This window comes from Bufo bufo, chromosome 4 (assembly GCF_905171765.1).
Source record: "Bufo bufo chromosome 4, aBufBuf1.1, whole genome shotgun sequence".
Lineage (NCBI taxonomy): Eukaryota > Metazoa > Chordata > Amphibia > Anura > Bufonidae > Bufo > Bufo bufo.
Genome location: NC_053392.1, coordinates 595,237,329 through 595,309,417, shown reverse-complemented (window position 1 = coordinate 595,309,417; position 72,089 = coordinate 595,237,329). Strand labels below are relative to the sequence as shown.

At 44.4% G+C, this 72,089-nt stretch overlaps 1 long non-coding RNA gene across 1 annotated transcript; it reads left to right on the top strand.

Moving 5' to 3' along the window:
* The first annotated feature begins 12,837 nt into the window (after positions 1 to 12,837).
* LOC120999563 lies at positions 12,838 to 38,814 on the top strand. The gene is made up of 3 exons (XR_005778549.1): positions 12,838 to 12,852; positions 12,936 to 13,018; positions 37,745 to 38,814. It is a non-coding gene; the product is annotated as an uncharacterized LOC120999563 (long non-coding RNA).
* Positions 38,815 to 72,089: the final 33,275 nt, after the last annotated feature.

The following is a 72,089-nucleotide window of genomic DNA, read 5'->3' as shown; positions in this document are numbered from 1 at the left end:
CCGTGCTGTATGCTAAGTAACAGCATCGGAACACCAAGGAGGAGACATCAGCTTTTCTCCCTGGGCGTTCCCTGGCTGTAGCGCTGTCCAATCGCAATGCAGAAGGGAAAAGGTGAGGTTTTTTTTCTCCCTGGCTGTGACGTTCTGCGCTGCAAATAGACATCGCTACAGCCAGGGAGAAGGAACTCCCAGGGAGAAAAGCTGATCCCTCCTCCCTAGTTTTCTGATGCTGTTACTTAGCATACAGCGCGGGAGACTGTAACGGGGGCCACAGCGGCGCCCAGAAATAATAGTAAGTGCAGGGACATCCCCCATGTATGCCCTACATGTCCTGCTACTTAGTTAATAAAGTCTGGACCCATGAAAGGTCCTCCAGTGGCCAGCGAGGCTCAAGAGGCAGTTGCCTTAGGCCCGCCAGGAGCAACTGGGCCCAAGCCAGCTGCCTCTTTTGCTCCGCGTTAAAGACAGCCCTGCGCTTAAGTTATATAGACTAGAGTAGTAATCTCGAAAGGCATTAGCTATGTCTCTAGGAGCGAAGACTGAGTTCCCTGTTGTGGGGTGTTGGAGACATTGTATTCTCGATTTTAACGTTAGGTACTTGAGCCGTTTTGCCAGAAGACAATTTTTTTTATATGTTAAAAAAATAAAAATGCAATACAACCTAGCCCCTGTTGACGTTGATGTGAATATCACAGTTATGGGGGCCACTGTGGATGTCATTGTTATGGGAGCACTGTTTATGACTCTGTTATGAGGGGACTGTGTATTAGAGATGTCCCGAACTATTCGTCGGCGAACATCGCTTGTTCACGTTCGCCGCGGCGGGCGAACATATGCGATGTTTGGTCCGCCCCCTATACGTCATCATTGAGCAAACTTTGACCCTGTACCTCACAGTCAGCAGACACATTCCAGCCAATCAGCAGCATACCCTCCCTTTCAGACCCTCCCACCTCCTATCAAAAAGCAAGGACAGCATCCATCTTAGATTCATTCGGAAGCTGCAGTGTTAGTGAGAGCAGGGAGAGTGCTGCTGCTGCTGCTGAATTAATAGGGAAATCGTTAGCTAGGCCAGTGTTCTGTGTCCACTCCAGTCCTCAAAGACTCATCTGATCTGCTGTAAGGACAGCGTCCTGACAGCACCCCAAAAATCCCTTTTTAGGGCTAGTACATCAGTCTGCTTTTTTTCTTTCTTCTGTAATATAATTGCAGTTGCCTGCCAGCGTGTGTCAGGCCCACAGCGTGTACTGTGCCCACTACTGCCAGTGCCACCACTCATATCTGGTGTCACAGTAGCTTGCATTTAAAACAGTAAAACCATTTTTTCACTGTAATATAATTGCAGTTGCCTGCAAGCGTGTGTTTCAGGCCCACAGCGTGTACTGTGCCCACTACTGCCAGTGCCACCAATCATATCTGGTGTCACAGTAGCTTGCATTTAAAACAGTAAAACATTTTTTTCTCTGTAATATAATTGCAGTTGCCTGCCAGCGTGTGTCAGGCCCACAGCATGTACTGTGCTCACTACTCATATCTGGTGTCACAGTAGCTTGCATTTAAAACAGTAAAACAATTTTTTTCACTGTAATATAATTGCAGTTTACTGCCAGCGTGTGTTTCAGGCCCACAGCGTGTATTGTGCCCACTACTGCCAGTGCCCACCACTCATATCTGGTGTCACAGTAGCTTGCACGCATAGTACTACTAATCGGAAAAAAAATAACAGGCAGAGGCAGGCCACCCCGCAGGGGCCGTCGTGGTCGTGGTGCTGTGATTTCCTTTGGCCCTAGAATAATGCCCAGTGTTCAGAGGCCACGTACCCTGAACTCGAAAAGTTCTGAGGACATAGTTGACTGGCTAACACAGGACACCCTATCTTCTACAGCTTCCGCTCGGAACCTTGACGCACCATTCTCCTCCAGCTCAGCTTCGGGCACCTCTCAAGTTACCACTCGCCCGCCGCCACCACCAACACTAGCACCACAGCTGCTTCACTTGATCTGTCAGAGGAGGTATTTACACATCAGTTGGAAGAAATGAGTGATGCGCAACCATTATTTCCAGAGGATGTAGATAACAGGGATATGTCTCAGTCAGGCAACATTACACACATGGACGTACGGTGTGATGATGATGTTGTACCCGCTGCTGCTTCCTTTGCGGAGTTGTCAGATACAAGTGAAGCGGTTGATGATGACGATGTGTCCGTGGATGTCACGTGGGTGCCCGCTCGAAGAGAAGAAGAACATGGGGAAAGTTCAGATGGGGAGACAGAGAGGAGGAGGAGACGAGTTGGAAGCAGGGGGAGGTCGTCGCAAGGAACTAGTGGCACAGTCAGACAGCATGTATCCGGCACCCGGGGTCAGCCAGACAGCACGCCAATCAACGCATGCTGTTGCCACCACCAGAATGCCGTCATTGCAAAGCTCAGCAGTGTGGCATTTTTTGTGTGTCTGCCTCTGATAATAGCGATGCCATTTGCAACCTGTGCCAAAAGAAACTGAGTCGTGGGAAGTCCAACACCCACCTAGGTACAACTGCTTTTTGAAGGCACATGATCTCACATCACAAACGCCTATGGGATCAACACATAATGAGTACAAGCAGCACACAAGCTCAAAGCCACCATCCTCCTCCTGGTCCAGCATCTTCAGCCACGTCAACCACTGCTGTCCTCCTTGCCCCCTCTCAACCACCCGCCACTCCGCCTCTCACCTTCAGCAGTTCCTGCTCATCTGCCCACAGTCAGGTGTCTATCAAGGAAATGTTTGAGCATAAGAAGCCAATGTCACAGAGTCACCCCCTTGCCCGGCGTCTGACAGATGGCTTGTCGGAACTCTTAGCCCGCCAGCTTTTACCATACAAGCTGGTGGAGTCTGAGGCCTTCAAAAAATTTGTAGCTATTGGGACACCGCAGTGGAAGGTACCCGGCCAAATTTTTTTTTCACAAAAGGCAATCCCCAACCTGTACTCTATTGTGGAAAAGGAAGTCATGGCATGTATGGCACACAGTGTTGGGGCAAGGGTCCATCTGTCCACAGAGTGGCTCTGCAGAGGAGTTTGTGACACCGCCACGACTTGCAGGCAGGCCTTCTGCCACCTCCTCTACTCCTCCTACTCCATCCTCTTCGCTAACCTCCTCGACTGAGTCCTCTTCTGCTGCTGCGTCTTGCTCCACATCAGCTTCACCCCCCCAGCTCCCCAGGGGCTATTCCACATCCCGGATACAACAGTGTCACTCCGTCTTGGGGTTGACTTGCCTGAAAGCAGAGAGTCACACCGGACCAGCACTCCTGTCTGCCCTGAACGCACAGGTGGATCAGTGGCTGACTCCGCACCAACTGGAGATCGGCAAAGTGGTGTGTGACAACGGAAGCAATTTGTTGGCTGCACATGTGTTGAATCTGATCATACAACGGTTTGTGCGCAAGTACCCAGGCTTACAGGACGTCCTCAAGCAGGCCAGGAAGGTGTGCGGCCATTTCAGGCGTTCCTACACGGCCATGGCGCACTTTTCCGATATTCAGTGGCGAAACATGCCAGTGAGGCGCTTGATTTGCGACAGCCCGACACATTGGAATTCAACACTCCTAATGTTCGACCGCCTGCTCCAACAAGAAAAAGCCGTTGTTACGACCAGAGGATGTGGATCGTCTGTGTCAGCTGATAGAGGACTGGGAATTAGTCCAATATTGCTGACTGCTGACTCTCAGAGACAGGACCCTGGTGTCTGCACTGGTTACCTTGAATGCAGCTACATGCAATAGTGTGAACAGAGTCCAACAAAGGCAGAATAAAGGAACAGATAGTCTTTACTGGCAGACAGTATTCAAAAGTCACTTGACAGATACAGGCAACACAAAGTTCAGAGCAATATAGCATGCAGATATAAGCAGTCTCATAGGCAGCGCAGGGTCTGGATCCAGGCAGACTTACAGGAGGAGATGGGCAGATGCATAGTCAGGCAGTGCAGATATAAGCAGTCTCGTTGTCAGGCAGTGCAGGGTCTGGATCCAGGCAGACTTACAGGGGGAGATGGGCAGATGCGTAGTCAGGCAGTGCAGAGGTCTATAATCCAGGTGATCCAATAAACAGACAGCAGAGTGCTGGTTGCAGAGTGCTGTTGCATTTGTAACCCTTACACTACCTGATCGATTCAACATCATACCTGATCGTATACACACACTGGATGTTTTAAAGCACGTTATTCCAAACAATTTAGGAATGTTAGGTGATTTATGCCCTTTATGGATTAAAATCCAACTCTGCGTCAACTATGTAATTTTCCATGGGAGTTTTGCCATGGATCCCCCTCCGGCATGCCACAGTCCAGGTGTTAGTCCCCATGAAACAACTTTTCCATCACTATTGTGGCCAGAAAGAGTCCCTGTGGGTTTTAAAATTCGCCTGCGTTCGCCGTTCGCAAACGGAAAATTTTATGTTCGCGACATCTCTACTGTGTATGTCACTGGTATGGGGGCACTGTGGATGTCACTGGTATGGGGGTTGCTATGGATGTCACTGGTATGAGGGTTGCTATGGATGTCACTGGTATGCGGGCGCTGTGGATGTCACTGGTATGGGGGCGCTGTGGATGTCACTGGTATGGGGGCGCTGTGGATGTCACTGGTATGGGGGCGCTGTGGATGTCACTGGTATGGGGGTTGCTATGGATGTCACTGGTAAGAGGGTTGCTATGGATGTCACTGGTATGCGGGCGTTGTGGATGTCACTGGTATGGGGGCGCTGTGGATGTCACTGGTATAGGGGCGCTGTGGATGTCACTGGTATGGGGGCGCTGTGGATGTCACTGGTATGGGGGCGCTGTGGATGTCACTGGTATGGGGGCGCTGTGGATGTCACTGGTATGGGGGCGCTGTGGATGTCACTGGTATGGGGGTTGCTGTGGATGTCACTGGTATGGGGGCGCTGTGGATGTCACTGGTATGGGGGCGCTGTGGATGTCACTGGTATGGGGGCTGCTATGGATGTCACTGGTATGGGGGCTGCTATGGATGTCACTGGTATGGGGGCTGCTATGGATGTCACTGGTATGGGGGCTGCTATGGATGTCACTGGTATGGGGGCGCTGTGGATGTCACTGGTATGGGGGCGCTGTGGATGTCACTGGTATGGGGGCGCTGTGGATGTCACTGGTATGGGGGCGCTGTGGATGTCACTGGTATGGGGGCGCTGTGGATGTCCCTGGTATGGGGGTTGCTGTGGATGTCACTGGTATGGGGGCGCTGTGGATGTCACTGGTATGGGGGCGCTGTGGATGTCACTGGTATGGGGGCGCTGTGGATGTCAATGGTATGGGGGCGCTGTGGATGTCACTGGTATGGGGGCGCTGTGGATGTCACTGGTATGGGGGCGCTGTGGATGTCACTGGTATGGGGGCTGCTATGGATGTCACTGGTATGGGGGTTGCTGTGGATGTCACTGGTATGGGGGTTGCTGTGGATGTCACTGGTATGGGGGTTGCTATGGATGTCACTGGTATGGGGGCGCTGTGGATGTCACTGTTATGGGGGCGCTGTGGATGTCACTGGTATGGGGGCGCTGTGGATGTCACTGGTATGGGGGCGCTGTGGATGTCACTGGTATGGGGGCGCTGTGGATGTCACTGGTATAGGGGTTGCTATGGATGTCACTGGTATGGGGGTTGCTATGGATGTCACTGGTATGGGGGCGCTGTGGATGTCACTGTTATGGGGGCGCTGTGGATGTCACTGGTATGGGGGTCGCTGTGGATGTCACTGGTATGGGGGCGCTGTGGATGTCACTGTTATGGGGGCGCTGTGGATGTCACTGGTATGGGGGCGCTGTGGATGTCACTGGTATGGGGGCGCTGTGGATGTCACTGGTATGGGGGCTGCTATGGATGTCACTGGTATGGGGGCTGCTATGGATGTCACTGGTATGGGGGCTGCTATGGATGTCACTGGTATGGGCGTTGCTGTGGATGTCACTGGTATGGGGGTTGCTGTGGATGTCACTGGTATGGGGATCGCTGTGGATGTCACTGGTATGGGGGTTGCTGTGGATGTCACTGGTATGGGGGTTGCTGTGGATGTCACTGGTATGGGGGTTGCTGTGGATGTCACTGGTATGGGGGCGCTGTGGATGTCACTGGTATGGGGGCGCTGTGGATGTCACTGGTATGGGGGCTGCTATGGATGTCACTGGTATGGGGGCTGCTATGGATGTCACTGGTATGGGGGCTTCTATGGATGTCACTGGTATGGGGGTTGCTGTGGATGTCACTGGTATGGGGGCGCTGTGGATGTCACTGGTATGGGGGCGCTGTGGATGTCACTGGTATGGGGGTTGCTGTGGATGTCACTGGTATGGGGGTTGCTGTGGATGTCACTGGTATGGGGGTTGCTGTGGATGTCACTGGTATGGGGGCGCTGTGGATGTCACTGGTATGGGGGTTGCTGTGGATGTCACTGGTATGGGGGTTGCTGTGGATGTCACTGGTATGGGGGCGCTGTGGATGTCACTGGTATGGGGGCGCTGTGGACGTCACTGGTATGGGGGCTGCTATGGATGTCACTGGTATGGGGGCTGCTATGGATGTCACTGGTATGGGGGCTGCTATGGATGTCACTGGTATGGGGGCTGCTATGGATGTCACTGGTATGGGGGCTGCTATGGATGTCACTGGTATGGGGGTTGCTGTGGATGTCACTGGTATGGGGGCGCTGTGGATGTCACTGGTATGGGGGTTGCTGTGGATGTCACTGGTATGGGGGCGCTGTGGATGTCACTGGTATGGGGGCTGCTATGGATGTCACTGGTATGGGGGTTGCTGTGGATGTCACTGGTATGGGGGCGCTGTGGATGTCACTGGTATGGGGGCGCTGTGGATGTCACTGGTATGGGGGCGCTGTGGATGTCACTGGTATGGGGGTTGCTGTGGATGTCACTGGTATGGGGGCGCTGTGGATGTCACTGGTATGGGGGTTGCTGTGGATGTCACTGGTATGGGGGTTGCTGTGGATGTCACTGGTATGGGGGTTGCTGTGGATGTCACTGGTATGGGGGCGCTGTGGATGTCACTGGTATGGGGGTTGCTGTGGATGTCACTGGTATGGGGGTTGCTGTGGATGTCACTGGTATGGGGGCGCTGTGGATGTCACTGGCATGGGGGTTGCTGTGGATGTCACTGGTATGGGGGTTGCTGTGGATGTCACTGGTATGGGGGTTGCTGTGGATGTCACTGGTATGGGGGCGCTGTGGATGTCACTGGTATGGGGGCGCTGTGGATGTCACTGGTATGGGGGTTGCTGTGGATGTCACTGGTATGGGGGTTGCTGTGGATGTCACTGGTATGGGGGCGCTGTGGATGTCACTGGTATGGGGGCGCTGTGGATGTCACTGGTATGGGGGCGCTGTGGATGTCACTGGTATGGGGGTTGCTGTGGATGTCACTGGTATGGGGGCGCTGTGGATGTCACTGATATGGGGGCGCTGTGGATGTCACTGGTATGGGGGCGCTGTGGATGTCACTGGTATGGGGGCGCTGTGGATGTCACTGGTATGGGGGTTGCTGTGGATGTCACTGGTATGGGGACGCTGTGGATGTCACTGATATGGGGGCGCTGTGGATGTCACTGGTATGGGGGCGCTGTGGATGTCACTGGTATGGGGGCGCTGTGGATGTCACTGGTATGGGGGCGCTGTGGATGTCACTTTTAGATACACACTTCAGCAGGTAGTATCACACAGGATAGGGTTAGGTTATGATACACAGCTTATCAGGCAGTATAAAAGGTCGGATTAAATACACACTTCAGCAGGTAGTATCAGAAAAAATAGGATTAGATACAAACTTCAGCAGGCAGGATCACACATCCTTGATACAGGAACAGTAGACCGTATATGACTTCAGTGGTGTAACTACCAGGGAAGCAGCTGCTTCGGGGCCCGGGCTGACAAGGGGCCCGGCAGCGTGCCCTGTCTATCCCTGCAGAGCTCAACATTCACAGACAACATATCGGGGTCCCTCAGCTCCGCACCCCCCTCCCAGTATACCAGACATAGGGCTCAGTGTAGATGCCAGATCCTTCTAAGCTAGTAGCTACAGGACCTTTGATGATGTCATGACCACGTGACCAGTCATGTGTGTGGGAGGAGCCAGGCTGTGGGCTGGTAGTGCCTTTATGATCCTCATCCGCTCCTGACTTTGGCTTGAACATATGAGGTTAGCACCTAGGACTTAGAATTCCGGGTCCTTAGAGGTTAATGCCGGGTTGTGTAGAGGACTGTATGGCCTCATTCACACATTGCAGATTTAGTCAAATCTGCAAACAAGATGTACAGCGCATAGCATAGCTGTGTGTGTCTGCCTACCCAGAGCAGCTGTGTGTGGGGTGCATGCAGCAGAGCTGAGGTTGCTTCATGTGTATAATGCAGCAAAGATAGGTGTATAGTGTGAATGCAGCACAGTTGTGTGTGTGGTGTATGTAGCAGAGCTGTATGCGACAGAGGAATGTATAATGTGCACAGCACTGCTGTGTATGTAAAATGTGCAACACAGTGATATATAATGTGCCACTCAGAGATGTGTGTGTAGCAGAGCTGTGTATGTAAAATATGCAACACAGTGATATATAATGTGCCACTCAGAGCTGTGTGTGTAGCAGAGCTGTGTATGTAAAATGTGCAACACAGTGATATATAATGTGGCACCCAAAGCTGTGTGTGTGTAGCAGAGCTGTGTATGTAAAATATGCAACACAGTGATATATAATGTGCCACTCAGAGCTGTGTGTGTAGCAGAGTTGTGTATGTAAAATGTGCAAAAACCCTGATGCTCTCAAAAAGAGCAAGCAATATAAAACATTGTAGTTTGATACCTTTTACCCCTTAAAGACCGGGCCCATTTTCATTTTGACATTAGCCATAACCTTTTTATTTTCCCATTCACATAGTCATATGAGGGCTTATTTCGTGTGGGACAAGATGCATTTTTTAAATGTCGCCACTTAATTTACCATGTCTTGTATCAGAAAGCAGGAAAAAAAAAAAAGATTTGTGGGTTAAAAAAAAAAAAAAACACACACAATTCCGCCAAGGTTTTTGAGGTTTTGACATCATGGCGTTCACTAAAAATGACGTCTTTATTCTGCGGCTCAATACGATACAAAACTTGTGTAGTTTTTATTTGGTTTAATTACTTTTCTATATTTCGGTCTATGTGAGGGCTTGTTTTTGTGTAACGATCACAAAAAACCTCCCAGGCTGTGAGTTCTGCGCTGCGATTGGCCAGCGCTGCAGCCTAGGAGAAGGAGACGCCCACAGGACAAGGGAAGACCCGCCTACTATAACTTACAGAGCAAAGGTACCGGAGGGGATAACGGGAGAACGGAGCGGCGCCCGGGGATAATAGTAAGTGCAGTGAGATCCCCGGGCGCTGCTCTATATGGCAGCATACTTAGTTCACATAGTTTATACAGGTGAAAGGTCCTCTTTAAAGATAACGAATTTCACCTCCGCGAAGCCCATCATTTCAGTTTACCTGGTCCTTGATTACGGCCTAAGTAAATATATAGAAACAAAAGAAAAAAATAATAATATTCTGAGGATTAGATCTAATGTTATGTTACCATGTGTTACCAAGCAGAGGTTAGTGGTCCACATGGAAAACTGCCATGGGATCAACTACGGATTAACTGCAGTAAACGAGAAACAAAAAAAAAATGCGAACACAAAAATGGCTGTTTTTTAAGGGGTTAATATCCACGCAGGATGGCATTTTGCTTTTACGTTTCCAGCACAAAGCTCATAATGGATGGAGAAGACAGCAATTCTTATCTAACCCCCAGACTGACAGTCCTTTATATACTCACCACGTCCCAATTTACCCGCCACCTTATGACTCTCCTCTTCTGCTTCTTTTTTGATCGAGACTGCCTCCTTTAAATACTTTTCTAGACTGTACGACATCAGAGTTTTAAAGCGATTTTTTTTTTTTTTTCAGTTAATATATCTTCTAACGCTATTATAGATGATGATGAAAATTCCCTTACTGGGCCAGCGCTGTTCTCCTCTGTCTAAACAATTTGTGGGCATTTCCCGGATCCGGTGCTGTACATTCGGCACGTGATCTTAGCCCGGTTACAACCTGGGTTGTGCATGTGCAGTCCGGCAGCTTTGGGTGCTGACTGCTCATGGCCCCTGAGGCTGCCTGACTTTGCATGCACAACGCAAGTACATTGCAGGTTGTAACCAGGTTAGGATCATGTGCCGAATGTGTGGCACGTGATCCTGGAAGTGCCCACAAACTGTTTAGGCCGGGGAGCGCAGTGCTGGCCTGGTAAAGAAATTGTGGAAGAGGGTGGTAGTATGGAGGATCAGGAAAGTGAGGTAGCTAGCTGGGTAACAGTTAAAAAGCGGAGTAGAGGGAAGAGTGCCAGGGAGGCTAGCCCTGATCTGACACACCCCAACAAGTTTGCAGGGTTGGCAGATGTGGGGGATGTCAGTTCAGCCAGACACTTCCTCTGCCAGTCAGGGGAATGTCGGCTCCAGTAAGCAGGAAACCAGGAGAGCAGGGCAGGACAGACAGGTGCTGGTAGTGGGAGACTCCATTATTAGGGGAACAGATAGGGCAATCTGTCACAAAGACCGGGATCGTCGAATGGTGTATTGTCTTACTGGCGCTCGAGTTCGACACATCGCGGATCCGGTTGACAGATTACTGGGAGGGGCTGGAGAAGATCCAGCGGACATGGTCCATATCCGAGCCAATGACAAGGTTAGAGGTAGGTGGAGCGCCCTTAAAACTTATTTTAGGGATTTAGGTCACAAGCTTAGGGCAAGGACCTCAAAAGGCAGTGTTTTTTGAAATACTGCCTGTACCACGGGCCACACAAGAAAGGCAGCGGGAGATTAGGGAGGTTAACAAGTGGCTTAAGAACTGGTGTAGGATGGAGGGGTTTGGGTTCCTGGAGAACTGGGCCGACTTCTCTATCCGCTACAGGCTCTATCGTAGGGACGGGCTGCACCTCAATGGGGAAGGGGCAGCTGTGCTGGGGAGAAAGATGGCTAGAAGGTTGGAGGAGTGTTTAAACTAGGGACTGGGGGGAGGGAAATTACATTATAGGAGGGGAAGATAGTGCAGATAGAGACCGGGGGCAAGGTAGTGGGACTGGGGGAGGAATGGAAGGAGGGACTAGAACAGTTCAGAAGGAAAGGTGTAGGGTAAAAAATATACATAAACCTCTCAAATGTATGTTATACTAATGCCAGAAGCCTGACTAATAAAACTGGGGAACTGGAATTAGTGATGTGTGAGGAGGACTATGACATAGTGGGAATAACTGAGACATGGCTGGATGATAGCTATGACTGGGCGGTTAATGTACAAGGTTACAGTCTGTTTAGAAAGGATCGTCAAAACCGGAGAGGGGGAGGGGTCTGCCTTTATGTAAAGTCCTGTCTAAAGCCCACACTCCGTGAAGATAAAAGTGAAGGACATGAACATGTGGAGTCACTGTGGGTAGAGATACATGGAGGAAAAAACTATAATAAAATACTAATTGGAGTTTATTATAAACCACCTAATATACCAGAGTCCACAGAAAATCTACTACTAAACGAGATAGACAAGGCGGCAAATCATAATGAGGTGGTTATTATGGGGGACTTCAACTACCCAGATATAGACTGGGAAACTGAAACCTGTACATCTCATAAAGGAAACAGGTTCTTGGCAATAACCAAAGACAATTACCTCTCCCAACTGGTTCAGGACCCGACTAGTATTAACTAATAGACCTGACAGAACAACAGACGTGCAGGTTGGGGGACACCTGGGAAATAGTGACCATAAAGTAATAACCTTCCAATTGTCATTCAAAAGAGCGTTTCTACAGGGAGGAACAAAAATGCCAAACTTCGAAAAAGCTAAATTTAGCCAACTAAGAGAGGCCATGGGCCTAACTAACTGGGACAAAGTCCTCAAAAATAAAAATATAAAATGATCTACCAGATTACAACTTTCTATTGGCATCACCGCTACGACCTGTAATTGATTATAGTGGTAATATGAAGGTGCAACATGATTTGGCCTGAAACATGAAGGAACTGCCTTGATAAGATATTGAACACTTTACACTTTACTATCTTCTGTAATGTTTCCTTTTATTGGCAGTAGTTGTATTATATAGTATTTTATATGATTTTACATTGGCTCATCTTCTCTCCATTCAGGTTGCTACAATATAGGATCTGCCAAGTGGATATATTCTATATAAGATCGTGGTCCTGATTGAACTGTTAAGGATGGATAGGGATGAGGACAAGATGGCAGAGAGTATAATAAATCTTACCCTAGAGATCCTTTTCCAGGTTATTGGAGAGGTGAGATATTCTGATGTCACATTAAGTCATCTCTATGTTACAAACTGGAGAGGTGAGGGACTCTGGAAATGTGTAGAGTGATATTTATTACTGTATTGGTCCATAACCAGGAATACACAGTAGTGAAGAAGACCTCTAGTGAGCGCTGTCAGGCCCGTGTGTTTGAAGGATGGGAAAGAACCCGGGACACAATCTCTGGGCAAACACATCTTCTCTTGATGCATGAGAAACTCAACAATGAGAAAATCCTAGAATTCACCAAGAAGATATTTGTGCTTCTGACTGGAGAGGTGAAATTGCTGGTACATTATACTATAACACTAATGTTGCCTGGGTAATGACTATCATTGTGTTCTCAGGTTCCTGTAAGGTGTCAGGATGTCTCTGTCTATTTCTCCATGGAGGAGTGGGAGTATTTAGAAGGACACAAAGATCTGTACAAGGATGTCATGATGGAGGATCACCAGCCCCTCACATCATCAGGTAATAGACATGACTAAATACACACAACCTCTCATTATTTGTATGTAAAGAATAATTTCAGTCACTGTACGTGTTTCCTACAGTTAAAGAAGAGAGAACAACACCGGAGAGATGTCCTAGTCCTCTTGTTCCACAGGATGGTTTAGAAGAACATCACAATGATCAGGTAGATGGAGATAAGGTCTCATTAAATGTTCCCTATGATCTGTAGAAGGGCTGTGAAGGTCTTGTGTTAGTCTTGTTTTATCCAACAGTATTATGTGTTTTATAATTGTATAATTAGAAAGGTGGAGATAGTAGGAATACAGCTGACCATAGACCTTACATGTTGTCTGTATCGTCTTACAGTTTTCTGGCTGTAGAGAATGCTGGTTGGAATAAGGAACTAAAAGGTTGGATGTATACAAGAGACCAGCAGATATTTGAGTCAGATGATGAAATATAGTAGATGTGGATCCACTATGTCTTTTGAACAGATTCGACTTGGTGCTACTCCTGAGGGCATTATATAAATGTCTTCAACCGTTATCCCCCATATACGGATCTAGACTATGCTGCAGGGAATCAACCAGGCCGCTACCTCTTGTAGTTGTTTCTGTACGAGTGTCAAGAGACACCAAGTGATCAGGCAGAACAAGGTCAGGACAGGCAGAGTACAGTCCGATGTGAGTACAGGCACCTCTGGGTCAGAACGGTGGTCAGGCAGCAAAGGGTCAAATCCAGAAGTCATTCAAAAGTTTATACACAGAACAGGCAAACAAGCTAATTGAACAGCTTTGCATGAAACTGGCATTCTAGAATCTATTGCTCAGGCACTTTCCCAAGGCTGGGAGAGATTAAGGGGCATGAAGGCCCTTTAGAGCTGGAGAGTGTGTGTGCACATGTCCTACAGGCAAAGAGAGCCATTGTCAGCTGGAAGCAAGCCTGAGCCTATATGGGAGGACAGCATTATTCCAGCAGCCGGGACCACTGGGAAGGGAGTGAGGTACACCAGGTGAACCAGGCAGCGGGCGTGCGCACCAGCAGGAAGGAGAAAAGCTGTAGGCACAGATCCCCGCCATAGCAGACTGTTATCGAACCTTAATCAGGTTCCACTGATTATCATGTGAAATCCAAATTAGTAGAAAGTTACCGAGCTCGGAGAATAATTTGAGACACAAACAGTATGTGTCCAACAAGATCATTCCACTTTAAAGGGGTTGTCTCGCTTCAGCAAGTGGCATTCATCATGTAAAGAAAGTTTATACAAGGCACTAACTAATGTATTGTGATTGTCCATATTGTCTCCTCTGCTGGCTAGATTCATTTTTCCATCACATTATACACTGATCGTTTCTTTGGTTATGACCAACCTGAAATCCATCAGCGGTGTTTGTGCTTGCACACTATAGGAAAAAGCGTCGGCCTCTCTGGAGGCTGGCACTGCAGGATTGCACATAGGCTGGTGCTTTTTCCTAAACTGTACAAGCACGACCACCACTAATGGATTACAGGGTGGTCGTAACCTTGGAAACGAGCAGTGTATAATGCGATGGAAAAATGAATCCAGCCAGCAAGGAAAGCAATATGGACAATCACAATACATTAGTAAGTGCCTTGTAATAACTTCCTGTACATGATAAATGCCATTTGCTAAAATGAGAGGACCCCTTTAATGAAACAGTGTGCAAGATTATACACTCACCTAAAGAATTATTAGGAACACCATACTAATACGGTGTTGGACCCCCTTTTGCCTTCAGAACTGCCTTAATTCTACGTGGCATTGATTCAACAAGGTGCTGATAGCATTCTTTAGAAATGTTGGCCCATATTGATAGGAGCCTCTTTGTAGCCTCTTTTTCCTATTTGTAGTGGAGATGAGTGGTACCCGGTGGGGTCTTCTGCTGTTGTAGCCCATCCGCCTCAAGGTTGTGCGTGTTGTGGCTTCACAAATGCTTTGCTGCATACCTCGGTTGTAACTAGTGGTTATTTCAGTCAACGTTGCTCTTCTATCAGCTTGAATCAGTCGGCCCATTCTCCTCTGACCTCTAGCATTTACAAGGCATTTTCGCCCACAGGACTGCCGCATACTGGATGTTTTTCCCTTTTCACACCATTCTTTGTAAACCCTAGAAATAGTTGTGCGTGAAAATCCCAGTAACTGAGCAGATTGTGAAATACTCAGACCGGCCCGTCTGGCACCAACAACCATGCCACGCTCAAAATTGCTTAAATCACCTTTCTTTCCCATTCTGACATTCAGTTTGGAGTTCAGGAGATTGTCTTGACCAGGACCACCCCCCTAAATGCATTGAAGCAACTGCCATGTGATTGGTTGACTAGATAATTGCATTAATGAGAAATAGAACAGGTGTTCCTAATAATTCTTTAGATGAGTGTATACTAGTTACAGATAAGGTGGCGGATACATACCAACCTTCATAAACCATAAACATAACATTTGACATTTACACTGATTGGTATAGAAGAGGGATGATCTCTATGCTTATCTATGTTGTCTGTTTATTTACTCTTTGGCTGCACGCCCAGAAATGGCGCGCTTTCCAGAATCATGACTAGATAGTCTGCCGAGCATCTGCAGACTATCTCAAGGCCAAAGAAGACAGTTGAATATAATTCTAGAAGGAAGTTAATACTAACACAACATATAATGTAATGCACTTATAATGCAATGCAATAACATTGTTGCACTCACACAGAACTCTGCGGCCATTTTTGTCATGGTAAATAATGATATTTTCTGGTTTCAAGTAAAATATTCCACATTGCCTCTCTGTCAGTCTGCTGACTTTTACAATATTTTTTTCATAGCCTTTAAATCCAGGTAAAGATCTGAACAATATTAAGGCTGAAGATACATATGTGAGGAGTGATGAGCAGATCATAGAGGACATTCCCACCGATAACCACCCAGGTGAGTAGTAACCACTACATAAAGCAGAGAAGACTCACAGATTCTGCTCCTTCACTGGCTACTGATGACTCCTTGTATAGTCAGGTAGTGGTGGGGGTTTGCTGGGCACTTGCTTTCTGACAGGTTTTCCTTTACTAGCACACAGTTGTTGCCATTATTTGGTGTCCCACAGTATTGATCAGAAGGCTGGGGTTATTACCTATGTTTCTATCTTCTATAAACGTTTTTTAGTAGTACTAAGAGGCTTCAGTTACATTTGCCAAACTTGCCAACTTGTATGAGGGCACTTTGAGTCTGGAGTTTCTTGACGAAAGCCAGACGTTGTCCCCAAGAGAAAATTGCGGTGAAGCCCTGTGCTTGTGATCAGCGAAATTCTTCATGCGAATGGAGGCCTGTAGTAGAGATGTTTTTGTTTTCTGCCAGTTGTGGCTGACACTACTGACAGCAGAGTAAGCCAGAGGGGACAGGTAACAGAAGACAGCCATAAACTATGAAAAAAGGGGTCTGAACGGAGGAATCACTAGAAAATTTGTAAGCAAAGTGATTCAATGATAATGATGTGCAGACATGAAATGTCGCAGGTAGTTGACCAGGATCTGATTGATACACTCCACCTGATGACTGGACTGTGGGTAACATGCTGAGGAAAAATCCAGTTTGATTTCCAATAGCTTGCAGTCGGTTCTCCAAACCTTAGAGGTGAACTGTACTCCCCAGTCAAAAACAATGGGCAAGGGCAACCCATGAAGCTTGATAAATGTGTTCCAGAAATTACTTGGCCAGTTGACTGGCAAAATGGAGAACAGGCATAGGCACGAAGTGGGCCATTTTTGAAGATCAATCATCTACCATCCATTACCATGAACCCAAAGGAAGAAGGCAGTTCAGTGATAAAATCCTTGACGATATGCTGCCACAGAACCTCAGGCTCAGACAGCGGAAGAAATAGTCTTGCAGGCTTTTGTTTCAGAGACTTGTCCTGGACTTGTTGGCTACCAGTAATTTTTAAGAATCAGATTAATAGTATTGTGAAAACCACAGTGACCAGTAACTTTGGACCGATGTCCCTTGAGTAGGACCTTGTTCCTCTTGGCCACAGGGAAAAAAAGACTTGCCCGGCGGAATGTCTTTAAGCTGTACAGTAGTGACTAGTATGATGCTGACGGGATCTATGATGTGCTGGGGCTCCTCCGCTCAATCATTAGTGTCAAAAAAGCAGGATAGGCTTGGTGTTTTTGTCAGATGAGAGTTTGCGCTGACTGGAAATAAGTTAGGTTCTTGAAGTTGGTGTAAATGATGACAGGGTGGCAGGCATTGCCATTTTTCAAGGACTAACTTAAATGTGAGCAACTCCCTGTCATTAAAGCAATAATTTTGTTCAGCCAATGAGGAGGCTTTCGAGAAGGAGGTACTGTAAGCATCTTGGCGGAAATTCCATTTTGAGTAAAGACGCACCCATGGATGCATTCACCTCATGAAAGAACTATTTAGTGACATTAAGGCCGTGCAATATCATGGTATATGAGAATACCCGTCTCAGGGACTGGAAGGCAATTTCTGCTTCAGATGTCCACTTGTAGTATTCACCCCCTTCCAAGTCCGACTTGAATTTGGGGAGATATGGCTAAAAAAGTTCAGATTGGATTGTCGGTAATAATTTACAAAACCCAGGAATTATTGAATAGCCTGCAGACTTGTAGGAGAAGACCAATCCAGCACACAGACAACTTCTCTTTTATATATAACGTAGCCCAGGAAGGGAATTTTCTTCAAAGATGCACCTTTCAAACTTGGAGTAAAGTCAGTTCTCTCTCAGGGGCTGGATGACTGTGTATACAAATCTCCAGTGTGAAGTTTGGTCAAGAGAAAAGATCAAGATGTCATCCAAGGAGGCCAATACCCAGGTGTAGAGAAATGAACAGACCTGGAGGCCTAATGAGTCCCTTCTACTCTCTACGGAGTCTGTGATATCTTTGACAGATAAATAGCAGTCTTATTTTCGCTCTAATGCAATGTTTCCCCCAGGTCCTAAGAGAGGCTCATAAAACGTATGTAAGAGGTGAGCTTATAGCACTGGCTGCACATGTACATAAACAACGATCTAAGCAGATCTCCTCCCTGCTTTCTCAAATGGTCAAACTAGAATGCAGATACAAATGGTTCCTGGCTCTTCAAGACCAGAACAGACTGGCCACTTTAAGATATGATCTTCAGGCCGTGCCAAACGTTAATGCAGCACAATCTTTCTTACATATTAGGCATAAATATTTCACTCATGGAGATAAATGTGGGAGGGTCATGTCCAATTCTGTCAAGAAAGCCAGGGACAGGGCTTGGATAACCAACATTTGTGATGCCAAACACAAGATCCACATGCACATTGATTCTATTGCCAAAGCTTTTTCAGCCCTTTTTTAGGGATCTTTATAATATTTGTCCCACTGAAAATACGAGCCTTTTTGGATAAATTAACACTCCCCTTTCTGACTGCTGATGAGAACCTTTCTCTCTTACAACCAGTCACTTTGGGGGAGATAAAATGTGTTATTAAAACAATAACTGTAGGGAAATGTCCAGGGCCTGATGTATTTCCAGTTGCCCATTATAAGAAATTCTTACTTGATGTCCCTGTTCAATACCTTGCTCACTGGCAGTAGTCCAGAATTTTGCACTCTAGAAGCTCACATAACATCACTGTCGTTCAGAAAGAGGGCAAAGAACCCTCAGCATGTAGCAGCTACAGGATAATTTCATTACTCAACACAGACATAAAGCTCTGGGCAAAGATTGGCCAACTTTATTCCCAAATTAATAAATAGGGCCAGACTGGGTTTGTCAAGGGGAGAGAAGAAAGAGACAACTTTATAAGAATCCTACAAATTATACAATATGCAGTCACTAATAAGATTGTAGAATCGACAATTTATTAAGCATGACCTTATGAAATTCGGACTCTCACCACAACTTATCGAAGCAATACATTGTACACTTACAAAATGCTAGGGTCTGGGTTAATGGAACATTGTCTCCCACCTTTAGGATTTACAATGGTACCCACCCAGGATATCCCTTTTTCCAAAGTCTTTATCCTTGTTTTGGAGTTGCTTATCCAGGCAATCAGACAGAACCCCCCATATTATAGAAGTGCTTTTTCAAGACAGAGACCATTGTGTGATTCCTCTATTAGACAATGCCAGTAATCCTTTCCCGGAGCTATTAGTGTTATTGAAAACCTTTTGGGTATCTGTCTAATTTTAAAATAAACTATACCAAATGTGAGGCCCTTGGTGTTTAATATTCCTCACAACTCCAAATTGGCCCTGCAAGGAGTTAATAAGTGTTAGGACAAGCAATATCTTTACCCTCAGTTATACTCCTCAAAGAGATACAAACCCAACTCAAAAAGTTCAATTTACTGGTGGTTTCCTGTATAAGCAGGAAAAACTTCTTAAAATCATATATCCTGCTGAGCTTTTATGCTTAATACAAACTGCTCCTATATTCATAACATTGAGTGAATGTCGGCTGTTGGAGTGACTCGCAGACTAATTTCTGCCTTTCTGTAAAAGATGCAGGCCTAGGCTCTCGCCCTCTTGAAGGAACTAGGTCATTTTGGTATTATCATTCTGTGCACTAAGCACTAAGGTCTGGAAGCAGATAGCTCTGCAAGATCTATCAGGGTCTGAACTGGCTGATTTATGGGGAGCTCTGCATGTCACTACTATGAGTCCAGGTACTAATCCCTTGCTGTAAGCAATTCCACATGTTGCAGTCTATCAGTATTTTCCTTCTTCTAGAATGTCTGTTAACCTATTCCCCGCCTGTCTACAGTTGCAAACCACACCGGAGGCAGGACTGAAGGATGTTAAGATAAGGACCCTTTTGGCAACTTGCCTTCACTTACTGATCTTAGGGATACATATACATCACAAAATTGGACGATATTAAACTATGCTTGCTTTACTAAATTATCCCAGGAGTTTTTTAAGATTTTACGTACATGGTCGCAACAGTGGTTACACTCTTAGGCAGGGCGGCGATGACAGATTCTCGTATTCTTTTATAACACTCCGGCAATACAGGCAGAACCAGTTATAATTAACTGGGGAAAGTGAAGGTCCAGGACCACAAAACATAAACCAAACCAAAATAAACACCTGCCCGTCTGGGCTCTTGCTTATACAGTGAAGATCCTAGCTCAACTATTGAACACAGGTCACACAGAGAATTCGGTTTCTCTAGCCAGCAGCGCAGCCATCTTCCCAGACTTTCTCCAGGCATCACTCTCCCCAGACTGACAGCCTGGACTGTGCTTTATTTCCCCTTAACGATCCCAGCTGGCTTCAGCTGGGGATCCCTCAGACTAGGGGAAAACCTGCCCCGGAATGGGGTGGACTGGGGAGGTCCCTCTACCAAGCCTACCTTCTCCCAGTCCAATAAAATCCAGCCCATAAACTTAACAAAACTGTCTCAGCAACCTACACATTGCTGAGACCATTTTAACCTTCTGGATTTTATTTACCTCACCCAGTTGAGGAAGCTGGGTGGGATATACACCCCTTCCAGGACTTTACCATACACTTTTCTGTTCACCTTACCACACTAGTTTCAAAACCCCCATACCTATCTGCATGAGAAACAGATTTTGGAATATCGCCTAGATCCGAGGAGATCAAACGTATTTTATACACATCCCATGGCATTTCCAGATGTATTAGAATCCAAGAGAATGACTTTAAGCTTTTAAGACAATGGTACCGATCACCAGATGTGGTCTCCACACTGTATCCCCTCTCCCCAAATGTGTTTATGAGGTTTGACGATCCCCTTGATCTCTGTTCCATATCTGGTGAGATTGTCCCCAGATCTCCTATTGGAAAGAGATCTAGTTGCATGTCAATAAAATCTGCTCATTGAATGTCATGTCCACTCCTAAATTCTGAACCTCTCTGTACCAGGCCTCACATTTTCTAAACTTAACCTTCAGTCATCTTAATTACCGCAGCCAAATTGTTGATACCTTTTGAACTGTTTAAACATATACATACAGTTGCAAGAAAAAGTATGTGAACCCTTTGGAATAATATGGATTTCTGCACAAATTGGTCATAAAATGTGATCTGATCTTCATCTAAGTCACAACAATAGACAATCACAGTCTGCTTAAACTAATAACACACAAAGAATTAATTGTTACCATGTTTTTATTGAACACACCATGTACACATTTACAGTGCAGATTGAAAAAGTATGTGAATCCCTAGACTAATGACATCCCCAAGAGCTAATTGGAGTGAGGTGTCAGCCAACTGGAGTCCAATCAATGAGATGAGATTGGAGGTGTTGGTTACAGCTGGCCTGCCCTATAGAAAACACACACCAGTTCTGGGTTTGCTTTTCACAAGAAGCATTGCCTGATGTAAATGATGCCTCGCACAAAAGAGCTCTCAGAAGACCTACGATTAAGAATTGTTGACTTGCATAAAGCTGGAAAGGGTTATAAAAGTACCTCCAAAAGCCTTGCTGTTCATCAGTCCACGGTAAGACATATTGTCTATAAATGGAGAAAGTTCAGCACTGCTGCTACTCTCCCTAGGAGTGGCCGTCCTGTAAAGATGACTGCAAGAGCACAGCGCAGACTGCTCAATGAGGTGAAGAAGAATCCTAGAGTGTCAGCTAAAGACTTACAAAAGTCTCTGGCATATGCTAACATCCCTGTTAGCGAATCTACGATACGTAAAACACTAAGCAAGAATGGATTTCATTGGAGGGATACCACAGAGGAAGCCACTGCTGTCCAAAAAAAACATTGATGCACGTTTACAGTTTGCACAAGAGAACCTGGCAAAATATTCTGTGGACAGATGAAACCAAAGTTGAGTTGTTTCGAAGAAACACACAACACTATGTGTGGAGAAAAAGAGGCACAGCACGCCAACATCAAAACCTCATCCCAACTGTGAAGTATGGTGGTGGGGGCATCATGGTTTGGGGCTGGTTTGCTGCGTCAGGACCTGGACGGATTGCTATCATCGAAGGAAAAATGAATTCCCAAGTTTATCAAGAGATTTTGCAGGAGAACTTAAGGCCATCTGTCCACCAGCTGAAGCTTAACAGAAGATGGGTGTTGCAACAGGACAACGACTCAAAGCATAGAAGTAAATCAACAACAGAATGGCTTAAACAGAAGAAAATACGCCTTCTGGAGCGGCCCAGTCAGAGTCCTGACCTCAACCCGATTGAGATGCTGTGGCATGACCTCATCAAGAAAGCGATTCACACCAGACATCCCAAGAATATTGCTGAACTGAAACAGTTCTGTAAAGAGAAATGGTCAAGAATTACTCCTGACCGTTGTGCACGTCTGATCTACAACTACAGGAAACGTTTGGTTGAAGTTATTGCTGCCAAAGGAGATTCAACCAGTTATTAAATCCAAGGGTTCACATACTTTTTCCACCTGCACTGTGAATGTTTACATGGTGTGTTCAATAAAAACATGGTAACATTTAATTCTTTGTGTGTTATTAGTTTAAGCAGACTGTGATTGTCTATTGTTGTGACTTAGATGAAGATCGGATCACATTTTATGACCAATTTGTGCAGAAATCCATATCATTCCAAAGGGTTCACATACTTTTTCTTGTAACTGGAAGAAGTATCCATCTAGGAATCTAGAACTCATGAAAAGTTTGAAAAACTGTGGGCACCATGGAGGCTCTGGGTGTTGTCTACACCAACTGATACCAAAACTATCCTTTGCTAGTGTTATTTTTTTTGCTTTTCCCTAATATTGGCCTAGCTCTTGTGCCCCCAAAGATATGTCCAGTAGCTTTTCGGCTTAATTAGATGACCCATGGTCTCCTATCTACTAGTTGGAAGCATACACTGCTCAAAAATAATATATCTCAATACAATGACTTTCCTAAAATTCAGTGAGTAAGCTAATATGAACTTGATTGAGTGTGGTTCTTCAAATTTTTCATGATAGACGTTTTATATTTATCCTTGCTCCACACTTAAAATATAGACTTAAATTAGAGATTTGTTTTAATTGACAGGGCCAGGGTGCCCTAATTGCACCAGAGGAGTAAATTGTCATATTAAGAAAAAGTATCATAACTTGGGAACATAGCCTTGGATCAACAAAAGAAAAACAGCGTTTTAGACTACTTTCACACTTGTGTTAACCTTTTCCGGCAGGGCACCAGCCTGCTGGATCCGTGCTACTGCTAGTCCACCGTGTCGGCAAAAGTCTGCTCCGACCCCATTCACTGTAATGGGGGTGGGCCGGAGGTCTGGCTGTAGCACTGCAAATAAGCCGAGAGGCGGCCAGACAAAAGCCGCAGCATGTTGTAGTTTTTGTCCGGCCACCTCTTGGCATGTTTGCCGTGCTGCTGCCGGACCTCCGGCCTGCCCCCATTATAGTGAATGCTGCCGGAACGGAGTTCCGGCGGCACGGTGGACTAGCGATAGCACGGATCCGGCAGGCTGTTCCGCCGCCGGAACAGCCTGCCAGAAAAGGCTACCGCAAGTGTGAAAGTCGCCTTAATCAGGCGAACCACAGTTACGTGTCTGTGTAAACAGTTGGATAGGGAGGTCACTGGTGACAGATTTATTTTAAGATAAAAATAAATCATGGAATAATTTTGTTTGACAAAATTGAATCTAGATTTTTGACTCATAAAAGTAGCCATCTCTTGCAGATTGAACAGCAGAACACAATTGAGGCATTCTTTCTGCAATTGAATTCAGGTATTCAGGAAGTTCTTCCCAACATTGTTGCAGAAATTCCCACAAATGTGCTGCACTTTAGGGTACTTTGCTTTCACACTTCTTTTCAGTTCATCCCAAACAAGCCCAGTGGGGTTTAGGTCTGGAGGCTTTGCAGACCATTCCATTCTTTGAAGCCTACTGCCTTGTTCTTGTAATCTAATGCAGCTCTGAATTAACGTAGAAGTATGTTTTGGGTCTTTGTCTTGCTGTAATATGGACCCCTAACAACTAGGCTAGACCAGAGGTTATTACATGGAGCTTCAAAATGATGGTGTAGCCCTTTTTGTCCAGTGTGTCAAGTTGCCAACTCTGGATCCAGCAAAAGAGCCCCAAACCATCACACTTCCTCCTCAATGTTTGACAATTGGCATCACACAGTGAGGAACGGTTCTTTCACCTTCTTAATGCCACACAAAAACTCTGCATGATTTACCAGATATGTCAAATTTTCATTTATCATTTCAATAGACCTTCTTCCAATCTTTACTAGTCTACTGGAGGTGCTGCTTGGCCCAGACAAACCTTTTATATTTTGCAATCCTATCAGTGGTTTTCTTACTTCTACTCAACATGTCAAACCTCAGCTTGAAATGGAAATAGTTGAAATGGAAATTTCGACCTGCATTAAGTTGTGCACGCAAACTGTTGACTCTCAAAAACTTGTCTTTTGATTTTGTGTGGCCTTTGGTCTATCAGACCTCTTCTCACTGACACCATGGTTTTCTTTGCAATTTCTCAATAGTATAGACTACATGCCTAAGGGTTATAATAGTCTGTCTTTTATTTTGTCAATTGCCTTTTTCTTGCCATTATGATAGCATAGGACATTCCAACCTCATTCGGCTGGCAATTTGACAACCTGTCGGACACAAACAGCTGCATCTTGCCAATCCTCCGCTTGCCTGCAGGAACAGTGTGCTGGATTGTAGCTCCAAGAAAATTTCCAAAACCCACTTTTTAAAAAACCAATTCAGTTATGAAGTCACTTTTTGACTATAAATGTTGGGCGGTCGATTATATCTGAATGGACGTTCTGGAACGTGCAGCTGCCGAGCAGGTGGGCCCTTTGTCAGTGACAGCAAGGGCATCCCAGAGAGAAAGCAGGGACCGTTCCTCAATGTCCCTTCCTTCTAGATCGCTGTATACACAGTGCTCAACGAGCGCTGTGTATACAGATCAGAAGCGCTATGCGAGAGTGCCCTGCACTGAGGCTGTACAGGACTGTATAGTGCTGTACAGCCTCTTTGTGGGGTTTATTTACCCTGTAACTGGGGCAACTAGCCCCAGTTACAGGACAAATCAATAGTGAAAAAAAACTAACATTTAAGTTAAATGCCTCCCAGAGGTCTTGTATGATCCTTTGGGGGACGCAAAGTGTAAAATAAAAAATACAAAAATAAAATGTTTTATAAAAAATAAAAAAAAGTTCACATGTAAAAAAAAGTTCCCCAATTAAGTAATTATTTTTTTTTAAATAGAAAAAATAAATAAAATAGACATGTTTGGTATTGCCGCGTCCCTGACAGCCGACAAGTGATCAAAAAGGAGTATGTCCCACAAAATGGTACCAATAAAACCGTCTCCTCATCCCGCTACATAAGACAATCGGTCAAAAAATAAAAAGAAACTATGACTCTCAGACAATGGAGACACTAAAATATGATAAAATTTTTTTTGCTTCAAAACTCCTATTATTGTGTTAAAGTGAAAAAATTAAATAAAAGTAGACATATTAGGTATTGCCACGTCCGTAACAACCTGCTCTATAAAAATATCACATGACCTAACCCCTCAGTTAAACGCTGTAAAAATAAATAAAAACTGTGTTAAAATAACCAATTTTTTTGGTCACCTTGCTCCATAAAGTGTAATAATGAATGATAAAAAAAATCATATGTACCCAAAAATGGTACAATAAACGTCAACTCTTCCTACAAAAAATGAGCCCCTGCACAAGACGATTGGTGGAAAAATAGAAAAATATGGCGTTCAGAAAATGGAGACACAAAAACATAATTTATTTTCAAAAATGTTTTATGTAAAACTGAAACAAACAAAGAAAGTAGACATATTTGATATCATTGCGTCCGCAACAACCTGCTCTATAAAAATAGCACATGATCTACCCTGTTAGATGAATGTTGTAAAAAATAAAAACAGTGCCAAAGCAGCCATTTTTTGGTTACCTTGCCTCACAAAAAACATAATATAGAGCAACATAAAATCATATGTACCCCAAAATAGTACCAATAAAACTGGCACCTTTTTCCCTAGTTTCCAAAATGGGGTGACTTTTTGGGAGTTTCTACTGTAAGGGTGCATCAGGAGGGCTTCAAATAGGACATGGCATCTAAAAACCAGTCCAGCAAAATTTGCCTTCCAAAAACCATATGGCACTCCTTTTCTTCTGCGCCCTGCCGTGTGCCCTTACATCAGTTTAAGACCACATGTGGGGTGTTAATGTAAACTGCAGAATCATGGTAATAATTATAATGTTTTGTTTGGCTGTTAACCCTCGATGTATTAAATAAAAAAATTGATTAAAATGTGAAATCTGCCAAAAAAGTTAAATTTTGAAATTTCATCTCCATTTTCCTTTAATTCTTGTGAAACACCTAAAGGGTTAACAAAGTTTGTAAAATCAGTTTTGAGTAACTTGAGGGGTGTAGTTTCTACAATGTGGTAATTTATGGAGGGTTTCCACTATGTAAGCCCGACAAAGTGACTTCAGAGTTGAACTGGTCCTTAAAAAATGTCTTAAAAATGTATTCAAAAATTCAAAACCTTCTAACGTCCTAAAAAAAAAAAATTACATTACCAAAATGATGCCCACATAAAGAAGATACAGGTAAAACTCGAAAAATTTGAATATCGTGCAAAGTTAATTTATTTCAGTAATGCAACTTAAAAGGTGAAACTAATATGAGACTCATTACATGCAAAGCAAGATATTTCAAGCCTTTATTTGTTATAATTTGAATGATTATGGTTTACAGCTTATGAAACCCCAAATTCACAATCTCAGAATGAGAATATTGTGAAAATGTTCAATATTTTAGGCTCAGTGTCACACTCTAGTCAGCTAAATAATCCATAACCCCTGCAAAGGGTTCCTAAGCCTTTAAAGGGATTCCGTCACCTCCCCTAACCCAAAATCGGATTTTAAAGCAGTCATGCAGCACAGCTTACCTTGAATCGGCTGTGCTCTTCTATCTTGCAATCCGTCCAGTAGTTTATGAGAAAAACGACTTTTATAATTATGCAAATTAGCCCTGTAGGTGCCCAGAGGGGCGTTTTGTTCCCCTTAGTGTGCCCAGTAGTGCCCCTCTTACAGTGCCCAAAACGCCTTCCTTCCGACTGCCTAACCGCCCACAGCCTTTTATCCCTCTCCTCCCCCTCCCTCACGGCCGAACGAACTCTCGCGCAGGCGCAGTACCCACTGAGGGCTGCGCCAGTGCGATCTGAAGGGAGACTGAGGGAAGAGCGAGCATCGGACGTCACTGGGCTTGGCGCATGCCCAGTGACGAGGATGAAGCTCCTGCACTCAGTCTCCTGCAGATCGCACTGGCGCAGCCCTCAGTGGGTACTGCGCCTGCGCGAGAGTTCGTTCGGCCGTGAGGGAGGGGGAGGAGAGGGATAAGAGGCTGTGGGAGGTTAGGCAGTCGGAAGGAAGGCGTTTTGGGCACTGTAAGAGGGGCGTTACTGGGCACACTAAGGGGAACAAAACGCCCCTCTGGGCACCTTCAGGGCTAATTTGCATAATCATAAAAGTAGTTTTTCTCATAAACTACTGGACGGATTACAAGATAGAAGAGCACAGCCGATTCAAGGTAAGCTGTGCTGCATGACTGCTTTAAAATCCGATTTTGGGTTAGGGGAGGTGACAGAATCCCTTTAAATTGTCTCAGTATTCATTACTGAAAGTAAATGAACTTTTGCACAATATTCAAATTTTTTGAGTTTCACCTGTATATGGGGAATGTTAATTAATGAATATTTTATGAGGCATCACGATCTGTTTTAAAAGCAGATAGATTCAAATTTAGAAAACACAGAATTTTTTCAAATTTTCATAAACTTTTGGAGTTTTTTTTATAAATAAAGGTAAAACATATTGACTCAAATTTACCATTAACATGAAGTATAATGTGTCACGAGGAAACAGGCTCAGAATGGCTTGGATAAGTAAAAGTGTTCCAAAGTTATTACCACATAAAGTGACACATGTCAGATTTGCAAAATTAGGCCTGGTCAGGAAGGGGGTAAATGGCCCGGTGTGGAAGTGGTTAAGGGGCTTACGTAATAGAAACCACCCATAAAGTACCCCATTTTGGAAACCACACCCATAAAATTATTTAAAACAGATTTTACAAACTTTTTAACACTCTAGGTCAGTGATGGCGAACCTATGGCACGGGTGCCAGAGGCGGCACTCAGAGCCCTCTCTGTGGGCACCCGCACTGTGAAAAAAGTCTATGGCGTACCAATATGCCTTAGACTTTTCCTGCCATTCATTAGCGCAGGGCGCACTATGAACAGCACAGACAGGGCACTGAATGTAGGCGGGCTTTAATAGCTAAATGATAAAGTACATGGAATATATACTATATTGAACTATAGTATTCAGGTTAAATTGCTGTGTTGGCATTTTACGATAAATAAGTGGGTTTTGGGTTGCAGTTTGGGCACTCGGCCTCTAAAAGGTTCGACATCACTGCTCTAGGTGTTCCACAAGAGTTAAAGAAAAATGGAAGTGAAATTTCAAAATGTCCCATTTTTTTCAGATTTTTCATTTTAATCAATTATTAAAAGGCTTAACAGCCAAAGAAACCTAAATTTTCATTACGCTAATTCTGCAGTTTACAGAAACACCCAATATGTGGTCGTAAATAGAGATGTCCTTGCGGTTCGCCCAGCGGTCGTTTCGCAGCAAATTTTGCTTGTTCGCGATTCGGCGAACATATGGCGATGTACGCCGGCGCCATATTCTTTTACATTGTGAAGAACTTTGACCCATGACAAATCCATCAGGTGGTACAGGACAGCCAATTGAGACGTTTCAGCACATGGACATACCCCCTACCTTATAAATAAACCTGATCTGGCCGCCATTTTACATTCAGTCTTTTGCCAGTGTAGGGAGAGGTTGCTGTGTGGAGCAGGGACAGACTGTTAGGGACACCAAACGCTAGCTAATAAGGCCACAAAAGTCCTTTTAAGGACTGGTATAGGTGTGCTATCGATAGGTGTGACTTAGTGAGGGGTGTAATATAATTATAATATACTTTCTAACATAGAAAGTATATTATAGTGGATTTGTATTGTACAGCAGTTGTGTGCGGTTCTGCTGCGATATTGCAGCTCTACAGAGTGCCAAACGCTATTGAAACAAATAATTTCTACTGGTGTGATATACCAGTTGTCCCCCCAAAAAACTGATTGAAGCAGGGGTGTTATATACCAATTGTATACTTTCTATATAGTGCAGTTGGGTAGTGCAGCATTGTTTGCGGTTTAGCTGCGTTAGCTCAGCTACAGATAGTGACAAACGACATTGGAACAAATCATTTCTACTGGTGTGATATACCAGTTACCCCCCCAAAAAAAGTGATTGAAGCAGAGGTGTGATATACCTTCTTCCACAAATACTTAGGGACTTTTGTCACAGGGTCATTTTGAAAATGACAGGCAGAGGAAGAGGCAGGACATTCCACAGGGGTGGTAGGGGTCAGGCAGGTACACCAGGCCGGAGCCTAAGTGGCAAGTTGCAGAAGGTGCGTGCGATTACGTCAAAGGACGCACCAGACTTAGTTAAGTGACTCACTCAGCCTTCCGCTTCTGCACCCGCCTCATCCTCTCTATCTGCACCTTCTTCACTCTCTGCTGTGTGCACCCCCAAAGACTCCACCACCATATCCCCTCCTCCATTCTTGGCATCTGATCAGAAAGAGGAGGTAGCAACGGTCACCACCCAGCAGTTTGACGACAGTACCCAGATCAGCCCAAGAAGGGTGGTCCCTGCTGTTGCTGCCTACTCCGAGATCTCTAATGTCAGTGATGGTGAAGGGGACGATGATGACGTGTCTATCGACATCACGTGGGTGCCCACAAGAGAGGAAGAGGAGGGGAGTTCAGAGGGAGAGACGGAGCAGCAGATAGGGAGGAGAAGGAGGAAAAACAGGCAGAATTTACAGTGCACAGGAGGCAAAAAGCAAACTGCTAATGTATCTGGAACGCTCCATCCACCATGCACGGTCACATCTGGCGCTCCCAGGATGCAGGCACATGGCTCCGCAGTGTGGGCTTTTTTTTAACGTGTCCGCTGCTGACAATAGTGTTGCCATCTGCAGTCTGTGCTGTCAACGCATAAGTCACGGTAAGCACAACACTCACCTAGGGACGACCGCCTTAAGAAGGCACCTGGCCTCCCATCACCGAGCCCAGTGGGAGGAATCACGTGAGAACCCACAAAGACACACTCCCGGTGCTCCACGTCCTGCCTCTTCCCCTTCTCCTCTCTCCTCCCATTTGTCCTCCCTTCCCCCCTAACCGTGCTGTTGTCGCATTCATCTGGCAAAAGGCAGGCTTCCGTGGCCCAAATATTAGAGCGTAAAAAGAAAATGACGCTGGATAACCCTCTTGCCCAAAAGCTGACCGCTGGCTTGTCCGAACTGCTAGCCTGCCAACTACTGCCATATAAATTGGTGGACTCGGAGGCCTTTAGAAAATTTGTGGCCATTGGCACACCGCAATGGAAGGTACCCGGAAGGAAATATTTCTCCCAGAAAGGCATCCCGGAGCTATATGGCCACGTTCAGCAGCAAGTGAATGTATCTCTGGCACACAGTGTCGGTGCCAAGCTACATCTGACCACAGACATGTGGTCTAGCAAACACAGGCATGGAAGGTACATAACTTTTACTGCCCACTGGGTGAACCTTCTGACGGCCGTCAAGAATGAAACCTGTGTGGATTTGGTGTTACTGCCACGGATTTCCATGCAGGCCTGCCTCTTCTGCTTCTCCTCCATCCTCCATCTCCTCCTCGGCTGACTCCTCCTTTTCCACTGCTACCGCCTCTTCCTCTGCGCCCCCCAAGCTCCCCAGAATCTATTCAACGTGCCAGATGAGAAGTTGCCATGCTGTGCTGCGGCTGTTGTGCCTGGAAGCCAAGAGCCACACTGGTCCTGCACTCCTTTCAGCTTTGCGGTCACAGACTGATCAGTGGCTAACCCTGCTTAATTTGACAGTTGGTAAAGTGGTGTGTGACAACAGTGCCAATCTGCTGAGCGCACTGAAACAGGGCAAAATGACACACGTGCTGTGCATGGCACACATCCTGAACTTTGTCGTACAGCGATTCGTTGCCAAATACCCCAGGGTCCAGGACGTCTTGCGGCAGGCCAGGAAAATCTCTGTCTATTTTAGAAGATCTTACACGGCCATGGCTCGCCTTGCTGACGTTTAGCGGCGACAACACCTGCATGTCAGACGTCTGATTTATGACTGCCTGATGCGCTGGAACTCCACCTTGTATATGCTTGATAGGCTGCTCCAGCAGAAACGTGCAGTTAACGACTACCTGTACGAACTCTGCGGCAGGACAGGTTCTGGGAGCTTGTTTTTTTTCCACCGCGCCAATGGCTGCTCATGCGCGACTTCTGCGGCCATTTGATGAGATCACCAAACTGGTTAGTCGCAGCCAGGGCTTCATCAGTGACATCGTACCTTATGCCTTTTTTCTGGAGCATACATTGCGTCGTGTCATTGATCAAGCCGCCAAGGAGCAGGAGCAAGAAGATGAGGAAGTCGCAATGCTGGATGAATTCCCAGGGTGGGCTACTCCATCTGAGACAAGTCAACAGAAGTCTGAAGAGGAATCAGAGGAGGATGGTGCCGGGGCGGAGGAGGAGCAATAGGAGCATGCTTTAAACGTTTCTGGGATCCCTGGTGTTCTTCGTGGCTAGGGGGAGGAGACCGAGGACGACATTATCCTGGACGATGAGCAGGAGCCAGGCCACTCCACCTCTTCCAGTTTAGTTCAAATGGGGGCCTTCATGTTCCAGTGTTTGAAGAGGGACCCCCGTATAAAAAGCATAAAGGCCAAGGACCAGTACTGGGTGGCAACGTACTTAAACCCCCAGTAAAAACACAAAATGGCGAACATGTTACCACCATCACAGAGGGCTGTTAGAATGCAGCACTTCCAGGCCTTGCTTTGAGAAATGCTGCATTCTGCTTTTGCGGGCGCTGGCAGAGGAATTTCCACTCACAGAGAAACAGTTGCGGGTGTGTTGGTCACTTTGGATATGAGATCATTCTTGCAGCCAACCCATCGACAGCTGCCCTCCGAATCCAGCCTCACGGAAAGCCTAGACCGACAGGTGTCCAACTATATCGGGTTAATGGCCGATGTGGACGCTCTGAGAAGCGAGGAACCCCTGGACTACTGGATGAGCTGGCACAATTTGCCATGGAACTGTTGGCTTGCCCCTGGTCCAGTGTCCTGTCCGAAAGGACGTTCAGCACAGCAGGTGGGATCGTGACCGATAAGCGCACTCGCCTGGCTCAGAACTCAAATGAATGAGGCATGGATCTCGGAGGAATTCAACACCTGTGATGACCATGTTTAATTGAATTTCCTCATGCCAGCCCACAAATATCCGCCACCACCAAGAACAAATATTGGTCCCTGTCTTAGGTAAATACAGCCACATAAAAGGCCTTTTCTGTCCGTTAAATGCCTAATGTTTTGGGTCTCGGAGGATTTCAACACCTGTGACGACCACGTGTTTCAACTATTATCATTAGGAGTTTTTTCAAGAGAGGGGATTTCGTTAGCCATGTTTTTAATCCAATTTTATATTTTTAGTTCTTTTAAACATATGTATTTGACCTGTATTTGTACTGGCCTTTAGTAAAATTGATATCCTTTGACCATCTAATAGACCTCCAGCCACATACTTACTTGTTCTTTTATGTACGCTGAATGCATACATTTTGGGGCCTGTAGTACACTGGCCTGCTGGAAAATTGATATCCAATGACCGTGTAATCTACCTTCAGCCACATACTTACTTGTTCTTTTATGTCCGCTGAATGCATAATTTTTGGGGCCTGTAGTACACTGGCTTGCGGAAAAATTGATATCCAATGACCGTGTAATCTACCTCCAACCACATACTTGTTCTTTTATGTACGCTGAATGCATAATTTCTAGAACCTGTAGTACACTGGCCTGCTGTAAAATTGATATTCAATGACTGTGTAATCTACCTCCATCCATAAACTTACTTGTTCTTTTATGTACGCTGAATGAATAATTGTTGCAGCCTCGGAGGAATTCAACACCAGTGACGACCACCTGTTTCGAATTTCAACTATTATCATTAGTTTTTTTTTTCAAGAGGGGGGATTTCGTTAGCCATGTTTTTAATCCAATTTATTTATTTTTTTGTTATTTTAAACATATGTATTTGACCTGTATTTGTACTGGCCTGCAGTAAAATTGATATCCAATGACTGTGTAATCTACCTCCATGTAATGTAATGTACCTCCGGCCACATAATCACTTGACCTTTTCTGTCATGTGAATTGCCTAATGTTTGGGGCCTGTAGTCCAGTGGCCTACAGTAAAATTTGTATCCATTGACCGCCTAATGTACCTTGAGCCACATAATCAGAATTTCTTTTATGTCAGGTGAATGCCTAATTTTTAAGGCCTGTACTCCTGTGGGCTAAAATAAACATTTTCTAGGCTCCAACAGGGCACATTTCAGAGAATTTCCCTTGAGGACGCATTAAAATGTCCCCTGATTAAGATACAAATTTTTTGTTGGAATTTTTGTCATTGATCCCCCTCTAGTATATCACTGTCCATGTTGTGGGACTATTTGTACACTTCTACTAAGTATTTGGTGGCTGCAAATATGAGCTGAAGGTTTTTCAGGTTCACCTGCCATTAAAGTGAATGGGGCCCCCCGCGAACTTGCGGTTCGCGAACATTTGATCGCGTTCGCGAACCGTACAGGCCGATGTTCGTTCATCACTGGTCATAAACTGTTGTATGGGCACAAGGCAGGGGTCAGAAGGAAAGGAGCACCATATGGTTTTTGGAGGGTAGACTTTGCTGGAATGGTTTTCGAGAGCAATTCTGCATTTGAAGAGACACCAAGATACCCCTGCAGTGGACCCCCCAATATGTGACCCCATTTTGGAACTATACCCTTTATGTAATTTTTTGAGCGGTGTAGTGAGTGCTTTGATCCCACAGTTGTTTCATCAAATTCAGCAACACCTGGCCGTACAAAATTACATATTTTACAAGAAAATGTTGCTTAAGATCCAATTTTTTCATTTTCGTAAGGGGTAACATTAGAAAAAGTACCCCACATTTTGTTACCCATTTTCTCCTGAATTTGGCAACACACCACATATGGTGTAATAAACAGATTTTTTGGCACATGGCAGAGTTCAGAAGGAGCACCAAATGGCTTTTGTTATGAGGGTGTCACGACCTATCGCTGACCCTGTGGTGCCTGTGGTCAGAAGGTCGTAGCGGGTGGCTACTCGCTCGATTTCAAGGGATCGCTCCATGACCTAGTTGTGGGAATGGATCTGGTCCAGGTTTTCCTGTTTTGGTTTGCGATCCTTTTTGTCCTATCTTAGGTATCAGTAGTTTTCCTTTCAGCTGTTCTTTGTCTGCCACTCCCAGCTACTATATATTCTCTCTTCCTACTTCCCTTGCTCCCATATATAGACCTTCCTTCCAGGTTATCTATTCTGACCTCTGGTGGTGTTGGAGTTGCTGTGGGGCTGCTGGAGAAGTTGGAACTGATGCTGTCGGATCTCCGGTTCTCTCCAGTTTGTTGTCTACTGTTTGTTGTCTCCCTTTGGGTATTATATGTGGTGTTTGTGTTGTTTGTCCACTGCCTGTTGTTACCCTGTGTGTCAGTGGTGAGGACTAGTGCTCTCACCGCCCTACTCACTACGTAGGGCTTCTTTCAGGGTAAGCCAGGGACTAAGCACGTGATCGCGTATGGATGAGCAACCCGTCTACGGATGTCAGGGCAGCCAGGTGCCAGTGCTAGGTGAGTTAGGGGTATCCACTCCTCCCTCTCCCTTGTGAAAGGGCACCTTCCTTCCCTCATCTGTGCGCCTCATGTCTGTTACCTGCCATAGCAGACGTGATAGCTTTTGGAGTGCAGATATCACTGTAATAATTTTCAGGTGCCATGTTGTGTTTGTAGAGACTGTGGTACCCTTACAGTGGACCCACCATTTTGGGAACTGCACCCCTTAAGGATTTTTAAAGGGGTGTAATGAGCACCTTGGTCCAACAGGCGTTTCATAGAATTTAGAAAACCTTGGCTGTGAAAATGGAAAGTCCCACGTTTTTCACTCTACAATTGGTAATCACCCCATAATGTGTTACCCATTTTCTCTAGAATATGACAACACCCCCATATGTGGTCAGAAAGTGCTGTATAGGCACACTGCAAGGCTCAGAAGGGAGTGAGCTCCATGTGCATTTTAGGACTAGTTTGGTGATTTTTTTATATTTTTTACAGCATTGATCAACAATTGCAGAGGCTTTGACGTTAAATGAAAAAAAGAAATTATCATTTTTTAGAATCCACACCCTTCACAGTATTTACCAATGGTCCTAGTGAGTATTATGACCCAACATTTGTTTTGCAAAATTAATTCACAGTAGATGGTGCAAAGTGAAAAATTGCAATTTTTTCACAGATTTTAGTGCCCAATATGTTGTGCCCAGTGTATGCCAGTCAAGCCGTGCTTTCTGGTTTTATAAATACCCTTCATGTGACCCTAATCTTTTGCCTAGACATACAACAGGGCACAGGAGTAAAATAGCATCATGCACATTTGAGGCCCAATGTAGTGATTTATGCATCTTTTGCTGTAGAGGCTCTGGGGTGAAATAAAAAATTAAACCCCTGAGAAGTGACCGTATATCAGAAGCTACACCCCCAAGGTATTTATTGAGAAATGGGGTGTGCATTTTGACCCCACAGGTGTTTTGCAAAAGTTATGCAGTTTTTTTTATTTATGTTTTATCACTTTTACACAATGTATATTTGTAAACAAAAATCATGTTTTTGCATCACCATGTTCTGAAAACCATAATTATTTTATTTTTCTGGCAATGGTCTTGTTTGAGGGCTTGTTTTTGCGCGAAGAGGTGACAGTTTTTTTAAAGCTTTTTTTTTTAAAATCTTGTTTTTTTGTTGCCATTTTCTGAAGGTCATATTTTTTATTTTTTGGGTGATTGTCTTATGGATGCATTGATACCGAATATGGGACAGGAGCTTTTTTTTACTTAAAACTTTGACATTTTTAGTATTTAAAAAAAAAAATTCACCTTTTTTCACTTGTTTTTTTTGTTCCACTATGAGACTTCAGCTTTTGAGGTGTCTGATCCCTTTATAATGCATTACAATACATTGTGTATTGTAATGCATTGCCTGTAAGCTTTTACACTGACAATATGCCTATGAGACCCAGCCAGCTGGATCTCATAGGCTTCTGTAGCTGGCAGGCTCCGATGCCTGTGCAAGGCATCGGCTGCCATAGCAGCCATCTGGTCCCCATGACCACAGAGCAGGGACCCAATGAGGTCAGAGAGGATGCCTGTACCTCTTCAAACTCTGTGCATGCCGCGTTGACCTTGCGTACAAAGGGTTAATATACCGACATTGATGTATTCATCGATGCTGGCGTATACAGCGGGGTCTCTGACACTGATTAAGCTGGCTCAGCTCCTGCACCCCCCCTGATCAGAGCGATGTAAATGTACGCCGCTGGTCTTTAAGTCACGGCCCGCAGAGCCGTACATGTACAGTTTAGGTCACCTACGGGTTAACTGTTTTTTTGTGCTGCAGAGCAGCTGTTCATTGTTAAACATTTATGTTTGGTTTAAAGAGGACCTTTCATCCGAATCAAGTATGTAAACTGAATATACATACATGGAGAGCGGCGCCCAGGGACCCCCCTGCACTTACTATTATCCCCGGGCGCCGCTCCGTTCTCCGGTGATAGCCTCCGGTAAAGTCATAGTTAGGCTCCACCCATTTGAGCCTGCCGGCGGCTCCTTCTCCTATGCTGTAGCGCTGGCCAATCGCAGCGCTCAGCTCTTAGCCATGCTACAGCATAGGAGAAGGAGACGCCGGCAGGCTCAAAAGGGCGGAGCCTAATTATGACTTTACCAGAGGCTATCACCGGAGAACGGAGCGGCGCCCGGGGATAATAGTAAGTGCAGGGGGGTCCCTGGGCGCCGCTCTCCATGTATGTATATTCAGTTTACATACTTGATTCGGATGAAAGGTCCTCTTTAAGGTTACTTTCACACTTGCAGTAGCAGGGTTCGGCAGGCTGTTCCCCCGTCTGGATCCGTGCTAACGCTAGCCCATTGTGCCACCAGAAGTCCGCTCCGGCCCCATTCACTATAATGGGGACAGGCTAGAGGTCCAGCCACAGAACGGCAAACAAGCCGAGAGGCGGCCGGACAAAAACTGCAGCATGCTGTACATGTACAACAGGTATATACTACATGTATACTGTATACAGTATATGTGTGTAATTTATGTATCTGTGTCATGTAGATGTGTCTGTCTATATAGCAAGTATTGACATGTTTTAAATGTATGTGTTATGATGTATCTTTGTGTGAATGAACATATTATATAGATTGGTTTTGAATCATGTTTGGGATTTATGGTATTTTTCGTTTTATAAGACGTGTGGTAATGGCGGTGTGCCTTATAAAGCGAATACTAGTGAGTGCTTCAGTTATGGAAGCACTCACTAATATGCAGTAGGTGTGGGGAGTGAAGCGCTGCCAGTACTCACCCTTGATGGTCTTCCTTCCTGGGACTGCGCTGCACTGTCCTGAGTACGTATAGCGTTTTTTTCTTATTTTCCTCCTCTAAAACCTGGAGGTGCATCTTATCAGGTGCGTCTAATAAATTGAAAATGATGGCATGTTTAGCATGAACTTATTGATCTACTGGTCTACTGTTGAATTGTGATCTGTTTTCACTCCACAGTCAATAATTGAATTTTTCTCCATGTCATCTCCATTTATTTGGAATTTTTAAATAGACATGGTACAAAACATCGATAAAGTGCTATGGTTATATTATTTAAAAAAATAAAAATCTGATTTATTCTTGGCAGATGACTGTACCAGGAGCTCAGAGGAACATCTAATATATTCAGATTTTAAAACAGATGAGTCTGGTGTCACAGAAGATACACGTGAAGAGCATGGCATTATCTCAGATGTATCCTCAGCTTTTCACAGCAAAGATCTGTCATCTGATCTTTTGGATGGATTAAAATCTCCTGATTTATCACAGATTGTTAAGCAAAATAAAAGTCACAGAAGAAGTGTTCAATATAAAAAAACTCACACGGGAAAGAAGACCTTTTCATGCTCAGAATGTGGGAAATATTTTAAATGCAAATCAGCTCTTGTTAACCATCAAAGAGTTCACACAGGGGAGAAGCCATTTTCATGTTCAGAATGTGGGAAAAGTTTTAGAACTAAAGCACAGCTTGTTCTGCATGAGAAAATTCACAAAGAGGAGAAGCCATTTTCATGCTCAGTATGTGGGAAATGTTTTAAACATAAATCATATCTTGTTCTGCATGAGAGAACTCACACAGGGGAGAAGCCATTTTCATGTTCAGAATGTGGGAAATGTTCTAGAACTAAATCAGAACTTGTTACACATCAACGAATCCACACAGGGGTGAAGCCATTCTCATGTTCAGAATGTGGAAAATGTTTTAGAACTAAATCACTTCTTGTGCTGCATGACAGAACTCACACAGGGGAGAAGCCATTTTCATGTTCAGAATGTGGGAAATGCTCTAGAACTAAATCAGAACTTGTTACACATCAACGAATCCACACAGGGGAGAAGCCATTCTCATGTTCAGAATGTGGAAAATGTTTTAGCTATAAAACAGTACTTGTTAGACATGAGAGAACTCACACAGGGGAGAAGCCATTTTCATGTTCAGAATGTGGGAAATGTTCTAGAACTAAATCAGAACTTGTTACACATCAACGAATACACACAGGGGAGAAGCCATTCTCATGTTCAGAATGTGGAAAATCTTTCACATATAAAGCAGATCTTGGTAAACATCAGCTAATTCACACAGGGGAGAAGCCATTCTCATCTTCAGAATGTGGGAAATCTTTCACATATAAAGCAGATCTCGGTAAACATCAGCTAATTCACACAGGGGAGAAGCCATTTTCATGCTCAAAATGTGAAAAATGTTTTAGCTATAAATCACTACTTGTTAGACATGAGAGAATTCACACAGGGGAGAAACCATTTTCATGTTCAGAATGTGGGAAATGTTCTAGAACTAAATCAGAACTTGTTACACATCAACGAATCCACACAGGGGAGAAGCCATTCTCATGTTCAGAATGTGGAAAATATTTCACATATAAAGCAGATCTTGGTAAACATCATCTAATTCACACAGGCGAGAAACCATTTTCATGTTCAGAATGTGGGAAATGTTCTAGAACTAAATCAGAACTTGTTGCACATCAACGAATCCACACAGGGGAGAAGCCATTCTCATGTTCAGAATGTGGAAAATCTTTCACATATAAAGCAGATCTTGGTAAACATCAGCTAATTCACACAGGGGCGAAGCCATTTTCATGCTCAAAATGTGAAAAACTTTTTCGCTATAAATCAAATCTTGTTAGACATGAGAGAATTCACACAGGGGAGAAGCCATTTTCATGTTCAGAATGTGATAAATGTTTTACACATAGATCACCTCTTGTTAGACATCAGACAATTCACGCAGGGAAGAAGCCATATTCATGTTCAAAATGTGGAAAATGTTTTAATCGTAAATCACATCTTGTTAGACATGAGAGAATTCACACAGGTGAGAAGCCATTTTCATGTTCAGAATGTGAGAAATGTTTTACATGTAAATCACATCTTGTTATACATCAGACAATTCACGCAGTGAAGAAGCCATATTCATGTTCAGAATGTGGAAAATGTTTTAATCGTAAATCACAGCTTTTTAGACATGAGAGAATTCACACAGGGAAGACACAATTGTCATGTTCAGAAAGTCAGCTCTGAGAATGTACCTTTACTTCTTGACTGATAGCCAGGCAAGATGAGTATGCAGGAATCTGGCCCTGTTAATCAAAGAGGAGAGGGAAGGGCTGATAAAGGAAGCAGGAGAGTGTTTACGCCCCCTCCCTCACTGCACTTAGAGAGGACCTTTTCCCTTGTCCGGACATAACAATATTAGTACCTGGCAGTGTAGGGAATGATTAGTAGATATCAGGGCACTATATAGCAAGTATTGATATGATTAAATGTATGTGTTATGATGTATCTTTGTGTGAATAAACATATTATTATATAGATTGGTTTTGAATCATGTTTGGGATTTATGTTATTTTTCATTTTATAAGATGAACTTTATTCCCCCCCAAAAGTGTGTGTGGGGGGGTGGGGGGTGGTAATGGCAGTGTGCCTTATAAAGCGAAAATACTAGTGAGTGCTTCAGTTATGGAAGCGCTCACTAATATGCAGTAGGTGTGGGGAGTGAAGCGCTGCCAGTACTCACCCTTGATGGTCTTCCTTCCTTGGGCTGCGCTGCACTGTCCTGAGTGCGTATAGCGTTTTTTCTTTTTCTTATTTTCCTCCTCTAAAACCTGGAGGTGCATCTTATCAGGTGCGTCTAATAAATTGAAAATGATGGCATGTTTAGCATGAACTTATTGATCTACTGGTCTACTGTTGGATTGTGATCTGTTTTCACTCCACAGTCAATAATTGAATTTTTCTCCATGTCATCTCCATTTATTTGGAATTTTTAAATAGACATGGTACAAAACATCAATAAAGTGCTATGGTTATATTATTAAAAATAAATAAAAATCTGATTTATTCTTGGCAGATGACTGTACCAGGAGCTCAGAGGAACATCTAATATATTCAGATTTTAAAACAGATGAGTCTGGTGTCACAGAAGATACACGTGAAGAGCATGGCATTATCTCAGATGTATCCTCAGCCTTTCACAGCAAAGATCTGTCATCTGATCTTTTGGATGGATTAAAATCTCCTGATTTATCACAGATTGTTAAGCAAAATAAAAGTCACAGAAGAAGTGTTCAACATCAAAAAACTCTCACAGGAAAGAAGACCTTTTCATGCTCAGAATGTGGGAAATATTTTAAATGCAAATCAGCTCTTGTTATACATGAGAGAATTCACACAGGGGAAAGGCCATTTTCATGCTCAGAATGTGGGAAATGTTTTTACTGCAAATCAGCTCTTGTTATGCATGAAAGAATTCACATAGGGGAGAAGCCATTTTCATGCTCAGAATGTGAAAAACATTTTAGCTGTAAAGCAGATCTTGTTAACCATCAAAGAGTTCACACAGGGGAGAAGCCATTTTCATGTTCAGAATGTGGGAAACGTTTTAGAACTAAAGCACAGCTTGTTCTGCATGAGAAAATTCACAAAGAGGAGAAGCCATTTTCATGCTCAGTATGTGGGAAATGTTTTAAACATAAATCATATATTGTTCTGCATGAGAGAACTCACACAGGGGAGAAGCCATTTTCATGTTCAGAATGTGGGAAATGTTCTAGAACTAAATCAGAACTTGTTACACATCAACGAATCCACACAGGGGTGAAGCCATTCTCATGTTCAGAATGTGAAAAATGTTTTAGCTATAAAACACTACTTGTTAAACATGAGAGAACTCACACAGGGGTGAAGCCATTTTCATGTTCAGAATGTGGGAAATGTTTTAGAACTAAATCACTTCTTGTGCTGCATGACAGAACTCACACAGGAGAGAAGCCATTTTCATGTTCAGAATGTGGGAAATGTTCTAGAACTAAATCAGAACTTGTTACACATCAACAAATCCACACAGGAGAGAAGCCATTCTCATGTTCAGAATGTGGGAAATCTTTCACATATAAAGCAGATCTCGGTAAACATCAGCTAATTCACACAGGGGAGAAGCCATTTTCATGCTCAAAATGTGAAAAACGTTTTAGCTATAAATCACTACTTGTTAAACACGAGAGAATTCACACAGGGGTGAAGCCATTTTCATGTTTAGAATGTGGGAAATGTTTTAGAAGTAAATCACATCTTGTTATGCATGACAGAACTCACACAGGGGACAAGCCATTTTCATGTTCTGAATGTGGGAAATGTTCTAGAACTAAATCAGAACTTGTTACACATCAACGAATCCACACAGGGGAGAAGCCATTCTCATGTTCAGAATGTGGAAAATCTTTCACATATAAAGCAGATCTTGGTAAACATCAGCTAATTCACACAGGGGAGAAGCCATTTTCATGCTCAAAATGTGAAAAACGTTTTCGCTATAAATCAAATCTTGTTAGACATGAGAGAATTCACACAGGGGAGAAGCCATTTTCATGTTCAGAATGTGAAAAATGTTTTACATATAGATCACATCTTGTTAGACATCAGACAATTCATGCAGGGAAGAAGCCATATTCATGTTCAGAATGTGGAAAATGTTTTAATCGTAAATCACATCTTGTTAAACATGAGAGAATTCACACAGGTGAGAAGCCATTTTCATGTTCAGAATGTGAGAATTGTTTTACATATAGATCACATCTTGTTATACATCAGACAATTCACACAGGGAAGAAGTCATTTTCATGTTCAGAATGTGGAAAATGTTTTAACCGTAAATCACATCTTTTTAGACATGAGAGAATTCACACAGGGGAGACACAATTGTCATGTTCAGAAAGTCAGCTCTGAGAATGTACCTTTACTTCTTGACTGACTGCCAGGCAAGATGAGTATGCAGGAATCTGGCCCTGTTAATCAAAGAGGAGAGGGAAGGGCTGACAAAGGAAGCAGGAGAGTGTTTACGCCCCTCCCTCACTGCACTTAGAGATGACCTTTTCCCTTGTCCGGACATAATAATATTAGTACCTGCCAGTGTAGGGAATTATTAGTAGATATCAGGGCAATTTTTTTTTTTTCAGATCGGCTGCTCCGTTCCTCCGCTGAGCCCCCGTTCACTTTTGCCGCCCTGTATGCTAATGAGTAGCATCAGTACAGGAAGGAGGAGATGGCAGCGTTTCGCAAGGGACGTCTCCTTCTCCCTGGCTGTGAGCTGTCCATCCAGGGTTAAGGAGACGCCCCTTGAGAAATGCGGCCATCTCCTCGTCCCTGTACCGATGCTAGTAATGAAGCACTGGATCGCTAAGGGAAAGGTATCATTACATTCAGCTGAGCTAGCCCTACAAGGCAGGATGTCTGGTTTAACAGTGACTTTCCTGGTGACAGGCTCCCTTTAAAAAAATCAGGCTTGTAGTAATAGCTATGGGAAGTAAGAAATCTTTATCTGACATTATATTTGGAGCCGATCAGGCACTTTGTCTTCTGAATAACGGTACCGCTGTGTGCATATCCAGAAGTGACATCACACCAGCATGTGTGCCAGTTTGGACATTAATTCTGTGGGTATATATATAGACGTGCGAGATTACACGTGTGCTCGGTTCCCTGAACTATTTTTCTTAATTGGGGAAACGCATTGGGCAAGGTTATTAAAGAATCATCAGGGCCACAGAGGTGACAGTAAAGGGTTCAGCCACTGAGAAGTGTGGTCGCCCCCTTTTGGGGAGGGTGCTCTGCTTGTAGGCAGAGGTATCCTCAGGGGCATAATAGGGACAGTCCTGTATGGTCCCAACTTCAAGGTGGCTTCATTTGTTTGAGCCACCTTGAATGTGGAATTGTGGGTAGGACAGGACAAATGACTCAGGAAGCATTGGCCGCATCTATCTATGTTTTTTTTTACCACAATACTGTCATCTATTTTGGCGATTACTGAGAATCACTTGCAGACAAATACTGTATTTTAGATTGGATGATTATAATTTGAAATTATCAACAACTTTCAGTTGGGGCTTTTTAGTGTTTTATTATTTCCTATTTTTTATGATGAATTAAAAGTTGTTTTATATAGGATATTGGGGTATATGTGTATTTATCTGGTTTCTGTGATAGTGGTATAGTTCCAGATCTGGAGCATTTATGGCATATCTATAGGTGGTAGAAGCTAGAATGGAGGAGGTCCATGTAGCTCCCCCAAGTCCCATTTTCTCTCTATTTGGCCCCACAGATTGGAAAAGAAGTCCAACGTACAGGATTGCTGAGTGAGCGTAAATGAACTGCCTTACCTATGACATGGCAGCTCCCTATCTGATAGAACATAGCAGCCTTCGATGTGGTGCACCAACATAAATAGATTAAAAAGAAAGTTGCAAAAAATAGACATATACTGAATAAGTCTAAAACTTCAAAATAGTCAAACAAGGTGCAAAAGCCTCCAAAGCAGAAGCACTTTCAGTATTAAATGCCACTAATAGAATTAGACTGTCTAAAACAGCCTTTTTTTTAACAAAAAAAGGATGCGAACACTATAGTAAATGTACCCCAGTGACTACCAGCTCTCCCTTAACTCCGTAGGTTCTGGCAATGTCTTATCAGCTAAAGCAGTGATGCCCAACCTACGGCCTGCGGGCCAAATGCGGCCCGCGAAGCCATGTCATGCGACCCGCGCAGTGACCGGACTTTATCAGCGCACTAGCGCAGGACGCGCTGCGAATGGCACAGGCAGCAAAGCGATGCTGCCTGTGCCTGCAATCTCCCCCGCCAGCGCCGCCTCCTAGCTAATTTATTCACTGCACTTGCCTCTGTGAAATGGAAGAGAAGCGCCGTAATCTCGCACAGGCGCACTGGCAGAGGCATCGAAGTGCACATGAACTGTCTTCCTGGCCTCTGCCAGTGCGCCTGTGCGAGATTACGGCGCAGTGAATAAATTAGCTAGCAAGCGGCTCTGGGTGGGGGGGATATCTGTGGACGGCACTGAAGGGGGGGATATCTGTGGATGACACTGAAGGGGGGGATATCTGTGGACGACACTGAGGGGGGGTTATCTGTGAACGACACTGAAGGGGGATCTAGGGAGGGCTGTGGGTATGTTGGGGTGGGAGGTCCTGGAGGGGTGTTTGGGTGGGAGCTCTGGAAGGGGTGGGAGGTCCGATAGGTATGTGGGGGTGGGAGATCCGGGAGGGGGGGGGGCCATAATTTTTTTTGCTATGGGGCCCAGTCATTTCTAGCTACGCCCCTGATTGTTAAGATTGGGCGGGCACTGGAGCGATAGAGCGCCCTGCTGTAGGAGAAGCCGGTGGGAGATGAAAGGAGGAGGGGCCAGCTCCTGGTGGTGTCGGGCACACGGCGCAAGCATGGCGGTGGAGGATCTGACTGAAGCCTAAAGACCAGACATCAAGGTAGACCTGCAGAAGAAGGTGACAGCGCAGTATGTGATGTATACATGTGTGTAATGTATGTAGTGCAGTGTGTGATCATCACATACTGCACTACATACATTAAACACATGTAAACATCACATGCCCCCTCACAGTAATAATGCCAAGATATGTGCCCTCTTCACAGACGTAATGCTCACACATGCCCCCTCACAGTAGTTATGCCCAGATATGTGCCCCCTCACAGTAGTTATGCCCAGATATGTTCCCTCTTCACAGTAGTTATGCCCTGATATGTGCCCTCCTCACAGTAGTTATACCCTGATATGTGCCCCCTCACAGTAGTTATGCCCAGATATGTGCCCCCTCACAGTAGTTATGCCAGATATGTGCCCTCTTCACAGTAGTTATGCTCACTCGTGCCCCCTCACAGTAGTTATGCCCGGATATGTGCCCTCCTCACAGTAGTTATACCCTGATATGTGCCCTCCTCACAGTAGTTATACCCTGATATGTGCCCCCTCACAGTAGTTATGCCAGATATGTGCCCTCTTCACAGTAGTAATGCTCACATGTGCCCCCTCACAGTGTTTGCATTTCTTTCTGGCAAAGCTACCTGGTTCCGGCCCGCAAAATTTATACCAAGTCTAGTGCGGCCCTCAGACGAAAAATGGTTGGGCACCACTGAGCTAAAGAATAAGGTGACAGGATCAAAATGCAAATATTTATTAATGACTGGAATCTACATGTTTCACAGAAAGTTATATAAACGTCGTGGACTAGTGACATCCCATGATTACAGCACAGGGTCATTTACTTTGTTTCAAGCAGTATTTTTTTTTTTTTAAATAACTTAGAACCCAAGAACACATGCATTACATTTAGGCCAAGCACAGATAAGCGACTTCACTGCAAGAAACAAGCTCTGTGCGAGAGCGTGATTTTCCATCCTGGACTCTGCTCTTGTAACAGGACCTCATGGTGTTATAATGATCTATAAGGGCTCTTTCACACTAGCGGATCCTGTGCGGGTAATCCGCTGCGTGAAAGACAGCCAAGCCCTGTTCTGGACAGCAGAGACACGGAGCATTAACATGATTGATAATCACGGTGACAACTTTATCTGTGATTTTGTAGTAAAAAGATCACAGAGAGGCACGGAGCATTATCAATCATATTAATGCTCCGTGTCTCTGCTGTCTGGAACGGGGCTTGGCTCTCTTTCACGCAGCGGATTACCCGCACGGGATCCGCTCGTGTGAAAGAGCCCTAATGCTGTGTGTCTTTGCCCGAGATCAGCTGTAATGAATCGTACTGACATAATGCTGTCAGTACAAATCATTGCAGCTCATGCCAGGCAGAGACACGCAGCATTATAAATCATTATAATGCCAAGAGGTTCTGTTACAAGAGCAGAGTCCAGGATGAGAAATCACATTCCCACATGGCAGTGGCGTACATAGAGAAGGGCCCCATAGCAAGGATAAAAACTAGGCCCCCCACACAGGGCAGAAGGGTTTCCACCTAAACCCCTTTCAATGACTCTTGGGCCATTTTTTCCACTGCCTCGTTTGCTGAAAGTTGTTCCTTTAGACTTAGAGAGTAGAGTCCTGACCAAGTTTTCACCTCCAGTAGAAGAGGAGATAATGCAAACCTAGGACTGGGCCCCCTCTTGCCCTGGGCCCCATAGCAGTCCCACAGTCTGCCGCTATGGTAGTAACGCCCATGTCACACAGAGCTTGTTTTTCACAATGAACTCGGTCATGTGAAACTGGCCTTAGTGGAAGAGCTTGTAAATGAATGACAGAATAGCTATAAACCTGGATTCTTTATTAACCCCTTAAGGACCCATGACGTACATGGCCGTGACTTAAGGACCAGAGAAGTACATGTACGTCATGGTGATCGGGCGGGTGCAGGAGCTGCGCACGCCCGGTCCGCGGCAGGGGTCCGGCAGTCACTGATAGTTGGACCCCTGCTGCATGCGCCGGCATCAGTGAAATCACCGATGCCGGCGCATTAACCCCTGCAGAGCCGTGGTCAGCGTTGACCGCGGCACGTGCGATGTCCGTGCAGGGAGGAAGCAGCCATCGGGTCCCCGTGCTGCTGTGACGAGGACCTGATGGCATGGAAGGCCGCACAATGCCTTCCTTAGGCATCGTGGCTGCCTTCCGTAACAGGAAGCTGTAAGTGTATTACAGTGTGTAATACACTTAAAGCCAATGCATGACAATACAGAAGTATTGTCATGCATTGTAAAGGGGATCAGACCCCCAAAAGTTGAAGTCCCAGAGTGGGACAAAAAAATAAAGTGAAAAAAAAAGTTAAAAAAATAAAGTTTCCCCCCCAAAAATTATAAGTTTCAAGTAAAAAAAATAAATAAAAATATCCTTTTGCCAAAATAATGGGGGGAAAAATTAGGGAAAAAAAGAAAAGCAGACATATCAGGTATCGCCGCGTCCGTATCGACCGGCTCTATAAAAATATCACATGACCTAATCCCTCAGGTGAACACCATCAAAAAAATTTAATAAAAACTGTGCTAAATCGACCATTTTTTTGTCACCTTACATTACTAAAAGAGCAACACCAAGCGATCAAAAAGACATATACCCCCCAAAATAGTACCAATCTAACCATCACCTCATATCGCAAAAAAAAAACGGTGTCAAAAAAGGTGAATACTGTAAAATAAATAAAATAAAAACGGTGTCAAAAAAGATATTTTTCGTCACCTTACATCGCAAAAAGTGTAATAGCAAGCGATCAAACAGTCATATGCACCCCAACATAGTGCCAATCAAACTGTCATTTCATCCCACAAAAATGATACCCTACCCAAGACAATCGCCCAAAAACTGAAAAAACTATGGCTCTCAGACTATGGAGACACTAAAACATGATTTTTTTGTTTCAAAAATGATATCATTGTGTAAAACTTGCATAAATAAAAAAGTTGACATATTAGGTATTGCCGCATCCGTAATAACCTGCTGTATAAAAATATCACATGACCTAAACCCCCCAGGTGAATACCTTAAAAACAATAAAAGAAAAACGGTGTCAAAAAAGCAATTTTTTGTCACCTTACATCACAAAAAGTGTAATAGCAAGCGATCAAAAAGTCATATGCACCCTATAATAGTACCAATCAAACTGTCATCTCATCCCGAAAGAAATGAGCCCCTACACAAGACAGTCACCCAAAAAATAAAAAAAGTACGGCTTTCAGAATGTAGACACTAAAAAAAAATTTTTTTTTCAAAAATGCTTTATCTAAAACTGAAACAAACAACCCAAAAATTTGGTATTTTCGCATCCGTAAAAACCTGCTCTATAAAAATACCACATGATCTAACCTGTCAGATGAATGTTGTAAATAACAAAAAATAAAAACGGTGCCAAAACAGCTATTTTTTGTTACCTTGTAATATAGAGCAACCAAAAATCATATGTACCCTAAAATAGTACCAAAAAAACTGCCACCTTATCCCGTAGTTTCCAAAATTGGGTCACTTTTTGGGAGTTTCTACTCTAGGGGTGCATCAGGGGGGCTTCAAATGGGACATGGTGTAAAAAAAACAGTACAGCAAAATCTGCCTTCCAAAAACCATATGGCGTTCCTTTCCTTCTGCGCAATGCCGTGTGCCTGTACAGCAGTTTACGACCACATATGGGGTGTTTCTGTAAACTACAGAATCAGGGCCAAAATATGTTTTGTTTGGCTGTTAACCTTGCTTTATAACTGGAAAAAAATGGAAAATCTGCCAAAAAAGTGAAATTCTGAAATTTCATCTCTATTTTCCATTAATTCTTGTTAAACACTTAAAGGGTTAGCAAAGTTTGTAAAGTCAGTTTTGTATACCTTGAGGCGTGTAGTTTCTAAAATGGGGTCACTTTTTTGGGAGTTTCTACTCTAGCAGTGCATCAGGGGGTCCTCAAATGTGATATGGCAGCTTAGGTATTCGCTGATGGGCATAGTGAGTTCATAGAACTTTTTATTTTTTGTCACAAGTTAGCGGAAAATGATGATTATTTTTTTTTTTCCCATACAAAGTCTCATATTCCACTAACTTGTGACAAAAAATAAAAACTTCCATGAACTCACTATGCCCCTCACAGAGTACCTAGAGGTGTCTTCTTTCCAAAATGGGGGTCACTTGTGGGGTAGTTATACTGCCCTGGCATTTTAGGGGCCCTAATGTGTGAGAAGTAGTTTGAAATCAAAATGTGTAAAAAATGCCCTGTGAAATCCGAAAGGTGCTCTTTGGAATGTGGGGCCATTTGCCCACCTAGGCTGCAAAAAAGTGTCACACATCTGGTATCGCCGTACTCAGGAGAAGTAGGGCAATGTGTTTTGGGGTGTCTTTTTGCATATACCCATGCTGGGTGAGATAAATATCTCGGCAAAAGACAACTTTTCCCATTTTTTATACAAAGTTGGCATTTGACCAAGATATTTATCTCACCCAGCATGGGTATATGTAAAATGACACCCCAAAACACATTCCCCAACTTCTCCTGAGTACGGCGATACCACATGTGTGACACTTTTTGCAGCCTAGGTGGGCAAAGGGGCCCACATTCCAAAGAGCACCTTTAGGATTTTACAGGGCATTTTTTACACATTTGGATTCCAGACATCTTTTCACACATTAGGGCCCCTAAAATGCCAGGGCAGTATAACTACCCCACAAGTGACCCCATTTTGGAAAGAAGACACCCCAAGGTATTTCGTGATGGGCATAGTGAGTTCATGGAAGTTTTTATTTTTTGTCACAAGTTAGTGGAATATGAGACTCTGTAAGAAAAAAAAAAAATCATCATTTTCCGCTAACTTGTGACAAAAAATAAAAAATTCTAGGAACTCGCCATGCCCCTCACGGAATACCTTGGGGTGTCTTCTTTCCAAAATGGGGTCACTTGTGGGGTAGTTATACTGCCCTGACATTTTAGGGGCCCTAAAGTGTGAGAAGTAGTTTGAAATCAAAATGTGTAAAAAATGCCCTGTGAAATCCGAAAGGTGCTCTTTGGAATGTGGGCCCATTTGCCCACCTAGGCTGCAAAAAAGTGTCACACATCTGGTATCGCTGTACTCAGGAGAAGTAGGGCAATGTGTTTTGGGGTGTCTTTTTACATATACCCATGCTGGGTGAGAGAAATATCTCGGCAAAAGACAACTTTTCCCATTTTTTTATACAAAGTTGGCATTTGACCAAGATATTTATCTCACCCAGCATGGGTATATGTAAAATGACACCCCAAAACACATTGCCCAACTTCTCCTGAGTACGGCGATACCACATGTGTGATACTTTTTTGCAGCCTAGATGCGCAAAGGGGCCCAAATTCCTTTTAGGAGGGCATTTTTAGACATTTGGATTCCAGACTTCTTCTCACGCTTTAGGGCCCCTAAAATGCCAGGGCAGTATAAATACCCCACATGTGACCCCATTTTGGAAAGAAGACACCCCAAGGTATTCAATGAGGGGCATGGCGAGTTCATAGAATTTTATTTTTTTGGCACAAGTTAGCGGAAATTGATTTTTTATTTTTTTTCTCACAAAGTCTCCCTTTCCGCTAACTTGGGACAAAAATTTCAATCTTTCATGGACTCAATATGCCCCTCAGCGAATACCTTGGGGTGTCTTCTTTCCAAAATGGGGTTATTTGTGGGGTGTTTGTACTGCCCTGGCATTTGAGGGTCTCCTGCAATCATTACATGTATGCCCAGCATTAGGAGTTTCTGCTATTCTCCTTATATTGAGCATACGGGTAATGAGATTTTTTTTTCCGTTCAGCCTCTGGGCTGAAAGAAAAAATGAACGGCACAGATTTCTTCATTCGCATCAATCAATGTGGATGAAAAAATCTCTGTCAAAAAAAAAAAAAAGGAGGGGAAAGGCGTCTGCCAGGACATAGGAGCTCCGCTCAACATCCAAACCCACTCGGCCCTTATGCCCTGCAAACCAGATTTCTCCATTCACATCAATCGATGTGAATGAATAAATCATTGCCGGGATTTTTTAATTTTTTTTATATACAAAGTGTTTGCCAAAGTATATGAACACGGCCTCCCCCTCAGCTCATAAGCCTCGGCAAACTTTACTGCAGAGGAGAAATCTCGCCTTGCAGCACCGCATACACCGACTTTTGTGTAATCTGACAGCAGCGCAATGCTTCTGTCAGAATGCACATCAGTGCTGCAGCTAGTCGATCGGTTGGTCCACCTGGAAGGTAAAAAAAACAAAACCAGGCCGCAACGCAATAAATTTATTAACTTTATATTAACATTTGAACGGAACATTTAAACTTTTTGAACTGAACGTTAACTTTTTTGCTTACCGGTGATTTTTTTTTTTTTTTTTTTTTACCTTTATAGGACAAACCTCTCCTTCCCCATGGGACAATGTGCAAAGCGCAAATCGCCCAAAGATGTGGCGAAGTACATTATGCACTTTATCCCAGGTGAAAGGAGAGGTTTGCAGCAGCTGTGAGTGAAAGGGCCCTAATAGCCCTGTGTGCCTGTCCTGTGAGATGCAATCCCTATGCTAAGTGTACCTGTGTGTGGTACTTTCCGGAAACACTCCCCTAAGCATAGGGCAGGGTGGTCAGGACAGTCAGGACAGAATAGCGGGTGTCACGCCTTATTCCACTCCTGCTACAGACACTACATCTTTTTCGGGGTGACGGTTGGGTTGAGGTACCAGCAACGACACTGGGGAAATGTCGCTCGTGTAGACGGCTAACTACACTGGTGGATGGGGCCACGGAACCTCCTGGATACAGGAGGTTCTCGATGATCTCTTCCTGAAATTTGAGGAAGGATCCTGTTCTCCCAGCCTTACTGTAGAGAACAAAACTATTATATGCAGCCAATTGAATCAAATATACAGACACCTTCTTATACCAGCGTCTGGTGCGTCGGGAAACTAAATAAGGAGCCAAAATCTGGTCATTGAAGTCCACCCCTCCCATGAGCGAATTATAGTCGTGGACTGAGAGGGGCTTTTCAATGACACTGGTTGCCCGTTCTATTTGTATTGTCGTGTCTGTGTAAATGGAGGAGAGCATGTAAACGTCACGCTTGTCTCTCCATTTCACCGCGAGCAGTTCTTCGTTACACAAGGCAGCCCTCTCCCCCCTTGCAAGACGGGTGGTAACGAGCCGTTAGGGGAAGCCCTGGCGACTACGTCGCGCGGTGCCACAGCAGCCAATCTGTTCTAGGAACAAATGCCTGAAGAGGGGCACACTTGTGTAAAAATTGTCCACATAAAGATGGTACCCCTTGCCAAATAAGGGTGACACCAAGTCCCAGACTGTCTTCCCACTGCTCCCCAGGTAGTCAGGGCAACCGACCGGCTCCAGGGTCTGATCTTTACCCTCATAGATCTGAAATTTGTGGGTATAGCCTGTGGCCCTTTCACAGAGCTTATACAATTTGACCCCATACCGGGCAGCGCTTGCTTGGGATGTATTGTTTGAAGCCAAGGCGCCCGGTAAAATGTATTAGGGACTCTTCTACGCAGATGTTTTGCTCAGGGGTATACAAATTTGCAGATTTGTTGTTGAAGTGGTCTATGAGGGGCCGAATTTTGTGGAGCCGGTCAAAAGCTGGGTGGCCTCTGGGACGGGAGGTGGTGTTGTCGCTAAAGTGCAGGAAACGCAGGATGGTCTCAAATCGTGTCCTGGACATAGCAGCAGAGAACATGGGCATGTGATGAATTGGGTTCGTGGACCAATATGACCGCAATTCATGCTTTTTGGTTAGACCCATGTTGAGGAGAAGGCCCATAAAAATTTTAATTTCGGAAACTTGGACTGGTTTCCACCTGGAAAGACTGGGCATAAAAGCTTCCCGGGTTGGCGGCTATAAATTGAGTGGCATACCGATTTGTTTCTGCCACGACTAAGTCCAAGAGCTCTGCAGTCAAGAACAGCTCAAAAAATCCCAGTGCCGAACCGATCTGAGCTGTCTCAACCCGAACTCCAGACTGGGCGGTGAAAGGGGGAACTACAGGTGCGGCTGAAGTTGGGGACTGCCAATCAGGGTTTGCCACACCTCAGGGACTCTAGGGGCTCTACGGGGCCTGTCTGTGCGGTGGCTGCGACGGGGTAACTATTGCACGTGCCACCGTACCAGCTTCAACTGCCCTTCTGGTGCTCGCCACTTCACCATGTTGTACGGCAGTGCTGGTACTAGGTCCAGGATGGGCTGCGCTGCTGGTGTATGCCTCACCACGTGATCCGACAGCGCCAGCCCCACTCTGCTGCCCTTGAAGCGGATCCTGCGCAACCTGTGGTCTAGCAACACGGGGCCGGGTACGCCTGGTGCTGTCAGGGACCTCAACCTCCTCGTCCGAACTTTGGGTCAGACTGCCACTACTTTCTACAGATTCATATTCTGACCCGCTGGATTCGTCAGATGAGGGTTCCCATTCCTCATCCGACTGGGTCAGAATTATCCCAGTGAAATCTGCTTTCCAAAAACCATATGGCGTTCCTTTCCTTCTGCGCCCTGCCGTGTGCCCGTACAGCAGTTTCCGACCACATATAGCGTGTTTCTGTAAACTACAGAATCAGGGCAATAAATATTGAGTTTTGTTTGGCTGTTAACCCTTGCTTTGGTAGTGGAAAAAAATTGATTAAAATGGAAAATCTGCCAAAAAAGGGAAACTCTGAAATTTCATCTCCATTTTCCATTAATTCTTATGGAACACCTAAAGGGTTAACTAAGTTTGTAAAATCTGTTTTTAATACCTTAAGGGGTGTAGTTTCTAAAATGGGGTCATTTTTGGGTGGTTTCTATTATGTAAGCCTCACAAAGTGACTTCAGACCTGAACTGGTCCTTAAAAAGTGGGTTTTGCTTCTAAACAAACTCCTAAGCTAACGTCCCCAAAAAAATAAAATGGCATTCACAAAATGATCCAAACATGTAGTAGACATATGGGGAATGTAAAGTAATAACTATTTTTTGGCTGTATTACTATCTATTATAAAAGTGGAGAAATTGAAATCTGCAAATTTGCAAATTTTTCCAAATGTTTTGTCAATTTGGTATTTTTTTATAAATAAAAATATTTTTTTGGACTCAATTTTACCACTGTCATGAAGTACAATACGTTAAGAGAAAACAATCTCAGAATGGCCTGAATATGTCACTTTATCACCACATAAAGTGACATATGTCAGATTTGCAAAAAATGGCCTGGTCCTTAAAGGGGTTCTGCACTTTGTTTAAACTGATGATCTATCCTCTAGATAGATCATCAGCATCTAATCGGCGGGGGTCCAATACCCGGGACCCCCGTCGATTAGCTGTTTGAGAAAGCAGCAGCGTTCCATAAGCGCCGCGGTCTTCTCACTGTTTACCGCAGGCCCAGTGACGTCACGACTAGAATCACTGGCCTGGGCGCGGCTAAGTTCCGTTCACTTGAATGGAGCTTAGCCCCGCCCAGGTCAGATGATGCAAGTCGTGACATCACTCGGCCAGCGGTAAACAGTGAGAAGGCCGCGGCGCTGCTGGAGCGCCGCTGCCTTCTCAAACAGCTGATCCAGAGGATAGATTATCAGTTTAAACAACGTGCAGAACCCCTTTAAGGGGTTAAAACAGGGCAACTTTGTGGTATTAGGAACTTTTATTTCATTATAAACAACAGAACTAAGGTCATTTTCATATACTGTACTTGCATTAACCTTGCTGTAGAGATAATGTACTGCAGGATGTGTCTTATATCTGACTTCTCCTCAGCTCCCAGTCACTGGGCTTTCCTTTTTAGCTAATAATTTTCTTCAGCTGCTAATTTTAATAAACATTAACAGCTCTGGTGCCGTCCTCTCAGTCACTCTCCTCAGCTGCTCTCTCTGACTGAAAATGAAACTAAACTCCTCAATCACATGTAGCTCCTCCCCCTTAGTCTCAATCTGAACCACTAATCAGGTGTTAGACCCAGCACCTGTCTCCTCTGCTGGCTTCTGTACAGTGCCATAGCCACATAGCTCTTGCATCATCCCACTAGTATACGTGGGCACTGCATATCTTGTTATATTATATGTTGTACCATGTTGTACCATGTTGTATTGCATGGTTAACAGGCTTGTTAGGTGCACTACACCTATTCCACCACTAGATGGGGATAGCACCACAGTATATATACCACAGTTCAGGCCTAGTTAGTTAGAGTAGGTGGGGGAGTCGGAGTTGGTGAGATGTAGCAGAAAGAGGAGTGAGGAGCAGGGGGGAGGAGAGGACCTCAGGTCTCTGGAGGTCCACAGCCCAGAGTAGCACAGTAGTAGAAGATTGGGATCCTAAAACCACCGTTACTGAGACCAGGACCAGATTCAGGACTAACTACATGTGAGTACACAACCTCCTACCATAGCCTGAGATATAGCCACATATACAGCCTGTTACCTGGATTTACAGCATTCAACCTTCATATACATGAGAGACTGTTATACCTGGATGAAAAATGCCGTCAAGACCCTGTTTACAGTAAAGTTCTTAGTTGGATTAAAACCCTGCCTCATTCTTCCATCTCCATACTACAACCACTCTCATCATTTTGCACCACCAAGGTGCTGGCATCACAATATTACCTAATTCAGGGGCCCAGCCGTACAAGCACCCAGAAAATCCAATCACAATCAACACATATATATAGCCTCTTGCCCATGCCCCAAACTACCGTATTTTTCGCCCTATAAGACGCACCTAGGTTTTTGGGGAGGAAAATAAGGAAAAAAATATTTTTAACCAAAAGGTGTGCTTTTGGTGGGTTTGGAACTAATGGTGGTCTGTGGATGGCACTATTACTGGGGATCTGTGAAGGACACTGTTATGGGGGGATCTGTGGATGACGGACACTGTTATGGGGGGGATCTGTGGATGACGGACACTGTTATGGGGGGATCTGTGGATGACGGACACTGTTATGGGGGGATCTGTGGATGACCGACACTGTTATGGGGGGATCTGTGGATGACGGACACTGTTATGGGGGGGATCTGTGACGGACACTGTTATGGGGGGGATCTGTGGCTTGCACTGTTACAGGGGGATCTGTGGCTGGCACTGTTACAGGGGGGATCTGTGGATGGCACTGTTACAGGGGGGATCTGTGGATGGCACTGTTAGATGGGGGATCTGTGGGTGGCACTGTTATGGGGGATCTGTGGGTGGCACTGTTATATACAGTACAGACCAAAAGTTTGGACACGCCTTCTTATTCAAAGAGTTTTCTTTATTTTCATGACTATGAAAATTGTAGATTCACACTGAAGGCATCAAAACTATGAATTAACACATGTGGAATTATATACATAACAAACAAGTGTGAAACAACTGAAAATATGTCATATTCTAGGTTCTTCAAAGTAGCCACCTTTTGCTTTGATTACTGCTTTGCACACTCTTGGCATTCTCTTGATGAGCTTCAAGAGGTAGTCCCCTGAAATGGTTTTCACTTCACAGGTGTGCCCTGTCAGGTTTAATAAGTGGGATTTCTTGCCTTATAAATGGGGTTGGGACCATCAGTTGCGTTGAGGAGAAGTCAGGTGGATACACAGCTGATAGTCCTACTGAATAGACTGTTAGAATTTGTATTATGGCAAGAAAAAAGCAGCTAAGTAAAGAAAAATGAGTGGCCATCATTACTTTAAGAAGTGAAGGTCAGTCAGTCAGCCGAAAAATTGGGAAAACTTTGAAAGTAAGGGCTATTTAACCATGAAGGAGAGTGATGGGGTGCTGCGCCAGATGACCTGGCCTCCACAGTCACCGGCCCTGAACCCAATCGAGATGGTTTGGGGTGAGCTGGACAGCAGAGTGAAGGCAAAAGGGCCAACAAGTGCTAAGCATCTCTAGGAACTCCTTCAAGACTGTTGGAAGACCATTTCAGGGGACTACCTCTTGAAGCTCATCAAGAGAATGCCAAGAGTGTGCAAAGCAGTAATCAAAGCAAAAGGTGGCTACTTTGAAGAACCTAAAATATGACATATTTGCTGTTGTTTCACTCTTGTTTGCTATGTATATAATTCCACATGTGTTAATTCATAGTTTTGATGCCTTCATAGTCATGAAAATAAAGAAAAGTCTTTGAATGAGAAGGTGTGTCCAAACTTTTGGTCTGTACTGTATGTGCCATCCACAGACCCCCCACCCCATAACAGTGCCATCCACAGACCCCCCCAGCCCATAACAGTGCCATCCACAGACCCCCCCAGCCCATAACAGTGCCATCCACAGACCCCCCCACCCCTTAACTGTGCCATCCAGGGATGTTCCCTTCCCCATAAAATTGTCATCCACAGATCCCCACCGCCGCTCCAGTATACAAATATAAAATGTCTTATTCAATTAAAAGTGATTACACATGCCCCCCCACTCCTAATAGTACCGTGCATCCTAACCGCGTCACTCACTGACGTCACTTGCCTGCGCCGCCTGCTTCATTCATAAAGTAGGCGGCGCAGGCATGTGACATCAGGGAGTTACGCTGCTGCCCGCCCGGTCTGCCTGCCTGCATTCTACTGAAGCTGTTAGGATGTACGGTACTATTAGGAGTGGGGGGGCATGTGTAATCAATTTTAATTGAATAAGACATTTTATATTTGAATATTGCAGCACTGGAGCGGCGGGGCTATAGTACAGTGACTGCACCGCCCCGCCGCTATTGCCAGCCCCCAGCTCCTCCTTCCAGTTCCTCCCCGCTCGCTCGTACATCGCATCCTGCAATGTAAACCTGTCAGCATTCGCCCCATAAGACGCAGGGGCATTTTCCCCCCATTTTGGGGGGAGAAAAAGTGTGTCTTATGGGGCGGAAAATACGGTATATGTGGGCAAGATTACACAGGAATTAAGAAGCCGTATTTCAGGCCATCTAAGCGCAATAGAAACTGAGAAAGATACATCTATTGCGCGACATAATAAATATGTACACGGCAATAAGAGCTCCCTTCTATGTTTCTGGGGCATTGAAAAATTGTCCCTGGGACCTAGAGGGGGAAACTTAGATAAAAAAACTTCTACAAAGCGAAGCACGCTGGATTCAAAGACTCAATACCATGAATCCACATAGTTTGAATGAAGGATTCTCCTTCACAGCATTGATATAAAGGGGCTTAATTCTATACATGAATAAATAAAAAAGTGAAAAAATAAAGAAAACCTACAATATTAAACTATGAAAAATAAATATTTTCTTAATAATAAGCTAGCTTTGGAAAAAAGAGGAAGGGGGATTCCAATGGTCTATGGTTCAGTCAATATGTGTTGATCAGTTCATAAATAAAATAGCTCCAATCCTAGCATTGAACATAAATAGATAACTATATAGAAGGATACCTGGATAAAGTAATCTATCTCCGGCCGCGGGCGCATGAGATCCTATAGAAGCATACCGAAGGCTAAGTCAGTATTCATGCGCAGTAGAGAACCGGGAAAAGATGAGTGGAATCTAAGTCCCCAGACATGCGTAGTGTGCCTTGGAAACACAAGATATAATTGAAGTTCTAGCGCATGCGCCCCCATTTTCGAGCGGATGGCTAAGTCAGGAGATATGCGCAGTGGGAAAGAAAGAAGCTTCCAAGACATGCACAGTGCTGAGAATATACAAATTACAATGTAAGTTCTAGCGCAAGCGCATATACATCCGAATCGATTGGGTATTTATTGGTCTGTAGAACCGTTTTGGCCATAGACCATTGGCCCCATCGCACGGTCTGTCACGAGCAGCAATCATACATTGGCAACTAGAATGGGAACACCCGCCCACAGTAGTTAAAAATTCTGCCTCAAGTAACGCTCGTGTTGATAGTAGCTCCATTTCCCCTGAGGATGCCACAGTAGTGGCGAAACATGTCGGGGGAGCTGCGATTTAGTTTTTAAACTATATGGCTGTACGCTTATGTAGCAGTAGCGGTGTGCACTGCAGGCACATAGCATGCATACATAGTTGATAAGAAAACGTACTCATAGGGGACTGGCAGTGAGGATAGAAACAACCTGGTAATAGCTCAGAAACAAAAGGGATAGTCTAGTCAAGGACAAATGTGAGAAATCGGGGAATGACAATATTCCACTGATCCCCTAGTGCTGACCGATTATATACAGGAGAGTATCGGCATATATAGTAGCAATTCTCAACCAGCCAGCAGCAAAATGAGTGTATTCACTTTGTAACAAGGGGATATGCGTTAATATCCCTATGGTTATCCCTACATGAGTAATCTATAATAAATACAGTATTTAAACTAGAGAATGATAGGGATTTAGAGAGTGACATTAGTTCTCCTGTCGCAGAGTTCAGCCATATAAAAATTTTAAAAAATTTCCTTTCTCTTTTGACATACTTTTAATAAAATTAAATAAATGTTACATTTTAACACAGTCCATAAAAAGGAATTATCTACCCTAAGGCTACTGAACCTAATAATTATTATTCTCCCGGGTCCAAAAGGGTCTTTGATGTGAATAAGTGAAAGCTTTGACCCAACAAGTGTTTCATAGAATTTAGAAACACATGGCTGTGAAAATGAAAAATTTACTTTTATTTCTAATATAATGTTGCTTTAGCCCCAATTTTTCATTTTCACAAGGGGTAGCAGGAGAAAATGCACCCCGCAATTTGTTATGCTTTTTTTCCTGAATACAGAAACACCATATATGTGTGGTCATAAACCGCTGTATGGGTGCACGGCAGCACTCAGAAGGGAAGGAGCGGCATTTTCTAACATGTAATTTGCTGAAAATGTTTAGTAGGGGCCATAATATTTTAATTTTTTCACCAATATAGCTGTGTGAGGGCTGTAGTTTTTATTGGCATCATTTTGGGGTTTTGGGGTACATATGTCTTTTTAATCACTTTTTATACCATTTTTTTGTGGAGGTGAGGTGGGCAAAAATTGTGTTTTTTATTTTTTATGAGGTTCCTCATGCGGTAAATATAAATGTTATTCTGTTGATACAGTTTTTCATAAAATCAGTTTTTTGTTTAAAATAAATGATATTTTGCATCGTCATAAACTAAAGTCCATACCATTTTAATTTTTTCACCAATGTAGCTGCGTGAGGGTTTGTTTTTTTGCTGGACAAGCTTTAGATTTTATGGCTATTATTTTGGGGTGCAGATAACTTTTTGATCACAATTGAAAAGAGGTGGATGCGCTCACTTGTGTCACGCTTAATGGAGGCCCGGACCACAGACCCGGATCAGGCAAAGTTAGGCCTCTTTCACACAACCGTTTATTTTTTCTGTTTACGGGCCGTTTTTTGCGTTCCGTATACGGAACCATTCATTTCAATGGTTCTGCAGGAAAAACTGAATGTACTCTGTATGCATTCCGTTTCCGTATTTCCGTTTTTCCTTTCAGTTGAAAGATAGAACATGTTGTCTTATTGCCTGCAAATCACGTCCCGTGGCTCCATTCAAGTTAATGGGTCCGCCAAAAATACGGAACACATACAGAGAAGCATCCGTATGTCTTCCGTATCCGTTCCGTTTTTTGCGGAAACATCTATTGAAAATGTTATGCCCAGCCCAATTTTTTCTATAAAATTACTGTATATGCCATATGGAAAAACGGAATGGAAAAACGGAACTGAAACGGACACACAACGAAAACAAAAAACAGAACAACAGATCCGGAAAAAACGGCCCGCAAAACACTGAAAAAGCCATACGGTCGTGTGAAAGAGGCCTTAGAATCCAAAACAAGTGAAAGGAGTCCAGCTTCCAATAAAAAGCATTGCATTCTTGATTCTTCAACTATGAATAATAAAATCAAAGTGTGACATCATACAGACAGGACAGCGTTATAGTCTACGCGTTTCAGATACCACAATACGATCATTATGTGGGAACTGCAAAAGCTTTTTGTCGTCTTCTGTAATTTCATGCTGCATTGTATTACCATGTGAAATCCCTTTTTACCAGGCTGTCAGGTGCACCACATACATCACACCACTAGGTGGGGGTAGCACCACAGTATAAATAGTTCAGTTCAGGCCTAGTTAGGGTTGTTGAGAGTTGGAAATGTGAAGAAGAAGGAGATGGAGTGAGGAGCTAAGGGGGAAGGAGAGGTCCCCTCTCCTCTCAGCTCTCTCTCTGGGGCTCCATGGCCCAGAGAAGCCATCGTGCACCTCAGTATCAAAGCCAGGAAGACAGGCAGAGGTCTACATTCTACTATGCACTCTTGAGGAGTAACAAGTGAATTTCGGGTCAAGTTTATTATTGGATAAAGACAAAGGAAGGACAAAACCATTATTCTAGGCTCTAGGCGCCTTTGTATCTAGGTGAAGGACTTATAGCTTCTGGCAGCCTCACCGTTATTCTAAGGACAGATAAGGGTCCTGTTGTATCACTTGTGTAGAAGATCAAGACCGAAACTACCTCAACTGAGACTGAAGCAGATTAAGGAGCTGAATATCAGTGAGTACCTAACTACCCTAGCCTGACACATTACTACCAGCACAGCCTGGCAATGGGATTCATCACATCCAACTTGCATGTATACCAGAGACTGTTTAATTGCTGGATGTAAATCGTTATCAAGAACCTGGTTATAGTAAAGTTTACAGTTGGATTTAAACCTGCATCATTCTTCTAACTCCATACTACTACAACTCTTAACATTTTGCACCATCAAGGTGCTGGTGTCACGACAATACCTAAACCAGGGGCCCAGCCGCACAAGCACTCAGCACCCATTCACTATCAAGGGCACCTTAATCACCACCTGGCCGGTGTCCCCTGTAACTGAATGTGCCCGGAGAATCCAGTTCTGTTCTCCCCTTCACTGCACTGCTGGCCCATGGAGGAGTCTGCTAAACTGTGAGTAACCAATGAACTGTATGTACATTCCGGCCCACCGTGAACCTCACGTGTTGTACCCCTGCGGACTGGCACGCTGCACTTACTTATGACATATGCATATCTTGTATAACCATTCTTCTTTGCAGGTGCCATCAATTGATGAATGGGGGTTGGCTATATGCCTTTCAGTATTACATAGCTTATGTCATGAGTAATATTTCCCTTACTCCCTTCCCTTGTCATGAGTTTACCACGCAGAGCAGCCTTAATTTCTTCTAGAGGCCATACTCTGAAGACATATAGGTCCATGTTCTAATACGTGTCACAATGTGATTGGTTGATTTGTACTTCTAGGCTGTAAGGGTAACACCTCTCATTTCCTTAACCATAGAGTTTTTGGCCACATCCAAAACGCAGCACAGCCACGAAGTGTGGCAGCACCCTTATTGAATGGTATTATTTATCTGATCTAGCCCTACAATCATTGTGCCTGGTGTGACACAGTGAAGGGTATGGTCTGGGAGGACAGGTATTTTTCTCCCAGTGTGTGCTGCTGGGCTGATTTGCAGCCAGGTGGAGTCAAACACCAGACTGAATTTTAGTGACGGTCCGGGTTTTGACAACACCTAGCTGTCCTTAAAAGACAGCTGGGCTCTGTTTTGGGATCTGAGGCATGGTGCTGTGCTAGAGGGATGAGAGCCGCACGCTAGGGAAACAGGCCTCCTAAAGCCTGCTGTGGATCGCTGGAGATTGTACCGCCAACAAGGTGATTTTGTTGTTCTGTGGACTTTCCTTTGTGTGAACTAACAATAAGACTGAAAAATGTTGATTTGTTTTTGCCGTGTGTGTGAATAAACACAGAAGTTTTGTTTTACAAACAGTTTTTTTGCCTCTGTTCTGCGTCCGCTTACCCTGCCTACCAGAGCAAATCCCCACAATTGGTGGAGGATGCGGGCACACACACTGTGGCTGGACTGAAGGCCGAAAGATTTTAGTTTTTTTCGGGCACGGGTGTATGTCCTATATCAAGCCGGCAAGGTTACGACCTGTGTCGCCTGACAAAATGGAGGCGGTCGTGAAAGCCCTCATGGAGGCTAACTTGCAGCAGCGGGAGGCTAACAAGCAGCAGCAGGAAACCAACCAGCTGCTATTTGTTACGGATGTAGTAGGGGAGAACACCAAAAGACAACAAGAAGGAAGGGGAAAGACACTAGGCCTCTCCTCTAGGGAAGGAAAAGGGTTACCACCTATAAAAACCCTGCTCCTGGCCCTAACTCCTATCCGTATGGGGACCTCTGGATGGTAGAGATACCCATACACAGGAACCTAGAAAACTCTGGTGACCCTCAGATGCCCTAAAGATAATGACAGGGCAGAGACCACCCGTTCCTTCCCTGGTGAAGGAACTAGCATCTCACTGAGGCCTAGTAAACAACCAGGGAGGGGGGGGGAATACAAAACACAACAAGCAGAACACTTAACTTCTGAGGATGATGGACGAACAGGACTTCAACATGAACCACACTCCAGCTCTTCCAAGACCAAATGAAGCTATCCCAAGCAAGGAGTGATGGGAAAAGTCAGACTAAATAGGGCGAGGTAAAGGTCACATGATCCACACCTAAACAGGAGGTGTGGAGATACCAGCAACACACAAAGTGAAATGGAAAGAGGCTGTCAGATCACTAATGCGTTAGATAATCTTTCAGACCTTCTGAGACCTGTCACAGATTTGACACTATTACAGCATGTGATGGCATTACAAGCGGCAGGAGCGTTCCAGAACGTCCACGATGCCCGGAAAGCTGTCCGTGCGGCAAACCCTAAGATGACCCCCTCGGACGACGTTGAGACCTATCTGGTGGTATTCGAAAAGGTGGCCGTGAGGCAGAAGTTACCCCGAGACCAATGGGCTGAGGTCGTCACTCCATTCCTGGCGTCTGGACCGTAGCAGGTGTTTTTCGATTTACCAGATGGTCAATCGGCTGACTACCCGACCGTAAAGGGTGAGATTCTGGTTAGGCTGGGGGTGAATGTACTGGTCTGGGCCCAGCGGGTGCATCATTGGGAATTTAACCTGGCTGAACCCGCCAGACCGCAGTATTATGATCTGCTACACTGGTTGCAAAAATGGTTGCAGCTTGACGTACTGAGTCCCACTGCTATGCTGGACCGTCTATTGGCTGATGTGTTCTGGAGGGCTTTGCCGTACCCTCTCCAGCACTGGATCGACCAGGTGTCCCCTGGTAATGCCCTAGAGATGGTCGACCTGGTAGAGCGCTATGAGGCCACCAAAAATCTACAGGGGGGTTCGTTTTGGGAAGGGGGCCAGTTAAACCCCGGAAATCTCCACCCTCGACCAGGCGGCCAGTGCCAGCAAAACCCCCTCGAGATATACTCCCTACAGACTCAGCTCCGATGGTCTGTTGGCGGTGTCAAGAGCCTGGTCACATAAGGGCCGACTGTCCTCATCGTGGGGAACCCATGGACACTAACTATGGCTACCGCCCCTAAATGTATGCCAGGAGGCTGTGTGCAACCGGTACCCCCGAGACAATAGTCACCTGTGCCAGGTGCAAGTGGGAGATACCCTGGCAGTGGCGCTGCTGGACTCAGGGAGCCTGGGGTCCCTGGTAAGAGCTGCCCTGTTTCGGCCCGCCAAGTATACTGGCCGAAAAGTCAGCGTCGTGTGCATCCATGGATACTTAAAGGACTATCCCACCACCCTTGTCACTATCCACGGTAGCCGGCAGGTGGACTGATGAGGTAAAGTTACATTATGAACTAATAATTGGGAGACTTCCCCGGGTTCCGATCACTGTGCCCTGAGACGAGAGTCACTGATACCCATGGGGCAGGAGTAGCCCCAATAGAATGGCCTTGCTCAGGGGGGAATCGGAACCCTGGGAACCTGAGGCCGAAGGGCCAGCAGTAGGGGTGGCCGCCACTGCGGTGGAAGGGGGGGTACCAACCCCACTGAATGTGATGGGAGATGTGGAGGATTTGCTGCCAGGTCCGGAGTTGGCAGACCTCAACGTCTCTGGAGACAATTTTGGTAAAGCACAGCACCAGGACCCGACTCTATCTCAGGCCTGGGAAAATGTGGTAGTAGTTGAGGGTGAGCCGCAACAACCGGGGGCCGAGTTTATGTTCCCCCGGTTTGTGGTTCAACAGAAGTTGCTGTACCGCTTAAATCAACTACAGGATGAGCATATTGAACAGTTTGTGGAGCCCAAGGCGTATAGCAAGCTCGTGTTGGAGTTAGCCTACCAACATGTTCTTGGGGGAAACCTGTGCCAGCAGAAAATACAGTACCGGATTCTACAGCGGTTTTACTGGCCCAGTGTGTTCAGAGAGGTGGAAGAGTATTGCAAGTCTTGCCCAACCTGCCAGATAACCAGCCCCCAGCCACATTTCCGTAGTCCCCTGGTCCCTCTCCCGATTATTGAGGTTCCATTCGAACAGATCGCTATGGATCTCATAGGCCCAGTACCGAAGTCCACTAGAGGGCACCAACACATCTTGGTAGTCCTGGACTATGCCACTCGGTACCCGGAGGCGGTGCTGCTGCGACATACCTCCGCCAAACTCATAGCCAAAGAGTTAATGGAGATGTTTTCCCGAGTGGGCCTACCTTAAGAGATTCTTTTGTCCCTTCTTAGGTTTCCCTTTACTTCACCGTACTCTCTGACATCCAGCCTGCTAGGCCCGTTGCTCAATTACAGCTTGCACTCCACGGCCGGACTTATTTCCGGCCTGTGGAACGCAACTTCCGGTCCCGATGCGTTCCACCTCCCAGGCAAACTTCCGGTGTGTGGAACACACGGCATCCAGCATGCGCTCCAGGATAGTGCCGCCCCTGGAAACCACTCTTTTTAAATTTTTCTATATATAGCATGTACTGGGCGGGTGGCAGCACACACCCTCTTACCACTGGTGCAATTAAGCACCTCTTCCTTCGGTGTGCTACTACTTTTCTCCCCTGATACCTACTGAGGCACAGGTAAGTCCAACATAGGAGATTATGGCCTCTACATCCTATTGTATACAGTTGCAAGAAAAAGTATGTGAACCCTTTGGAATGATATGGATTTCTGCACAAATTGGTCATAAAATGTGATCTGATCTTCATTTAAGTCACAACAATAGACAATCACAAATACAAGGGTCACGCAGATGCAACAATATTAAAATTTATTTCCTTAAAAGTATTCTGCAGCATTGGGCAAAAAAACGCATCTACACACAAAAAACGCATGAAAAAGGCATAGAAACCGCACATGCGTTTTTTCGGTTTTGGTAGTGTACTAATGTGCAGAAATGTCTAGTCAGAAGATAGTGATGATATATTGAGTACAATTTTATTATTTTTACCATATTTTTACCATTTTTATCATATGTCCATTGTAATTATTGGTCCAACAAGAAAATTCCACCCCTGTTTTTGTGCTCTTTTTGAATTGTTTAGGTGGAGCTTACAGGGTATAAAAGAGGCACATGGAGGCTCATAAAATTACCACTGAGGAAGGAGTAAGACCAGAAATTGTACTCCGAAACGCGTTTGGTTCGTTCAAGTAAATCGGCTTCCAGTGCCAGCTGAGGAATAAACAACTTTAAGAAATACTGCCGGCAGCAAACATCTTGAAAAGATCAGCCTGATATGAAAGTCAAGTAAACCTTCGCTAAAAGACATCAAGCAACCAGGAAGTGAGACACAGAGGTGATCCCGCGATAATATACCCTGGACATTCGGGTAACGAAAGCAATACACGCCAATAGCATGCGGTAAATCGGAAGCCTTGGAACACGTGTAAGGTCGAAAATAATCGTGAGTACTTCATGAATGTTGTTCTATCGTGCCCATAAAAATCGCACGTAAGGCCGAAAAAATCGAGAGGCCGAGAAAATCGTGAGTACTTCATGAACTTTGTTCCATTGTTCCTATACTAAATCTTTTGGATCAGAAAGTCCGCATGAATACCATATATGAACTTGTGCATTATAAAATCGCGAGCACCTCATGAATACTGTTTCACTGTGTCTATACCGAATTTTTCGATCAGAAGGTTCGCATAAACGCAACATGCGAATTTTCGATCGATAAATATCTACGAATATACAATACTGGCCGTTTAAACAAGCGTGTACACTGAACTTTCGATTCATCAAGTTTTCAAGTCCCTATAACAGAATTGTATAGCCTTTTGAAAGTCATCCAGCTACTTCTGTTTGCTCCAAAGGGGCTTAGCTATTCACTTACAAAATGTTTGCATAACTGTAACATTTGAAGAACCATTAGCCTCACAATCAAAACGTATATATGTGGATTTAATCAAGGTTTTTGTATACGAGTCTCAGGACTAATGCATTTACAATGTTTTAATAATTGAGTATTGGCCAATACATACTATGTTAATTTCTATGTATAGGGAATTTTAAGGAAATACATTTTAATACATTTTAATATTGTTGCATCTGCGTGACCCTTGTATTTGTGAGTGCAATCTAATTATTAATCACAATTTGTCTGGTAAACGGGGGTTTACACCAGATTGTGCACCTAACCAGAATTCCTTATATTCAGTAGAGCCACCCTTTTCTGATTAATACCTAATAGACAATCACAGTCTGCTTAAACTAATAACACACAAAGAATTAATGTTACCATGTTTTTATTGAACAAACCATGTAAACATTCACAGTGCAGGTGGAAAAAGTATGTTAACCCTTGGATTTAATAACTGGTTGAACCTCCTTTGGCAGCAATAACTTCAACCAAACGTTTCCTGTAGTTGCAGATCAGACGTGCACAACGGTCAGGAGTAATTCTTGACCATTCCTCTTTACAGAACTGTTTCAGTTCAGCAATATTCTTGAGATGTCTGGTGTGAATCGCTTTCTTGAGGTCATGCCACAGCATCTCAATCGGGTTGAGGTCAGGACTCTGACTGGGCCACTCCAGAAGGCGTATTTTCTTCTGTTTAAGCCATTCTGTTGTTGATTTACTTCTATGCTTTGGGTCGTTGTCCTGTTGCAACACCCATCTTCTGTTGAGCTTCAGCTGGTGGACAGATGGCCTTAAGTTCTCATGCAAAATGTCTTGATAAACTTGGGAATTCATTTTTCCTTCGATGATAGCAATCTGTCCAGGCCCTGACGCAGCAAAGCAGCCCCAAACCATGATGCCCCCACCACCATACTTTACAGTTGAGATGAGGTTTTGATATTGGTGTGCTGTGCCTCTTTTTCTCCACACATAGTGTTGTGTGTTTCTTCCAAACAACTCAACTTTGGTTTCATCTGTCCACATAATATTTTGCCAGTACTGCTGTGGAAGATCCAGGCTCTTGTGCAAACTGTAAACGTGCAGCAATGTTTTTTTTGGACAGCAGTGGCTTCCTCTGTGGTATCCTCCCATGAAATCCATTCTTGTTTAGTGTTTTACGTATCGTAGATTCGCTAACAGGGATGTTAGCATCTGCCAGAGACTTTTGTAAGTCTTTAGCTGACACTCTAGGATTCTTCTTCACCTCATTGAGCAGTCTGCGCTGTGCTCTTGCAGTCATCTTTACAGGACGGCCATTCCTAGGGAGAGTAGCAGCAGTGCTGAACTTTCTCCATTTATAGACAATTTGTCTTACCGTGGACTGATGAACAGCAAGGCTTTTAGAGATACTTTTATAACCCTTTCCAGCTTTATGCAAGTCAACAATTCTTAATCGTAGGTCTTCTGAGAGCTCTTTTGTGCTTGGCATCATTCACATCAGGCAATGCTTCTTGTGAAAAGCAAACACAGAACTGGTGTGTGTTTTTTATAGGTCAGGGCAGCTGTAACCAACACCTCCAATCTCATCTCATTGATTGGACTCCAGTTGGCTGACACCTCACTCCAATTAGCTCTTGGAGATGTCATTAGTCTAGGGGTTCACATACTTTTCCCACCTGCACTGTGAATGTTTACATGTTGTGTTCAATAAAAACATGGTAACATTTAATTTTTTGTGTGTTATTAGTTTAAGCAGACTGTGATTGTCTATTGTTGTGACTTAGATGAAGATCAGATCACATTTTATGACCAATTTGTGCAGATGGAGTGTTCATTGGTCCATAGAGAGGATCTACTGGTCAGCTATATTAAGCAATTTTGTCAAACCTGATTCATTTTATCCATTATTTTCTCCTGCGCACCTATGATACCTTTGTACCTTTTTCCTCATGGATCAGGACACTATTTATTATATCCAGAGTCATCTTTGACCATGTTATTTTGTCTATAATTTTACCATAATTCTTTATCAGATGCACCGAGAAATATAACCAGTGTCCAGGTCCTTTTGTTATAGTTTTACCATAATTTTCCAGTGGTCACTACTAAGACAATTTGTATTAAGCATAACACTTGTGGTAACCATTATGATACTATTAGGACAATTGTATTCAGCATTATGACACTACTAGGACAATTTGTATTCAGCATAAAACTTGTGGTAATTAGGATCATAGTCTTTTTTTGGTATATAAAGCCTTTTGTGTTATGTCAGTCATTGTATTGTCATTTTTCTTTGTTGTATGATTGTATTTGTATGATCGGTTATTATCTGTAACTGGCGTGGGAACCCTATACATAGCAAACATCAAGCAGTGTGCGACAAAGCTTTGAGAACCTAAGCCAGGCCAAAGACAGAAATGCCCAGGTCACCCGATGGTTCCTCTCCCTACAAAAATTTAAATTTACAGTGGAACACAGGGCAGGCCGGTTACAGGGAAACGTGGATGCCCTGTCCCGAGTACATTGTCTGGCGAGTGTTCATCCCCTCAGGGTTGAACAAAGGGGGGGGGGGGGGGGGGTGGTATGTGACACAGTGAAGGGGTATGGGCTGGGAGGACAGGTATTTTCCTCCCAGTGTGTGTTGCTGGGCTAATTTGCAGCCAGGTGGGGTCAAACACCGGACTGAATTTTAGTGCCGGTCCAGGTTTTGACAACACCTAGCTGTCCTTAAAAGACAGCTGGGCTCTGTTTTGGGATCTGAGGCATGGTGCTGTGCTAGAGGGATGAGAGCTGCACGCTGGGGAAACAGGCCTCCTAAAGCCTGTTGTGGATCGCTGGAGATTGTACCGCCAACAAAGTGATTTTGTTGTTCTGTGGACTTTCCTTTGTGTGAACTAACACTAAGACTGAAAAATGTCGCTTTGTTTTTGCCTTGTGTGTGAATAAACACTGAAGTTTTGTTTTACAAACAGTTTTTTTGCCTCTGTTCTGAGTCCGCTTACCCTGCCTACCAGAGCGAATCCCCATAATGGTTTACCAGTGTATGTCTTGGTGACAGGCGCCCTTTAACGTTTAAGAAGATGTAATGTGTGAATAAAAAATTTACAACATTGGGAACATGAAAATATTTTTTCTGATGTACAATTAGAGCTGACATACTGAACATGAAAATATTTTCTCTCTCTGATGTATAAGATCTGCTTCATGGTTAACACATTTACAACATTCCAAAAATTTAAATTACAGTACTTCCCTGTGTGAATTCTCTGTTGTGTAACAAGATTTGGCTTCTCTGTAAAACACCACATTATGAGCAGGAAAACTGCTTCTACACTGTATAAATTCTCTGATGATTGCCCTGGGCATTTTTCAGTCTTATGCATTTTCATTTTCCACTCCCTGCCATCCTGGAGTCATACATTTTTTCACATATACACTACTCACAAAAAGATATTTAGATTGTGGGTGAAATTTCAAGATGAACCTAAAATATACTCTAACCTTTACAGGTGAACTTAATGTGGCCTTCTCTAAACTTTTGAATGCCCAACTGTTCAATGTTTCAATACTTTTTACACAACTTGCTGTTCTCTAACAAGGAGCTTAATAGCAAAATTCATAACAGGTATTTGATCCATGAATCGCCCAATACATTTCCTGGTTCAATTAGAATTGGTATTCAAACAGTCCTCATCATGCTGTTCACATATTCACATCATGAGACCAAGATGACACCTAACAAGTGATCAACAGTACCTCGCCATTGCGAGGCTTCAAGCAGGATCTATTCAGACAGAAGAGGCCACTGAGCTTAGAGTGTCACAGAGTGCCATCAGCAGGTTGCAACAGAGATACAGAGAGACTGGAAGAGTCACAGAAAGGCATAAAAGTGGATGTCTTTTGGCCAAATCCCACACTGCGGACCGCTTCATTGTGAACAATGCCCTGCGGAACCGGACAATGAATGCCACGCAACTCCAGGCACATTTAAGGAACGTGAGAGACACCCAAGTGTGACGTCAGACAATTCAAAACCCTTTACATCAGCGTGGTCTGTGTGCTAGACAACTTGCAAGGGTACCTGACCACACCACCAGGCACAGGCGTCATCGTCTTGCATGAGCCAGGTAACATCCACACTGGATGAGGGATCAGTGAGCCTCAATGCTGTTCACTGATGAAAGCTGATTCACGCTAAGCAGAATTGATGGCCGTCAATGTTGGAGACCTCAAGGAGAGCGCTATGCATCAGCCTCTGTTATCACCAGATGAGCCTTTGGGTGGTGGTGGTGGTGTTAGTGTGAGCAGGTGTGTCTAGTCAATACAGAACTGCCCTATACTTTGTGAATGGTACAGTGACAAGCCCATACTACTTGAATAACATCATTAATCCAGTCATTGTGCCTCTGCATTAACTACAAAGGCCTAATTTCATGGACTACTATGCGCCAGTTCAAGGTCGCATCATTAGGGAATGGCTGCTGGAGGCTGGGATACTTCAAATAGAATGGCCTGCACTTTCTCTAGACCTGAATCCTATTGAAAATCTATGGGATCAGCTGAGTCGCCTTGTAGAGGGTTGTAACTCTGTACCCCAGAACCACAATAACCTGAGGGCGCCTTTCAAGAAGAGTGGGATGCCATGTCTCAGCAGACAATAAGTCGACTTGTGAACAGCATGATACGTTGTTGTCAAGCTATAGTTGATGCTCAAGGCCACACGACAAGTTTTGAGACTGACATTTTTGTGGGTGTATACCCACCACTGGTGTTGGCTTTTGTTTCAATAAATAGTTTGAGAGGAGGAAATCATTATTGCTGCTTCTACTTAAATGCTCGACTTTCATGATATAATATCACTGGAGCGTGAACTTATTATGTTTTCCATAAATTTCACCTAAAAGCCAAATATCCCTAACTTTTTGTGAGTAGTGTATATGAGGGTCTGTTTTTTGTGGGACAAGCTGTACTTTCTAATGATACCTGTCACGAGGGTGTCGAGGACCACGCCTGACTCCGTTATACCGGGGGTCAGGAAGTCGCAGCGGTTGGCTGCACGCTCTATTTAAGATAGGGCTGTT